Raw genomic sequence first — 72089 nt, forward strand, 5'->3', positions numbered from 1 at the left:
TTAACCATGGATTAGGAGGTTTTGTCAGTAATAATTTGTAGGTACAGTTAATGCAGGCAGATAAGTACCTGAAGTGTGAGTACAATCAAGTGCTTCATTGGAGCATTAAAGGAGACATTAACTGAACCCACAAATAAGCGTAGGCACAAGAGCTCTCACAGTTTGTGGGCACAGTGGGAGAGGCAAGCTTCTAAACTGTTTCCTGATGTCATTAGCTGAAACAGTAAATATATGGGATCATATCCTCACTTTGTTTAGATTGTCTTCGCTCCAGTTACTTCAGTGGAGCTATGCCAGTATATGTCAGCTGAGTGTCTAGCTCAGTGTCTGAAAGGAAGTAGCATAGAAACAGCACCAGACCAAATATGAAAAAACAAATATAACTAACATTATTACTCAGTAAAATATGTTACATTTGTTCTCTTTTTATAAAAAACAAACTATAAATAGATTTTTTTAAAGGTCAGATTAAAATGTAGAGGCCAATTTTCTGCTCTCCTTGGATCAAATCCTGACATCTTCACTCTGTTTTTACACTGTACTTACTCAAGCAAAATTTCATAGCCTTCAATATGAGTTTGTCTTCAAGAAGAACAGAAGACAACTGGAGGACTTCAAGATTTGCACCACAAGCTTTACTGGAATAATTGGTATACCTGAGAGCCAGATTGGCCTCTTCTCTTCATATCCGTACAAAGAGGCACAAGCTGCACACAGATCTCTCTGCCTACATGGAAAAAGGGAATCAACCACTTGTGGCATTGTCTTCCACCTGCTTATGGACCTCACAGCACCCTTTCTGAAGGACAGCTATCCACCTGAGGTGGGAAGAATTGGGTGAGCTGGGAGCAGTGTGGTAGGTCAGAGTGGAAGCAGATGGATACACATCAGTCCTCCTTTAGTCCCACAGAGATTTCCCAGAGAAGACCATGCATCTTGTGGCTTTCCAGCCAAGGACCTCATTCCAATGTCATTGAAATCATTGAGAAGACTCCCATTGACTTCAGTGTACATTGGATCAGGTCCAGATTGTTACACACACACACACTATATATATGTATATATACATGATCTAGCAGGTCTTCCTAAAACCTGAGTGGGGATTACAAAAGGTAGAAGAATCCTTTGAGAAAACCCCACCTTTGAGCTCATCATGTAGATCTAATTTGCCTATATAATTCTTAGATACTATGGTGATGGACACTATAGAAAATCCTAAAATAAAGACTGTACTGTGATGACATTGTCACAGGTTCATGAAAATGCTCCTTATACATTTCAGCAACCAGCAGTGTTTTCACAAGAGAAATCCTTCTAGTTACTTTATTATATTATTTTCACCTGTCTGCCAACTGGTTGCAGATTTTGGAGGCTTGCAGGCTGGTTTTCCATTGGAGGAGAGATCATTGATGCTGTGTTTGGGTATTTTCTTTGTGTAACTAATATTTTGCTCTATATCCACCAGTCTTTGAAGAGAGGTGGTCAAACACTGTGCAGGTAAAACCTTTTTTTCAAGAATCTCAACCAAAACATCAGTCCCTAGCTGTCAGAGACCAACTTTGCCTCAAGAGTTTCTTTTATTTAGAGAGATTAAGGCAGGCGGCAAACTTTCACCCTGCAAAAGAAACTGCCACCCAACCCTAATAATACAGCATTTCTTCCAAGACTCTACAGTGGTTGCAGAGGGGGAGGGTCCCAGAGTCCACGATCCAGTCCAAGCCCAACCATCTAAACAGCAAATTTTAACCCTGTAGCTGGAGCCCCGCATGCCTGAGTCAGCAGACCCAGGCCAGCCGGGAGTATTTAATTGCTGTGTAGATGTACCCTCTAATCTACCTTATTTATTGGAACTTTACATTTAAACAAATTATTTAAGAAAGAAATCAACCTGAATTGTGCCTATTCTGACTCCCTATGCTGAATTGGTGTGAGTGAGAAACCCACTGTTCCCACATAAAACACTCATAGCTTAACAACACTAAGTGATCCAATTTTCCTTTCTTTTTCTTGCATCCATTTCCATTTGCTGTGCTCCTACATACATTGGTGTATTTTCATGCTTGTTCTGCATTCTCTATGTCACATTGTCCTGTTTTATTTTTTTTAATCTCTGAACAGAACTAAGCACAAAGTTTTCTTTTAAAAAGTAATAAAAGAATAATGAATACAAGAGCAATGGATTTCTGCTTAAATGATTCAGACACTGATCTTACTAATTATATTTATTATAGTCACTCCAAAAAGTCATGCTTGGGATGTGGCCCCATTGTGCCAGATGTGGTTCAAAGATACAGAAGGACATCATCACTGCCATGAAAAGCTTAGGATCTAAGATACTAGAGCTGGTGTTGAGAAACAGGGAGGGAAGATAAGGTTAATTAGCAATACATGGTTACATAGACTAGTATGATGTAAAACTTGAGTCACACTCTTTTTGTTGTTTTTAAGTTATAGGATAGAAACAAACAAATGAATAGAACAGACTTCCCTCCAACTCTGGACTATATTTCTAGAGCAATGACCAAGGAATTGGATTTACCGCGTCCAATATTTGTTGAGCCAATATTTAATATCACTGAACTGAGATGTCATATTCCAGATTTTAATATAGGGCTAATTTTCAAATGAAAATGCTGCCTTTTTTCAAATAAATGCTGATAAAACTAAAGCAGCATGAATGTGAGACACTATCATCTAACTCACAATTGATTGCCTAGAGCTGATAATGTTAACAGAATGACCCAAGTAACATTGGTTAGCCAGTGCTGGGATAATAAAATCCCTTATGCATATCTCACAAGAGCACATTGGTTCTTTCTCACTCTGCAGCTAGTCTTTGCATTCTTGAGATTGTTTTGCTTGTCAACTTGATTTTGTTTTTTTGTTTTTATTGGGAGATAACAGTTAACACATGGCATTTGCTAAGGAGTTTTTGGCATGGTGGGGATCTAATATTCCTGGGCATAGCTGATAGTACTGGTTTCTACCATCAGTAGCCAGATTGGAATTCACTTGGTCTCTCTGTGAAGGGATTCCTCCGGTATGGCTGTTCCTTTCCTGTGCAAAAGGGGCAGATCTTCCTTTCCTCTGCAGCTTTGTTCCTCCCCCTTCCTGGGACCTGACAGAGGCTTTCCCTGAGACTGAAGTCACATGCTGGGGGAAGAAGCGGGCAAGAATTGCGTGTGCACTTGTGAAGCCCACTCTCATGCACACAGCACAAACATCAGAGGAAAGTTGATAGTACCAGAAACTGTACTCTTTTGCAAGGAGCCACCTTTGCACTAGAACCCTCTGGGAGTGTGTGATTATGCTGCACCGGTGGAGTGGTGTTGCCAGGCAGTATATATGTGTAGTGGTGGGCCACATCACATCAGTGGAGTCATTTTGACCCAAAGTTTGTTGGAGGTGTGACAAGCAGCTGGCTTCACAGATGAGTGCAATCTTCACCTCCTGAAATCCCCTGCTTTGCACCATGTCCTATATTTACCCCATCAAAGTGTGTGTGCTTCAGGCCATGGAGCCTTTTGAAAATTTTACTTCATGCCCATGTGAGTCTGTGCATGTTTATAGAGCTCTCTGTGTCCTAACCTAACCACATGTTGTACCTGTCTTCTCAACAGGAGGGTCTCTCTCCCCACCTAGCAATATCTTCTTTCCCTCCATTGGGTGGAGGAGTGGGCAGATACTCTCTGCCTCCTCCCACAAGCCCCAGGCCTGTGGTGAAGGGACTCATTCCCTCCTTACCCCTCCCCTCATGCCCCATTTAGAGTAACCAGATGTCCCTATTTCATTTTTTCTTATGTAGGCTCCTACTGCCTCCCATCCCATCCCAATTTTTCACACATGCTGTCTGGTCACCCTTCCCCCATTACTTGTCAGAGCTGCCAGCAGGAAGGAAACTGGGTTTGTCCCTCTGATTCCCACTGCTGGCTGGGTCTGGTGCAGCTGCTGCCTTTTAGCTAGTGAGTGGAGCTATTTTCTTGTGTCATCTTTCCGGCAGCTTCACAGAAGGGGAAAATCTCCTGCTGCTCACTGCATACACAGCAGCACTTTTAAAGCTGCAACTGGCCTTCCCAGGGCCAGCGCTTCCATTTAGGCAGCCTAGGCATTCGCCTAAGGCGCCAGGATTATTGGTGGGCAGCATTTTGCCGGAGGGGGTGGCAGGCGGCTCCAGTGGAGCTGCCACAGTCGTGCCTGCGGAGGGTCTGCTGGTCCGCGGCTCCGGTGGAGCTGCTGCAGTCGTGCCTGTGGACGGTCGGCTGCTCCCGCGGCTCTGGTGGACCTCCCACAGGCACCACTGTGGCAGCTCCACCAGATCTGCGGACCAGCAGACCCTCCGCAGGCATGACTGCGGCAGCTCCACTGGAGCCGCGGGACCAGGGTGCCGAGTGGCAAAATTGCCATGCTCCTAGGGCGCTAAACCCCTAGCTCTGGTCCTGGGCCTTCCCTTTCCTCCTTGGCTCTCCGCTGCCTAGTCTCAGTTGTGAGGAGAAGGAGGAAAATCTTGTCCCCCCGCCTGAAAGTTTTGGGGCTGTCTACTCCCTATTTGCCCATAACCAAACATAGAGGGCCAGGGTCTCAGACACAGTGGCCTACTGGAGTGAGTGCTTGAGCCTTAATTAAGCAGATTGTAAATAGTTGGTAATTTGTCTTCCTCATTAAAGAGGATGCTAGTTTATGGCAGTTGGCTGTAGAAATGGAATTGCAGAAAAAGTGTAACTAATGCTAGTGTAACCAGTGCTCACAATTTTATCAAAAGTCTCGTAATATTTGGTGTTTTTTTTTCTTAAAGTACCAGCTTCTGAATTCCTGTGATTATGTGAGAATCTCAGATTTATTTATTGTATTTTTAAAATGTTTCTATTCCTCATGTTTGCAGAAAAAGAATTGTAAAAGTGAACCCTAAGGGTTCAGAAGGCAAACAAAGATTGAAAATATATTTATTTTAAAAACAAAACCCTCATGATTTTTAAGTCAATCTTTTTGTTTCAGAGTTCCTGAGATGATTTTTGAATGTTTGTAGTTGAGAATATTGTAAATGAGATATTATAATTTGCAATTTATCCAGCTATTATGTGCTCAGGCACTTTATGACATGCCATATTAAATCCTTAGAGAGTGACTGAACACACAAATACCAATTTTCTTGTATGAATACTTTTAGAAAAGCTTCCAGATTTTTTGCATCACACCTGAACTAAACCCAGTTTCTGAATTGTTTGATTTTTACCACAAAAGTATTGGCTGACATAAAATAATCTAAACCTGTTGTGCAATTCTGTTTGTCCTTGGTGTCAACAAAACATGTCAATTTAAAAGTTGAACAAAATCATCCTCTCAGTGTCGTGCTTCAGAGTTCTACAGTGTGAATTCAAGTGGAAAATATTGCCTTTACCAGTAATATATTCCTTTTACTGAAAAAAGACGAAGTCAGTGTGTAGAAAGTAATGAGGGCCCTTCCCATTTAATCCCTTACAACCTACTCCGTGGTACATATATCCACTGAAGGAGAATTCACATGACCTTAAGCATACTGAACAGGATACACTTTACATCCTAGTATGAATTCTGTGGGTCATTAAAAATGGTTGGCATGATTTTAAAAGTTCTAAGTGTGAGCAGTTAGGGATTGGAGGGAAAGGACACCAATGGCCTGACACTTTTGTTTAATTTTGGTGAGGCTATGATGTGATGTTAAATTGCCTTGAGATTTGGGTTCTGTGAAACCCTTTCCGTTAGCAGAAAGATCAATGGCACTTCTATGTTTTGAGATCTCATTACAACATACTGACTTCTCCCTACACATTAGAAAGATGTGCACTGACAAACTGAGTGATTAAATATTTTCAGGAGTGAGCCTTCCGAAACAAGACAGTTCTCTGAAATTCCCTACCCAGATAAGCAATATTCAACATGATTCCCTTTTCCCTTTTGATGTAGACCCATGCTTGAGTGGTTTTTAAATCCCATCTTTTTCCTTTATGCTCTGGAATTCAGCTTATCCAGGATAATCTTTTGGTTCCTCAAAGAAAGCTTTACTCTAAAATGAAAAGAAGATAAAAGGAATCATCAACAGAACACTATATAATTAGCTTAATTGGTTCTTCTGAGTGTTGTCCTGTTAAAAGTACCTTCACAATACATGATAGCATTTAGTAGCAGACACATATGGTCTCTATTTTCAGTGCTTATATGGATTTTCTGGAATTTGAGCCTTTTTTAAAGGATGGAGCATGGAAAGGCACTAGTCTAATTGGTTTCACTAAAACTTTCCATATGGAAGCAATAATCCAACTTATCCAAAGTTGATTTTTGTCAAAATAGTAGCAAAATCCTTAGTTTTTTTCTTTAATTCTCTTAAAAATACATTTAGTTGATTTGAAAATGAATATCTATTTGGACTAAATATGAAATATAAAGATAAGATTTTAATAATGGGAAATCAATAATGCAGGAAGAGCTGAACAAAAGCATTAGTATTTAGCTTGGTTTATTGTCACTTGTGAAAGCACACTCTTTGAGAATGTGAAAATTAGTACAAAGGAGAAAAAATCATGCTTTCTGCCATTTCCACCAACTTCTAATGACAAAAAAAAAGTGTTCTAGACCAATTTTTTTAGCCAAATAAGATCTCACCCATTTCATGACAAAACTGGTAACATTTCCTCTCTGCTGTCTTCTCCTACCTTGGCCCTGTCCTGATCCAAAGGCAATAAGTCAATGAAAGAACTCCCATTGACTTCAACAGGCTTTTAATTGTGCCCGAGTGAAGATATAGGATTTTTTTCCCTCTTCAAAACTGCATTTAGTTTTTGACAAGGAAAACAATGGGTGGCTTTGTTTCTGCAACTCTGAATGCACAGTAGTAACTTTGAACATACTGAATAGTCTAATTGAAATCAATGAAGCTAGGCACACGCAGAAGTGTTTGTAGGTTTGAACCTAAGTAAGGGTTTTTTTGTAGTTCTGTTAAAATGTTTAATCTGATCACCTACAATGGTATTTTGTTTTGCTTTGTGTAGCTTTAAATATGGATTTCAAAAACTGAATGTCCCTTTTTCTTGTCTGCATTTATTCCTTGGTTTTGTTATTGTAATACTATATTTTTAATATTTATGATACTGTATAACGTCTATTGTTGTATTATATTAGTAAAATTATTTGTAATGACAACACAATAAACAGGGGCAGGAATTGCCTTTGCTAAACCCTCCAAATCCCTCTTCCAGCTCACTTGCATCACTTCTATCTTCTGTTGAATAAACTTCAGACAGCTCAGGTTCATTCATCCAAGTCCTAGTCTTGGCTAGGGACTGAAAAATTGTTAATAGTGCAGTATCTGGGTTTGCTGAATTCTGAGACATAAAGCTAAGGGGCATCCCCACATATTACTAGCACCACATTCCTATCATCTGAGTATGTCCCTCAGTGGCCTTATAAATATGTTGAATAAGAGAAATGACAAGGCAGCTTTGAATAACCTCACACAAAAGTCCTCCAGAACCACCCTTTGAAACCTCTCGGACACAGAAGAGTGGGGCTTGTGAGGGGAACCAGTGTAGAGCTACAATAAGCAGTTCTACACAGCACCTACCCCAAGATTGCTCCTCAACTCCTTGCAGTGCATTAACAGGCCTTATAAAGTGCTCAAGCCAGGGGTGGGGGGAGAATAAAATCTGTCCCATGGCATGAAACCAACTACTTGTTTTCCTTTTTAAAACAGGTTCTAAAACTGTGGTTGGCATTCTCCAGAGCCAGTGGGGTAGCACACGGTCCTCTTACTCTGTTCCATTTGATCCTGTGGAATGATGGGGATGTCTTCCATTCACAATTACACAACTTAATGGCTCATGCTTCTCAACTCGTTTTACTTCTCCTTCTGTGTAAAAATGTTTGTTCATAAAGAGGGTGCACTTAATGTACACTTTCCTAATGCCATACTTCCCCTGGTTAAATGCTGTGCTGGCTTTTCAGTTATGTGACTACTTTAATTTCTACTACTTTAATTTCTACTTTAACTAGGAGGGAGCAAGTTAGAGCCAGCTAATGCACTTGTTCATCCTTTAAAATGGGAAGGAGAGACTGAAATCATTTCTCATTGACTACTGTATAAATATGGCTGCTAATGTTCAGTGAAGTGACAGAGAGCGTAATTCATCCCTTCTGTCAGAGCATAGATTGCAATGCAAATTTCTGTGTGCAAATCACACTATAAATGAGAAAAATCCTGGGTGATAAAAAAGAACATAGAGATCAAAGGTCACATTCTGAATAGCTGAACATAGGTGTTGAGAAGGTGTTGGGTGTTTCCTAGCTGTGCTTTCTGATTACAGTGTCAACACACAGTGAACAGAATAAGTATGTTAATTTGTGCCACTGCTGCCTTTTCTTTCCTTTTGCTCAGCCCTTTTTTTTTTTTTTTTTTTTTTTTTTTAATTTTTTAAATTTTTTTCTGGCTTAATAGTAGGTGAAGTAGAGTAAGAAAAAAAATTGCGCAACACTCACTGTCAGTAGATGGCACCTCGGAATAGTTGTGCGTCGTGAACCCTTTGGGAATCTTTCATGGCTGTTTTAATGATATTACAGTGGTAAAGAGTTAACATTAATCTGAAATAGAGGGTTAGCTCTTTATCCTTCTGTTAGTTTGTGTCTAACAAGCACATCTGAACTAGGTAAAATTATCTGTGCAAAGAAACAAAGCATAAACGCAGAAAGGCTATGAGAGAGAAGGTTCACCAGCAGGTCAGAACATGCAGGGTTTGGGACTAGGATCAGCTGCCAGACTCTGAGACTGGAAGATTCTGGACACAGACTAACAATCAAAGGGGAACTAAAGAAAGTCTTCAGAAGCTGGAAATTGGAACAGCATGGTCTGTGTAGTATCTTGATTTGACTCCAGGGAATTTGGAGTTGATTCTTTCCTGAGACTCCGAGACTAGAACTGTCGATATTGTTGATATATCAGTCTGGACATTTATATCATCTGCAGATGACCTGGTGCACTTTAAGAGAAAATAATCAGCTCTGCAACTGATCATAATGGCCATTTTTGGCTTTATGATCTACAAACTGTGTATCTTTAACTGGTTATTTTTCTTTTCAGTTACTCTCCACTTACTATGGTTGACATTCAAAGTGCAACACTCTCTGTGGATATTTGGTGTTGATAAGAAAGAATGTGTGTGTATTTTCTGAAAATCCTAAACCTATGAGGCATAGTTAAAAATTACTGGAAGTAGATTAAAGAAGCAATGGAACAGATTTACAGTATTGTCACCAGAGACTGAAATAAGCATTTGGGAAGATGCAAGAACGATAGCAATTTTCTTATTTCTAGTCTTTCACTGCCGATTCAGTACAAAGAAAAGGGAGAAGGTTTCCCTTTGCAATCTCTTACACAGATTTTTCATTAACTGTTATACAGGAATTTATGAATGGAGATGAATTCATATATCTCTGCACCATGATTGCAAAAGTTAGCAGAAACATTGGCCTTGATTCTTCAGAGCACTTCAGCATGTGCTCACCTTTAGGTGTGTGCCTACGGGCTTTGGTGAATCACTACCATTGTTAGATTTTGATAATACAAAAGGGTTGCTTTATCTCTAACTTATATTATTGCAACTTCTTTATTGCAAGATTCTGGGGAGCTTTTCAATACAGCTATTCCTTTAATGAGAGAGAGAGAGTGAAACAAAGGCTAGCAAGGACAATGAGGTTAGTATAGATTTTTGTGGCCAGATTTTATATAATAAAACTTTTGAACAAAGTAAGCTGGTGTAGATTGGTATAGTTCTTTTGACTTCAGTGGAGCTACACTGATTTCTACCAGCTGAAGATCTGGCTCTAAATTTTTTCCCCTCAGTATTGCTGTTTCTCCCAGCCTGAAGTGGCAAATGAAAGCAATTGTAAGCATATAGTTTCATTGTTGATTTTCTAAAAATGTCCTCCATTGTGCAGGTCTGCCCAAGGAGAAGATTATAGTGTTCCCTTATAACCCACCCCTCCATGGAATACAGTTGCCAGGAAGGGCAGACGTGCTTTGTGGCTGCACCATGGAGTCATGGATTTTCTTCCCTTGCTGGTGGGCTTGAATCCCAGAGGTTGTCTATGGGTTACCTTACCTTTTCACAACCCAGGAGGAGGGTGGGGGTGAGAGGAGATCATATTTTCCTGCCTAGTCAGAAGGCATTCTGCTCTTGCCCATTTCTCTCACTCATTTCTGCCTGTTTGATATATGTTTTTTTTTTCTTTTCATTTCCTCTAATGTGAGGCAACCTGGTTTTGATTTCTATGGAAAAACAGTGCTGGGCTTCCCAATGGTTTGGGGTCAGGAGAGAATTTTCCCTCATTGCAGGCTGACAACTACAGTGTGTTGGGGGTTATTTTTCAGCTTGTTCTAGGCTCTGTAGGGCCATTGGCCAGTGAAGTCGAATGGTTTGGGGATGTTCATATATTTGATGATACACTAGTCAAATGTTGTCTCGTTTTGGACCAGCTTTAATTTGGCTTGAGCCCACTAGGGTGTGGGTGTATTATCATGGCCTTTATTTATTCCAACCTAAAGAACAGGTCTGAGAGGCAGTGAGGCCACATTAGCAGTGGTTGGATCATACGAGGGATGTATTCTTTGGGGACAGCATTTGCTTTAATATTGATCATACATTCATCTTGTAAGGACCCAGTACCTTGTATGCAAAGGGGAAGTATGTACTGAATCCCACAGATGTGGTAGATAACAGAATCTCAGCCAAATGAGACATACGACCACAGCATGAAAGAAAGGTACTGGATTGGACTAGTTCTACTGCCAGGTAGGGAGGGATGGAATGTTTTGGTTATATACAGATCTAGATGTTTAGGTAATACATTAACAAAAGTTGTGGCCATTTATTTAAACAATGTACATATAAGTTATGTGGAGTCTTTATGGCTGTTGACAATCCTTGTATCCTTTGCTGAAATGCTATTTTTGTAGTTTTCTGCACCACTTCTCCGCAGTGAATTATGTCAAATATCCCAAAAGCTCCTATAGAAAAAAATACACTTTGGTGGCTGACATCCTGCCAAGTAAAGATTCTGATCTTAAACTCCCAGATACCAAAACCAAATAAGGAGATTATTTGTCTGAAAGCATGGAAAAGACATGAAATAAGTATGCAATTAACTTCTATCTCCATCTTTTATGAATATTATGGGTCTTTATCATTTTTGCTAGTTACAGTAGTGACAACTACAAAAAGAACATTTTGTTTCTCAGGAAAAGAAATTTGTAGAAGACTGCTGTATAGGAAAGTGGGTTTTGCTTTGTTTTATTTTCTAATTTCTTTGGGGAATAAGAGACAATTTGTGCTTATTTTAGCTGTCACTGAGTATAGAAGATTTTATTTTTGTGGACCTATCCAGGATTATAATTCTGACAATTTGTCTGTTTTGATTACATAAACTACATAATAAAGACGAGGAATTGGGAGTTTGCCTGTATTACAGCATTCTTTAATATAAAAGCCATACAAGTTTTACAAATTGAAAAGATTGACTTGGAGAATTAGGTGGCCTCAGAAGGTTCTTTTAACATGACAATTGGAATGATTATAAAAAGAACTTTGTAGACAATGGAAGTAGAAATGTGCAGCCTTTCTTTGCCACGCCTATTACCCTCTCATACCAACTGGAGAACCCAAATACATGGATTGCTTTCAAACCACTCTTAGAAGAACAAGGAATTTTCAAGAATGATGTCCTAGTTCTGGCCAGTGATTTATTCTCATTTCCAGAAGTATGAATTAGCTGATATTCCAAGTCCCATGAATACCTCCATTTCTTCAGATAGGCAGGCTGCATATCTCTACTTGACTTTTAAAAAAAATAGTTAAAAACTGAAAACAGTGAAGAGAGTCGACTAGTGTACAATACAGAATCAGTGAAGAATGTTGAAGTTTTTAGTTTTTCTATCTATAAGTGGATTAATATAGAAGGCTAAATCATAATTATCTCACTCTCACAAGTAGGCCCAGTGAAGACAATGAGACTGCTGATGTGATTAAGGTGTGCTGGATTCGCCCCAAATAATGGTAGTCATCATGATCTAAAAGTAGTGAAGAACAGGAATATATGACAAATGTCTTGTACTGCAAATTATTTATTTTTTTAGGCCAACAAAACTCTTATTTGCTAACCTTGACTGGAATTGCTCAGGTAGATTTGTAAACACATAGAAAAGGAAATATGTATACAATATGAGTTTGTTTTATTTTTTTTTTTTGTTTAACCAAAATAATGACATTAGCAACAATTTATATTGCCTTTGCTAAATAGATACATTCAGAATTAGGCTTTAAACATGTTATAGCAGATATTTTTAAACCACCAGGGCTTGATTTAAGTTTAAAGGGGCTAACTGTGCCCAAGAATAAAAAATAGTCTCATCTCCTTTTTACTCTACCAATTTCCATGAGTGGCCATAAAAACAAAAAACCAAAAAAACCCAACAACCCTCAATCATTATCATTTGTTTTTAATATCAAAAGATTTGACAAATATTTACCCCGAATCTCATATACAATGGAATGTGAAAACCTGTAGTATTCAGCTAACTGAAAGATACCACAAAAAGCTTTATGACAAAATGATGGCTGAAATAAGTCTAAATAGAGTACAGCTGGCAATTCTTTTGATGGTGTGTTTTGTCTTATACACTTTTAAAGAATCACTTATTTTACATCAATGGGTGATATCCACTCAGTGAAGTTTCCAGTATTTGGCTTTAATTGTTAACAATTTTTAAACAGGCTTATGACAACAGGTATTTGTAGCTGAAATACAACCGAGCCCCATCTCTATGGTTCTATTTGTAATTTCCAAGCTGTATTGCCGAACGTTCATAGACACATCGGAAAGTAGATGGCTGGATTTCCCAGTATTGTACAGGGTTGCTGAAAAGACTCACACCTGAATAGGAAGCCTTTTTGGTGTTGTATCCAGGAGGGCAAAAGTCGCTGGGGCCGACAGAAGCAATTTTATTGTTATGAAGATAGACTACCTGAAATATATACAATTGTATAAGTGAGAAATCAGACTAATCTGCCAAAGTACGGAACTAATCTGGATATCTCAGAACACCAGTAAACATTGCACAGTACATCACAGCATAGTAATCTATCTGCTCCTCTAAATACATTCGCATTTGATACTTTATGCTCATTGCCTTGAGCTACTGAAAATGTAACTGAACTTTGCCATAGCTAATAACCAAGGATCCTAGTTTTCTGTGATTAAAGAAAAAATCTCTGATTAAAAAAAACATAAAAAGACACCTTTTTCCACACTTGAAGTGAAATACTGAACTTTAGTTTCCCTAGGTATAATATATATTGAATACAATGTTTTATTGATAGAGTGGAACCCTGTTATCTGAACTAATTGGGACCAGGAGCTGTGACAGGGTTTTTGGCGCCCTAGGCAGGGGTCCTTCCGCACTCCTGGTCTTTGGGGCACTTCAGCGGCGGGTCCCGGAGCCAGTGAAGAACTCGTGGCAGAATTGCCACCGAAGACCTGGAGGGCGGAAGGACCCCCCACCGCCGAATTGCTGCCCTTCCAAATCCTGGCACCCTAGGCGACCGCCTAGGTCACCTAAATGGAAGCGCCGGACCTGATTGGGACTGCGACCAGATCAGGTCATCAAAAATTTGGATAATCTGGAGAGCTTCAGCCCTGCCACACGGGGCTGACAGCCTGATCCCTGCTGCCCAGGGTTGACAGCCCATCTTCAGTTAATAAAGAGAGCTGCATAATAGAGGCTCGCATAAATGAGGTTCTACTATATATGTTTTTATTTTTTCACAAAATGTAAAAACTAAAGATTCTCTGTAAAAATGCAAAGTCTGCGCTTTTTCCACATTTTTCTGTGGCAAATGGATTTGTAGGATCCCTGCTAATAACTTTTGAAGACTGGTCAAATAAAGCTGTGTCACTTCTAATCGAAGGGCCCAATTAGAAGGGTACTTAAGCACATGCCATACTTCAAGCAAGTATTTGGGACTGCTCATGTGCTTAAAGTTAGGCGTGTGCTTAAGTAGCTAGCAGAATAAGAGACTACAACCCAAAAACTAAAGCAAAACTATATCACTGTGATATAATCATCATTGATTGTAAACATTTTTTAATCATAATAATTCCTTTGGCCAACATATTTGTTACACAAGTGGATAGGCACAGATGGGGAGAGAGAGTGTGTGTGTATCGTTTTTTCAAAGTGAACAGAGACTGTTTTCTATTTGGTCTTTTGCTTCAGTATAGGGAATATCATCAATATTGTGATAATTTTAACTCCTTGCCAAGAGCAACTATAAAGATTTTAAGATTGACTACAGCATAGGCACTATTTTTCCACCAATGATTGCAATGTATAATTCCATTATTTGTGACAGATTAGGATTATCAGATCACTGTGAAAAAAATGGGAAAAAGTCCCAAAAAACAGGACTGTTCCTTTAAAAAAGGGACCTCTGGTCACCCTATGACAGATGTTATATGCTTTAGTCAAGCTTGATGATATTTTTCTCTTGTACAAGATATACAGAGCTGGGGTTCAAAATGATAACTCACTTGGATATGGAGGGACAAAATACCTGAGGGTGTTAGTTTGGTATCTGTATTTTTATTAGCATTATTTTCAGAATTGAGTTATTTATTTATAAAGCAACTATTACATAGGTCATCCCAAATAAGTGTGCAAAGAGCAGCAAAATGTGCATGATAAATTTATCAAATTTATTATCTCCATTGCGCACACATTTATGGATTTATTGACCTTCGCACTAAGGGGACTATGTACCTCGACATCCATATACTCAAAATTAGAATTGAAATGTCAATCCTCTAATATGCTATACTTTCTTTTACATACCAACATATATTCAATGGTATAGTCCAATGGTTCTGAAACTGGGAGTCACCAGGGCTGTCGTAGACTTGCTGGAGTCCAGGGTTTTGGCCCTGGGCGGTGGGTCTCAGGTTACAGGCTTCCTGCCTGGGGCTGAAGCTCTTGGAATTTGGTTTTGGCCTGTGGACCTGGGGCACTGAGGCTTGGGCTTTGGCCCCTGCACCCAAGGCAGTGGGGCTCAGTCGGGTTCAGGCTTCAGTCACCCCTCCTGGGGTTGTGTGGTAACTTTTGTTGTCAGAAGGGGGTCGTGGTGCAATGAAGTTTGAGAACCCCTGGTGTAGTCAATTACTAACAGACAGTGGATATGAGGCTTGCCTCAAGTCACAGTTTGGGGGCACAAATGAAAAAGATAGGATGGCCAGTACTCTGTATTGTTCAAAGATCAATGGTAGTGGACCTGTTTTTTAGTCCCTTTCAGTTATTGCACATCTGAGTCCATAAGATATACTTTACCTGGATGTATTTGTGTTCAGCCAGCCCACCAGGCACTTTGACAAGTTCATTGTTATCCAAATGGAGTTCTTTCAGATGAGGTATATTGGCAAGAGAGCCATTATCAACAGCATTGATACTATTGAAACTGAGACCCAATCTGCAAGAGGAAATGACACTAGGTAAACATTAGCAAAACAACACATTCTCACAGGTGGTTGCCATTTCACTTCTTGACAAAGTATGTGTTTTTTCATATTTATCACACAATGGGGTGGGATGGCCCTGTGGATTGCTAATGGGATACAGAATCACAAAGGTATAATACATTTGGATGAGCAGAAAATTCGATGACTTGAGCTACCAGAATTATCATTGCATAATTCAATTTGTTTCCACTTCACCTTGTATTTCTGAATTACTTGCTTACTATTGCTACAGCATGTATTTGTGCATACACATCTACAGTAGGCACCAGGCTATTAAAACTGACTTCTTAAAATTCACCTTATGATCTTCTTGCAATACAGGTGGAATATAGAGGCTCCAGACTATAAATTTCTCTTTCTATTTATGTGACCCTATTACAGTGTATCTGAGCATCTCACAAACATGCATCAGTTTATCCTGACAGCATCCCTGGGAGATACAGATGTATTTATATCCATTTTACAAATGGGAAACTAAGGTATAGAAAGATTTACTGACCTGCTCAGCAAAACACAGGAATTGTGTGAGAGCTAGGATATGAACCCAGAGCTCCTGAGTTGCAGCCAAGGGCTCTAATCACATAACCATCCTTCCTTTTAATAGTATGCACATTCTGGATTTATTAGCACAATTTGTGTCCAGCCTGGAAAATCTGGTCCTATGTATATTTGCATATTGTTGCCCTTCAGGTCTGAAATCACTAAAATTCATGAGTTTCTTTCTTTAAAGGATCTGGTAATCCAAGTTAAAATAGTCTGTTCTTCACAGGAATGAGATCCTGTAAAATAATCTGTTGTAATATACCTAGTAGGGAGGAGTTGGCTTTAGACTTTAACCTAAAGCATTGCTTTTTAATTTTCAGGAAAATATATTTGTTGTGGGACTTCTTAACTATACAACTCCAAGAAACAGCCCAAGAATTGTATAGATGTAAATCAGAACCTCTAGCAACAGTACAACTTATTATAGATGAAGACTACTAGAGAAAGGCGGTTTCATGACAATCTGCTATGGCAATGCTGTATAGTTTATACCAGGTACAGAAGTCAGATTCTGGAACTAATATGTAACCACACAACACAACTGAACACATCTGATTAGTCTTCACAGCCATAAAGAAGTTCCCAGAACTCATGCCAGTCAAGAGTAGAACCCCTTGTGCAGAATGTCTTTAATAAAAGAAACAAGCAAAGAAAGAGTAATTCTAAAACTAGTACAACTCACTATATTTAAACTACAAATAAAACTATTATAACTGTACAAAACTATTAAAGGTCTGACAAAGGCCTACTGAAGCCTCCCATTCACATCAGTGGGCTTTGGATTAAGCCCTAAATAACTGATATGACAGCAACATTACTCCTATAAGAATCAACCTTAATCTAGTTCAAAATATCTTTTACCTTTACTAGAAACTTGGTATGTGTCAAATCCTAAGGACTTCACTTAAGTTCTTACTTAAATAAAGTTCCCAAAGATTACAGTGCATAAAAACTAAGTAAAGACTTCAGGATTTCATTTCATGTAATTAGTTTGGCCTGAAGAGCAAATAACATATTGGAATTGTTTAGAAAATTTTGGCAATGTGTATCACACAGGATGTTTGGGGACGTGTCAAAAATACGGTCATTTTGGCAAAAAGTTGTACAAAATCTTAATGAACACATCTAAAACATAATTTGGATACAAATACAAGTTTCTAAGCAGACGTGTCTAAGATAAAGAGCATTCCATGGGAACAGCAGAATTGGCTTTTATTTTTGTATACTGAGAGAGATGAAAAAGTGGCATACAATAGTTTTAGAGTGTTAGAACAGAGTATGGTTTTCATCTTCTTTCTTTTTTTCCTATAGTGACAGAAGGGGAGGAAGTTGGGTAATGGTTCTTAATATAATAGCTTTTTATATTTGTAAATGTTTTATAAATGTTTTAGCTATATTAGTCTCATCACTGAATAACTTGTGAAGACTAAGAAAGAAACAATATATAAAAATAGAAATGAACATTTATATTGTAATTCAAAAGGATGTGTTCAGCTTCTTTAGTCTCTAACCCAGGGGCAGCCAACCAGAGCCTGAGAAGGAGCCAGAATTTACCAATGTACATTGCCAAAAAGCCACAATAATACATTAGCAGCCAGCCATCAGCTATACCTCTCCCTGCTCCCAGCCCCTGCCGCCCACCAGCAGCCCCACTGATCAGCGCCTCCCCACACCTCCTGATCAGCTGTTTTGTGGCATGCAGGAGGCTCTGAGAGGAAGTGAGGGAGAGCGAGGACACAGCAGGCTCAGGGGACGGGGATGGAAAAGGTTGGAGTGGGGGCAGGGCCTGTTGAGCAGTGAGCTCCCCCCGGCACATTGGGAAGTTGGCACCTGTAGCTCCAGCCCTGGAGTCGGTGCCTATACAAGGAGCTGCATATTAAGTTCTGAAGAGCTGCAGGTGGCTCTGGAGCCACAGGTTGGCCCTCCCTGCTCTAACCCCTCTGCTGGCTCTTTCCCATGTCGCTGTCATATGGTCTACACAAACACCACAAATCTGAACATTAGCATTTAGGCCCAAATACAACTTCCACTGTATGCAATGGGAGACTTCTCATTGACTTTTAATGGGAGATGCATTAGGTACGTGACTGTACTAAAGGCTATGCACTCTCCTGTGGAACTCCATACTATATACAATCTACAGTATCATTTGTCAAGTTGGGTGGGGGTTGCTGTAGCTTTGTGTGAACTGTGTTTTAGGAGGCTTAAAAGTAAACTTTAAAAAAATATTGCTGTTCTGCTAGTAGTCAAAGATTCACCGCAGCGTAAACAGTAGAACTAAGCAGAGTCATCATGCTGAACAGTTGCCATACCAAAATGTCCTAACACAGATGTACACTAAACTGGCCTGTGTCTGAAATGTTAATTGCAACTTAAGGAAGCTATTAAACTGTTTAACCATGACATGTTCCAGCAGTGAAGTCAAATTCTAGCCTAACTGGGTGGCTACAGTAAAATACCTACAGTTTTATTTAGGCACTTAAATAAAAGTAGCTCAATTTTTTTTCTGGTTGTTTTTTTGGCTCTTGTATTTTATTCAACACACCCATGGGGATGCTCTCCCAATGGCCCTAGCTTTCCCTCCTCTTTCTTCAGCCTTCCTCTCTCTGCCCAATCCCCACTAATCTAATCCATGATTAATCTAAATTTAAAACCAGATTGATTGAGCTTCATGGTTTGATAATCCTGCAGCATGCTGTAGTATGAATTTGGCACCACCCTCTTCCCAAGCCAGTAGCTTTAATCTAGAGCCCCAGAAAAAAACTGATTGTCTTTCTGAAGTCCTCTACCCTCTACAAGAGCTCCGGCTGTCTGATTAAAGAAGTGGTGATGCCCTCTTCTCCACTTCTTTCATTGGCCAAAGCCATAATCATACTCATCAGAAGTGAATGGGTGAAAAGGAGGTAAAATGGTAGTTCTTCAGAATGAGGAATTTGGAACGCATAGTTCCTCTTCTGGACTAGATTTGGTTGGAAATATATGGACAGTTCAAGGGTGGTGGGGAAGAAAGCAGAATGCCAGGACCCACACTTCAAAGTAAAATATTAGGATTTTTGTTTTGGTGGTTTTGGAAGGGTTTTTTTTCCTTAATTTCTATGAAGGTTGTTACACAAACCACTAACTTTAGACTAAATGATTGCAGTTAAAAGTATTGCTTTCTGGTCCTTAATTCATAAGTAGGTGTATTTTTCTCATACGCTTACAAAAAATTCAGGAGTCTTCCAATAAGTGTATGGATCTCTGGGTGAAGGTGTATCTGTGATAACACGTGGTGATGAAATGAGACATACAGCGGAGGACTGAACATTTTCATTACTGAAAAGTTCTGTTTGGATTTTACAAGCTCCCAAAAGCTTTTCCAAGAGACTGATTCCAAGAAAGAATAAAGAGACTATCCACATTTAAAATATCCAAGAACCTTCATTTCAACCAATTATATTTACTTCAGTGCATTTAATTCCAAGCCAAATTAATGTAAATAGAGGGACAAAATCAGCTCCTCTTAGCTTCTAGTACGTCTTCCAACTATCTCTCCTCTCTGCCTTCATTCAGTCAATCAGATGAATGATAGACATATAAATGATCTTGATGACAAAAAAGGCCATGATAAATTAAATATTTGTCTTCGTAAAGCAATATAAAGTATCATAATCTTATAACTTCTAAAGCCCCTGCTTGATAAGTAACACATTACTGGGTCCATATTACTCTCTGATGGGATGGTTACTGAGAGGTAACCCACGAATAATTCTGCTGGTTTATTAGCATCCTCAGCTGAAGTACTAGATATCACCCTACATTTTCCTGTATCTAAAGGAACCCCAAAATACCATTATTCAGAAGAAGAAAAAACACCTTGCTGCACAGAGTATGATTCTTTTGCATTGTGCTGTTGACCCAGAGTAGTGCAACATTTACCTCACAAACCCCCTAGTCTGCATCAGTATGAGATTCACAGGGCCTGATGCTCATGGCTTTGTATAGTCATTTACACCAGTGTAAAGTGAGTGAAGAGTTGATGTAAAGTGTTACTAAACCATAAGTGCAGTATTTTACACATACTTTGCATGCAGTCTGTACTGATGTATATGAGTACACAATGCAGTGAGAATCATATGCACAATGCTTATTCAAAATATTGCACATGATATTTTCAAACAGTTCACTGAGTCATTGTCCTGACATACATTTTGCCACATCTACCTACTGTCAGATTCTTCTTACACCTCCCTCTGAAGCATCTGCTGCTGACCACTGTTAGAGACAGGATACTGGCCTAGATAGACAATGGGTTTGATCCAGAATGATAATTCCTATGTGTTCCTATCTATTTCTCTCATCCTACATTGACGTACAGGTGTAAGGGCTTTGCTGAATCGTAGCAATAGTCCCTACTGGACAGCTTTACACAGCATATCATAAACATTGGTGTTCCGAAATTTCTAAAGTTTCTTTTTTTTTAATCCTCAAAATTTGAGAGCATTTTTCAAAATAGGTTTTTGCTAGGTCTGTTCAACATTCATTCCAGGGTAACAATTTTTTTGCCTGGTAAATTCCTTAGATTTCAAAAAAGTTGTTTGAGTTGCTCGGTGGCAAAGTCCCTGTGTTCTCACTAAGTCTTGTCTACATGGTGGGTAATATACATCATGGCTGTGTGATTTCTAAAGTTCACTAATGTGTTCCATATTAATTCGCCCATGTAGACCTTGCTGGTGCATACTAATGGTTCCCGATTGCGCTCTGACTTGATACTCTTTCAAACAGCACTAAGTTAAAGTGTACTAGGGAACTTTGAGTGCGCACCAACAGGGTCCATATGAGCCAATTAACACACAACACATTATTGTGCTCAGGGCCAGTGCAAGGATGTTTCATGCCCTAGGCAAAACTTCCACCTGGTGCCTCTTCCCCCCCCGCAGCAGCTCTCCCCCTCTACCCTGAGGTGCCTCCCCTGCGGCAACTCCCCACGCCCCACCCTCCACCCTAAGACACCCCCCGCCCCAGCTCACCCCTGCTCCGCCTCCCCCCCAAGCACGCTGTCACTTTTTCACTTCTCCCGCCTCCCAGGCTTGCGGCGCTTCAGCTGATCGGTGCCACAAGCCTGGGAAGTGGGAGAAGTGAAGCAGCTCATCCCTGCTCTGCCTCCTCCCCAAGCACACCGTGGCTGCTTCACTTCTCCCGCCTCCCAGGCTTGCGGTGCCAATCAGCTTAGGCACCACAAGCCTGAGAGGCGGGAGAAGTGAAGCAGCCACGGCGTGCTCGGGGAGGAGGTGGGGCAGGGGTGAGCTGAGGCAGGAAATTCCTCTGCGTGCCACTCCTCCTTACTTGCTGCAGGCGGCCCTCCCCGCGCTTCCGTGCCCCAGCTCCCTCCACCTAAATGCCGGCGGCGACCGGGGCGGCTGAAGATCTGGCCGCCGCAGTTGCTGCCAAAGAAAATGCCACCCCCTAAATCTTAGCACCGTAGGCAACCACCTAGGTCACCTAAATGGTTGCACTGGCCCTGAGTGTGCTTTAGAAATCTCACTCCCTTAATGGGCATTGCCCCACCATGAACACAAGCTCTAACTTTTCCTGCTAAATGGTTTGGCACATCTCAAGCTAAAAGATTATCACCCTTCTTAACTACAGAGTGATTTCTTCCTATTGTGTGTATTGCAGCTATTGTTTTTACATAATACTTGTAAGTTATGTGAAAATGTTATTACTTAGCCAAGTTGGTGAGTCCAGATAGACTTTCAGAATCAATTTTGGTGATCTTGTTGCCGTCAAGATGAAGCTCCGTAAGTGATAGAGGAAGGCCTGAAATAGAAGGTGTCCCAAAAAATTTTCAGTATAACTCGAACATAAAAAATAGGCCTGATTCTCAATTCTATTACGTGTCTTTTATATTGCTAGAGTGGTGTGAAAGGGCCTTAGCATAACTGAGATCAGGCCCATTGATTTTGGAGCATGGACACATCAGAGAAGAATCAGGAATCTTGCAACTTGCACTTTGAAAAGTATTTGTTTTAAACATTAAAGAAGAACTTTTACAATGAGGAGAACTTGAAAACAGAGGATTTTCAAATTCACTTCACTCAAAGTGAACTGCTAACCCTGTCCTGGGGGCCTGCATTCACCGACTAAATACTACATCAATCTTCAAAATGGCTTAAAGGGGACTCTGCACAGAGGCGAATTTCAGCCTGCACACGTTTACACATACAGGTGTTAAATCTGGACCTAGATGTCTTTGATAGTTAACAACAGTGGCAAAAGAATTAATTTGAAAATGAAAAATACTGTTTTTTCTTTTTACTTTTGTATAGAGCATATTTAAATATGAATCTTAGTCTGCAAATCCCATTTATTACAGAAAAACACCCAGGACACAATACTTTGACTATTTTATGCAGTCTGTACACAAGAACAGCCATCACAGAAAGTGAGGGGGAGAATAATACTAAATAAAAAACTTCTGGTATTAACTTTCTGAAATTGTGTGCATTTTTGCAACAGTTTACTGGACAAAACATTAATATAGCTACCATCATTTCCTGCAGTTTGGAGCCGTTTGGTATATTTTTAATCCTTTTTGCATAGGTTACATTAGAGATCTTTTATTATAATATACAATGAATTATTCAAAAGATTGCAAATGTTTCCATTTTGCCGATGAATGTTTCTTTGACCCTGAAGATTACACTCACTCACACTCACGGGGCCTGATCCTCATTTCATTGATATTGGTTTTACACCAATCTAATGCCACTGAGTTCAACGGGGTTACTTCTGATTTACACAAGTGCCATTTCAATCAGAATCAGGCCCACAGTTTTCCCACTTTCTCTCTGAGCTGGAAGAAAGCCAAAATAAACTGGTTTACCTTTGTAACTGAATCTCATGCAGAGCTCCATTAATGGAATATCAAATTGCACAACCCTTGTACTAGCCCAGTCAAGATTTGGAAGTGCCCAGATTTAACTCAAAAGGCTCTGATTGTTTTCCAGTGGAATTTGACCATGGCCTTGAAGTCTTACTGATCAGTGTATTTCACATGCCTGAATCTTTTAAAATCTCATAGCTGTTCTTACCTCTAGGGATACTAGTAATGTTGGTATCTGAAATACGGATATAGGAGAGCTTCTTCATCCCTTGAAAGGCTCCATTTTCAACTCCTGAGCTCTTGAGTGGGTTGGTACCCAGTTCTGCAAACAAAACATGTTTGTGAACTGTCCGGTAGTTTACATTTATAAGTATTAAACAAAAGAGCAGTTTTTCCTTCAGTGAATCATGGACAATTTGGCCAATTGCTGTAGACCATCAAGACACTTCTTGGCTTACCCATGTAAAAATTATTTCAAGTACAGTGGGTTAAGAGTAATAGCTAGAAAATATATACTGCATCAAGTTACTTTAGCAAAAATCTCTTATGATGCATACCTACGACAATCATACTATTCAGTCCATTAAAGACAGCTTTCCTCAGCTTGGTGATCTCATTCTCATGGGCACGGAGCTCCTGAAGGCTTTTAGGCATGTTTTCTGGAAGTTCCTTCAGGTTATTCTTGGAAAGGTAAAGTCTCTCCAGTTTCTTCAGTGGAGCAAAGGCTGCAGGGCTGATCTTACTTATCTTGTTGTTCACAAGGATCAATGCCTGTAAAATAATAAAGCAGGAGATTTTGTTACATCCACTGTGGGCATAAATTTAGGGTGAAGTTGCATTAAGACTGAAGAATTAAAAAAAAAAACCCACTGATTCGCTGTGTTAGCTGTGTTGAAATGCAATGAGGAATTTCAAAAAATCAGAATAACGCATATTAGCAAAAGATAAATAACTACAAAAATACCTATACAACTACTTATGGCCAAATCTTGGTGAATGTGCAGCTCCCGCTGGTGTCCATAATAATCATGTCTACCTCCAAGGACAAAATATAATCCTTTCATTTGACACCAGTGGAGAAGAGGCAACTCACATAAATATAACTGTATCACCACTTCAGTCTCTCTAGTAATAACAACAGTAGGCCAAATTGTGTCACTTAGAGCTCCCTGGGTGTGATGGGGATGGGAGTAGGAGTGGGGAGTAATTTGCAATACCTATTTTGGGTTGCAGTATTTTGCCCCTGCCACCATGCAGCCAGCCAATTCTCCTCACAGTCTACCTGGTCTCTCCAAGGAATAAAATCTGTGATGACTGCATAAGGAAAGGGCACAATCTAGCCTACTAATACGTATGACTTTATAACTATCCTTTGGGTCTTCCAGTCTGTACTTGTTAGTTTTTTGTCTGACTCAAATCACAAATCACATAGGGTGGCCCTTGAAGTCAATGGGATTACTCACATGAGTAAGGACAGCTTACTTTAGTAACAATTGCAAGATCAGCATTTTGGTTTGTAAATCCAGTAGTTCAGGGATCATGTTCTAATTTGTAACCCTTACAGCACTCATCACACTGTTATTGTTTAACAAACAATAATGTAATAAATAGACAAGAAGATCCTATGCCAATCATTAATATGAGGACTGTAATAAATTTAAGATAAGAAGTGTTATATGTTACAGTGAATCCACATGAGGTTCCTTCCATCTTTCCACCCATTAATTTATGCACCTCACAGAGTGTTATGAAGCTAAGTGAATTCATGATTGTACAATGCCTTGAGAGTACTGGATAGAAAGTGCTATGTACATTTAAAGTATCATTATTTTTATATTTATGAGCAGAGCACAGTTCTAGGGCATTCTTGTTCACTTACTGCACCACATTATTTTTGTAGGAATGGAAAAAAAGGCCAGATGCCTTCACTCCACATGTTTTGATAGCCCACATATTTTGGTCCCATTCCACTATATTTCTCACCAATTCTTAATCCTCCCATAATTAAGCTTCTGTCAGTTACCAGTATATCTAATGGGGAAAAGCTGAATGTTTGAGTCTTTCATCAATCAGTTAGGCAATAAATAAGTGCCCGAAAGGATATAAGTGTCTGTGGCAGTGACTTCTTTTGAGTAAAAATTGAAAGGTGAGAGGAGAAAAGTGGAATAATAGTTTTGAACAGTGTGTATATGTATGTGTACTGTATATTTTTCCCTAATGTATTCCCCTTTCAATTCACCCTAAATAAATTGAGTAGTATATTTTACAGATGGCTCCACAACATATACACATAGCTGTATATATCTGCTTTTAATTTTGTGTACTAGCCAGCAGCAACCAGATTGTTGGGAGGAGGTCACTCATAGTTCAACCGACTAGTTCACTGACAATAATCCTTTCCCAAAATAATTTTAATGGACATATCGAAGATATGGTCATAATTCTTACTTACTCTCTTGACACTGATAAATCATAAGAACTGCAAGTAGAACAGGCCAACGTTCTGTCTAATGCAAAGAATTTCCTCTGAAAATAACCAATGTCACAATTTTTGGAGGAAGCTGTAAATCCCATCCCCAGCATAATACAGCTAATCACACAATATTAGCACAAAGGGGAACAACACTTCTTGACATCAGCTAGCGGTGAATGTTATGCCCTGAATCATGATGATTTAATGCCCTTTATCATTTTTAATATAACCAGAAACAAAGAGTCCTGTGGCACCTTATAGACTAACAGACATATTGGAGCATAAGCTTTTGTGGGTGAATATCCACTTCGTCAGATGCATGCCATCATGCCATGTAACCAGAGTAACTACAAGGGTTATTGCGAATAATGTATATTTTTGTTGATTTCTACCAATGGTGATATTTGTATAAGTACTTAAGTGATGTAGGCATCTAAGTCCCATTGATATTCACTGGAAATTAGGCTCCGAAGGCACATTAAGACTGCGTTTATACTACACACCCACTGGTACGTGTGGCTACATACTGCAGTGAAGAGCAGGCTGAGTACATGCTGTGGTGTGTAGTACATGCCAGTGAAAGACTCCAGCAGCAGGGAGGCAGCGAGGAATGGCTTCAGCAACTCCCCACTGATGAATCTTTTCCCAGCTGACATCCTACTGCCAGAGCATTTCCCTGTGGCGGGGAAAGGCGCCAGCTGTGGGGAGCTGTTGGAATCCTTTCCAGTTGCATCCCCTCTGGCAGAGCCTTTCCCTATTGGGGGAATCTTTTCCTGAGGAGGTGAAAGGCTCCAGCACTAAGGAGGCAGCAGGAGACTACACTGCTAAAAATAGTGTAGACAAGGAGGTAGAGCTTGGGCAAGTAGAGAGCCACGTAGGGTTTGTACTTGAGTATATACCCTATCCCGTCAGGCATGTCTTTACTGTACTTATTGAAGCTGTATCTCACAGTCAACATTGCTGTTTAAACCCATGCAAGGGGGGCTATGCGGTGATGTACACCAGTGGTCTCCAAAGTGGGGTGCGCGCTCCCCAGGGTGTGTGCAAGAGGATCCTTCGGGGTGTGCAGCAGGAGGAGCGCAGCTGGAGCAGCGCCACTTCGGCAGTTCAGGGGCCTTTTTTTTTTTTTTTTGCTTCAGCAGTTCAGGCAGGAGTCCGAGTGGCTTTTTTTAAATTATTTTTGCTTGGGGCGGCAAAAATGGTAGAGCTGACCCTGCGTGCGTGCTCAAAAAATTTTTACTGAGAGGGGTGCGCGATCAAAAAAGTTTGGAGACCACTGATGTACACTACCTGTCACTGCAATAAGGGTACAGTATAGATGTACTCCTAGGCGCTTTTTGAAAAGTTTATCCAGAGTTCTACCTTACATTAGTGAGTAACATACATTAACTAAAAAAATCAAATATGTCTTTTAATTTGTTTTAAGTTTGCTGCCCTTTACTTAAATTATATTCTTATTAGCTTCTTTAAAATTCCCTGTTAGTGTGTTGGAGGTAGTTTTGGCCAGAATTAGACAGGCACAGGTTTTACTATAATATTGAGTAACTCTATCCCAGATCTTATCTATCTAGTTGATATTAGCAGAATCTGTAGAGCCCCTAAGAGCAGAACTGTTAGTAATGGCTCTAGTCAAAATTGCTTCAGCCGAACTGTGTGTTCTGCTTACGAAAATTATGTGCCAAGTATGGCAATGTTCTGTTTGGGAAATTTCTGCAAACTTCCACAAAATCTTCTCTGTTTTCTAATCAGGCTAGTTATAAAAAGGCCCTTTTTACAAAGATTTATGTTGTGGGAAAGAAGATGGGTGTTGTAGAAGGTATATTCCATGTGCCAGTAGTTCTTAACCTTTTCTCTACCATGACTCTGCCCCTCATCTCATAAGACCAGAAGAGACCATCAAGATCAGATAGACTGGTCTCCTTCACATTACAGGCCACAGAACCTCACCCACCTACTCCTGCAATAGACTCATAACCCCTGGTTGAGTTACTGGAGTCCTCAAATCATGATTTAAAGACTAGCTAGTACCCCCTATTTAACAATAAGGGAAGGGAAAAGTTGGGCGGTCACCACCCCCTGACAGCTGGGTCAGCACCCCAATTGAAGACCCTGCCTTTGGCATTTAACATACGTTATTTTTTAATATGTAGTGCAGCACAGAATCTGCAACAGAAGATTTGGCATGCCTCAGAGCAACAACAATGTCTGAGATTAAGATACCTGTACAGCACCTGGCAATACTATAACCACATGTTCTTCTCCATGTCACAATAACTCTCTTATATATGGTCCTCAGAGAAAAAGAAATAATTAGCCTTGGAGTGGTAATGTTGACTTTTCTCTGAATGTGCCTCATATGGTTTACTTGTAACAAAAGTTCAAAAAAAGCCCCGATAACCTAGTGAGAGTTTAGGGGTCAGTGAAAACATGAACTGAAGGAGAAAAGCTGAGGGAAAACATCTGCAGGCAGTGCTAATGGGGAGGGAGATGATATCCAAACACACACCATATGGGCCAACTAGACTGAAAAAGAATCAACCTCACAATCCCCCAGCACTCTGCTGTTTTGTGGAGAATCAAAAATGCTAGAAGGGAGATGGGTACACTTCAGGTTTCATGACAAGGTGCTGAAAATGTCTGACCCTGGTCTACTCGAGCCCAGCATGGAGACACTTGGAAGGAAAAAGAAAGGTAACAGATTAGTGCAATGCTCGAACAAGGTTGAGGTATTGATGGTTATGTGAGATCTCTGTGAGACTCACTTTCTATTACTGGTCTGAAAGTAAGATAAATATTAAACATACACACACAAGTTAGAGAAAAAGTTGGCGCATACCATTACTTTCCCATAATGCCCAGTTTGAACAGTGGCTTGGCATGGACATTGGAATACCTAAGAACAGACCATCAATAGTGCAGAAAGGAGTCAGGAGGAGAAGAGAAAATAAAGAGGAACAACTAAACCTTGGTATCATAGATACTTCCAAGATAGAATTATCTTTCCTCAAAGGCCATTTAACTGTGTCTGACAATTTATAACCGTTCTCTATATAAGTCATAGAAAGTGTGCTTCCATCACCATCTTCCTTGTAGAAGTCCCTTTTCCCTTTTAGTGTGCCATGGTATGTGCTGCAGATAGTTGTCTTTCACTGCAGGCAGAGATTACTAACTAGGAAAGGAGGTAACATTACTTCAGGAGTGGATAACAAACAGGCACCTTTTTGAGTGCATTATTTCCTTAGGGCCAAATTCTTATCCTACCTTCACTTTATGTATGGGGATTTTCAATTGTAAATAGGATAATAAGGTCAACAATTACTGAGTCTGTGTTATTTGCAAATTTTACATGAAAACAAAATGGAGGCTGGATGGTGACAATCCAGCTTTACTTATAATGTGTAAAGTTCCTTATTGTTTCTTCTTTCTAGTGCTCAGCTAGAAACAGATTGATTTCTTGTCCAACAGCAGACTTCAATAGGAAGCAATGCTATTATCAATGGTGATATGGATGTTGTGAGTTGCAATGTCCGATACTGGATCAAAAAAAGCACAATATTTTCAACATCTGTATAATGTTTCTCTAAATGTAGTGGCAGCTAAATGAATCATTCATAATGAGCCTTTCCAGTGAAACAAGAAAAAGAAAGCAAACCTAAAATGAGTGAAAACGGAGTATGTGCTTTCAATTGAACTGACATGTAAACCTCTAGCAATTCCCATGACTTCATTAGAGTTTTGCTGGATTCTCACCTCAACCATTGAGAGAACAAGCAATCCCATAAAGTTTTTGTATTTTAAACTTCCATTTTCTTTGTTTTATGGGTGATAGTGTAAATTACATTTCTGCTCACTTTAGGGTCCCTGGACACTGCCACAGTGGGGTAACAACAACGAGGAGTCCAGTGGGACCTGAAAGATTAAGATTTATTTGGGCATAAGCTTCAGATGCATCTGCAGAAGTGTTTTTTTTTACCCATGAAACCGTATGCCCAAATAAATCTGTTAGTCTTTAAGGTGCCACTGGACTCCTTGTTGTTTTTGTGGATACAGACTAACATGGTTACCACTCCGGTACATGGCACCATGCAAAGTGATGTAAAGGAGCTTAAGTGTAAATGAGAATCAGTCCCACCAACTTTTATAGCAAAGTTAATTTGTTCTGACAAAGCACAGAAGTAGAACAAAGAGAATGACTCAGCTATCCTATATATTAGCAATGTTATGGAAAGATGAATTTATTATTATTATTATTATTTTATTATTATTTATTGGCATTACTATTGTGCTAGGTGTGGTACAAAAACAGAACAAAAGGAGCATTATTCTCCTTTTTAAATATATCTTAGATCAGCGCATCGAGGAAAAATCACCATCTGAATGAGATAGATGCAGGATGAAATGTTGGCCCCATAGAAGTCAATAGGAGTTTTGCCATTGATGTCAACAGAGGAAGGATTTTTATTTTAAGAGTTTGCAGCTCCAGAGCAGTGGTTAAGGTTTCAAAATATGGACCAGCAAACTGCACACACATGATGCAACAACAATGTAGAAACTACCACCTCAGAGACTTTCATTGTTATTCACTAAAATTAGGAGTGGATTGTAAAAAGTTCTTCAAATTATAATCAGCCATAATAAATGATGATATATTATTATTCAGGGCTGTTTTTGCCAGCCAATGATGGTATCCTTATCTGATGTTAAATCTCTAACACATTCTTAGGGGACTTAAAAGTAAAAGTAGTTTTTTTAAATTGATGAAATTTCTTTAATTTCATAAGCAATTTATTAGATTATTGGATTATGGTAGTGCCTAGCTGCAATGTTGCCAACTCCAAGCATACAAAACTCATGATTTAGGCACCAAAAAAATCATGAGATATGGCTTCAACATCATGAGGTTTTTAAAAAATTAATAATATTGGAGTTGTATTTATCTAACTTCTGTGTTTTAAGTCTTTAGGGCACACTCGGGTCATATTTTCAAACTTTTCTTCACAACCTTTTTTTGAATGAATGCTGAGATTCTCACCTAATCCCATCTCTCCAGGAGCTGAGGCTTTAAGAAAAAGAACAAATATTCCTAGACTTGTGATAAAATTGCAAGAGTTTGCAACTTTGGAGCAGCCAATTGAGAACAGTGTCCCATTGTTTTAGGCACTGTACAATCAGAAAAGGAGACAGCCCTGCCGCAAACAACTTGCAGTCTGAATAGAGGTGGTTGCCTCATGCAGTAGTCTGCATGGGACTGTGGCTTTGCTTAGGCCTTGGAACAATGCAGCTTGTGACTGTAGTGTATATGGGTCCTTACTATATAGTAAATGAAGTGTACCAACACCATTTGAATACCACACTATAAAGTGTGAGACAAGAGCCAGTCAAATATTAGTATTTCCCAGGCATCACAGTTAGAAAAATATCTGTGCTATATAATTTATTGATGATCCACAAGCTGCACAGCGGTATATCATCACCATAATCTCTGAGATACACTTCACCAGGTAGATATGTGTTTTTTAATAAGACCTTCAGAAATATTTAATTGCAGCAGGTGAAAATCTATAACTAGAAAATCTAAATGGCCCAGCAAAGGTGAGGAACAATGCCTACTGGGTGTGGATGCTGACTACTCAAGAGGGCACAGTATATAACTAGTATGGTTTTTTTTCAGGAAGGATAACAAAGTTCTCCCCCTTTTATATTAATAGGTAATTTTTAGTATTAGTTTTATGCATTTTTTTTCTTTTGGTGCCCAAATGTGTTTTGAGGGCTCTCAGAATTAAAGGGAAGACATAACTTTTCCTTGAAGAGTTTACAAATTAAATTAGACATACAGGAACAAGGGGGAAACAAGAATATAAAGGTGGTTTTATAAAAAAAACATGGGACATCAATAAGATGACAGAAACAACGAGGAGTCCCTGTGTCACCTTAGAGACTAATACATTTATTTGGGCATAAGCGTTCATGGGCTAGTACCCACTTTATCAGATGCATGGAGTGAAAAATTCAGTAGGCAGGTATAAATAGACAGCACATGAAAAGATGAGAGTTGCCTTACTAAGTGGGGGGTCAGTGCTAACGAGGCCAATTCAATCAGGGTGGATGTGGCCCATTCCCAACAGTTGACAAGAAGGTGTGAGTAGCAACCGAGGGAAAATTACTTTTTGTAGTGACCCAGAACTGCAGAGCTGGAATTAATTTGCAAACTTGACACCATCAAATTAGGCCTGAATAAAGACTGAGGATGGCTGGGTCACTACAAAAAGTAATTTTCCCTTGGTTGATATTCCTCATTGTTTTTGCTGATACAGATTAACACTGCTACCCCTCTGAAATAAGATGACAGAGTTATTCACTGGGGATTAATGCACAGCATAATATTTAACAAAGATGGTCGGTGAAATCCTGACCCTATTGATGTCAATGGGGCCAAGATTTTATCGAGTGATTTTTTTCTCTTTATTAAATGGATATCTTCATTAGTTTATTTATGTAGGCATCAGGGCAGAAGTGTAATAAAGAAGTAGTAAGAAAGAACTTTAATGATAAGATAGAGGGGGTCTTGTAGAGCATTTCACTAAGGCCCTGATCCAGCAAAGCACATAAGCACATGTTCTGTGAGGAATATAAGCAGTCCCATAGATGATGATGTGGACAAATGGAGATGGCATAGACGGGGAAGTGAACAAATAGGGCATCATGGATGGCATTCTTAGCAAAGCAGAAGGGATGAAGAACAACAGATGGAGAAAGAGTTACAAAAGTTCTTGAAGCTGATGACAAGAAACTCAAGCTTCATAGAATATCAGGGTTGGAAGGGACCTCAGGAGGTCATCTAGTCCAATGCCCTGCTCAAAGCAGGGCCAATCGCCAGATGGATTTTTGCCCCAGATTATCCCCTCAAGCATTGAATTTACAATCTTGGATTTAACAAGCCAATGCTCAAACCACTGAGCTATCTCTCCTGTGGGGGAGAAGGAGGAGTCAGTCCAGTTATTCAAAGATGGGCAATGACATGCTCAGGCACAGAATATGATCTCAGCAGCAGCATTTCCTAACTTATTGAATGGGAAGCAAAGTGGGTATTGCTGCTTGATTGCACAGTAAAAGTGTGAAGTAGATAAGATACAGCATTAACGTTTCTCAAGTTTCTTTCTCTAAACTACAGCTCTAAAATATATCATCTCCTCCTTCCATTTTCACCAACCGTCAATTCATTATTCACTTACATGGAGATCCTTTAAGTTCTTGAAATCCCCATCTTTTATTTCAGTGATTTTGTTGTTCTGTAAATCGAGCAGAGTTGTGTCTGAGGGAAGATCCCTTGGCACTTTATCCAGGCCTGTGGAGGGAGAAGAGGAGAAGCAATCAGTTCTAAAAGCATTAACCAGCTTTGAAGAAGGGCCAAGATTTTTCTTGGCAACATTTAATTTTTTAGTAAACCAACCCTCTCTAGGATTCATTTTCCTAGGCGGCTTTAAGCAGATTTTTTCCTAGAGTTTTTCTGTCCCCATCCATTCAAAAGGGGCCATGCTTTTAAATTTTCTCATGTAATGTCAAAATACATTTATTCGCATTCCCACTCCACCATTTTAAAAGAATTTTTCAAAGCTATAATTCTATACAGTGTAAGGGACTCAAATTTCACAAACCCTTTCTAATCCACTGAATTGCCCTGGCTTTAGTAAATTGCTTGAAGAGTCAGGTTAGCTGGATCAGGCCCTAGATTTCTGTCTGTTATTTTCACGGTATACATGGCTTCTGTGAACGGAAACCATTCCTAACACCCAAGATCCACAAACCGGGAAATCCTGGATGCCCCATCATCTCGGGCATTGGCACTCTCACTGAAGGACTGTCTGGATATGTGGACTCTCTACTCAGACCCTATGCCACCAGCACTCCCAGCTATCTCCGTGACACCACTGATTTCCTGAGGAAACTACAACGCATTGGTCACCTCCCAGAAAACACCATCCTAGCCACCATGGATGTAGAGGCTCTCTACACAAACATCCCACACACAGATGGAATACAAGCTGTTAGGAACAGTATCCCTGATGATGCCACAGCACAACTGGCTGCTGAGCTCTGTGCCTTTATACTCACACACAACTATTTCAAGTTTGATGACAATATATATCTCCAGATCAGTGGCACTGCTATGGGCACCCGCATGGCCCCACAATACGCCAATATTTTTATGGCTGACCTGGAACAACGCTTCCTCAGCTCTCGTCCACTCACACCCCTTCTCTACCTACGCTACATTGATGACATCTTCATCATCTGGACCCATGGGAAGGAGACTCTAGAAAAATTCCACCACGATTTCAACAACTTCCACCCCACCATCAACCTCAGCCTGGACCAATCTACACGGGAGGTCCACTTTCTAGACACCACGGTGCAAATAAGTGATGGTCACATTAACACCACCCTATATCGAAAACCTACCGACCGCTATGCCTACCTTCATGCCTCCAGCTTCCATCCCGGGCACATCACACGATCCATTGTCTACAGCCAAGCACTGAGGTACAACCGCATCTGCTCTAACCCCTCAGACAGAGACCAACACCTACAAAATCTCCACCAAGCATTCTCAAAACTACAATACCCGCACGAGGAAATTAGGAAACAGATCCACAGAGCCAGACGTGTACCCAGAAGCCTCCTACTGCAAGACAAACCCAAGAAAGAAACCAACAGGACTCCACTGGCCATCACATACAGCCCCCAGCTAAAACCCCTCCAACGCATCATCAGGGATCTACAACCCATCCTGGACAATGATCCCACACTTTCACGGGTCTTGGGTGGCAGGCCAATCCTTGCCCACAGACAACCTGCCAACCTGAAACGTATTCTCACCAGCAACTGCACACCGTACCATAGTAACTCTAGCTCAGGAACCAATCCATGCAACAAACCTCGATGCCAACTCTGCCCACATATCTACACCAGCGACACCATCACAGGACCTAACCAGATCAGCCATACCATCACTGGTTCATTCACCTGCACGTCCACCAATGTAATATACGCCATCATATGCCAGCAATGCCCCTCTGCTATGTACATCGGCCAAACTGGACAGTCACTACGGAAAAGGATAAATGGACACAAATCAGATATCAGGAATGGCAATATACAAAAACCTGTAGGAGAGCACTTCAACCTCCCTGGCCACACTATAGCAGACCTTAAGGTGGCCATCCTGCAGCAAAAAAACTTCAGGACCAGACTTCAAAGAGAAACTGCTGAGCTTCAGTTCATCTGCAAATTTGACACCATCAGCTCAGGATTAAACAAAGACTGTGAATGGCTTGCCAACTACAAAACCAGTTTCTCCTCCCTTGGTTTTCACACCTCAACTGCTAGAACAGGGCCTCATCCTCCCTGATTGAACTAACCTCATTATCTCTAGCTTGCCTGCATATATATACCTGCCCCTGGAAATTTCCACTACATGCATCTGACGAAGTGGGTATTCACCCACGAAAGCTCATGCTCCAAAACGTCTGTTAGTCTTTAAGGTGCCACAGGATTCTTTGCTGCTTCTTCCTAACACTGAGATTATGCTAGATTTTTAGAGGTAAAACTATGCTTAATTACAGTTACTTCAAGTAAATGAAATCTCCAATAAATGTTAGATGGTCCCAATCCTGCCCCCTTTCAAGTAAAAGGCAAACACTACCCTATATTTTAATGGGTGAAAAAATAAGAACTTAATTTCAGAAGCTGCTAGTAGTTTGCATTTTCACCTCTATCACTCCTATATACAAACAAAATATCGAGGCTATTTAGCTGAGAATGACTAAACAAACTTGCAGTTAAGTTGACAATATCTCAACTCTGCCTTAACAAAACAAAACAAAAAAAGAAATTTTTCTTTAAATTGAAGCTACATCCAAATTTTATGGAGAACAGATCTCTTGGTTTCAGTATGCCAAAATGTCAGAATCCAGGACTGCCAAAAGAACATCAGACAATTTAAATTAAAGACTCTCTTTGGGACCATTTTCTGAATAGCTGATATGTAGCTCCGATGAAGTAATGGAAATAAAATTACTTAGTGTTAAATATTACAAGATTTACCCAATTTTCCTTTTATACTATGACTTAGTCTGATGAAAACCTCACAACATATATAAAAGTTACCTATTTTCTTTCCTAACTATTGTCTGGTTTTAACAAAATGCATAATATTGTACAAGAGAGGGCAGAGATAATTTATAAATACTAATAACGTCTATGTATGCACAACTAACAAGTAGAACTGTGGACTTGTTTAGAACAAACATTCTATTAGTAATACTGTAAACTAATATAAAATATACGTGAAATCTCCTCAAAAAGGATTTGAACTTCTTAAATGGCTGTTTTTAGTTTGACCCAGTCCTGAACTGTCTCTGAAAGGTCACTCTGTTGGTATGTCTCTGATATGGTGATAAATTCTGGTTATTATGTTGTTTGCAAGCTGATTTTCATGTTTTTTCTTTTAACATAAAAAAAAATACTGTGCAACATTAAGCCCTGATGCTGTAAACACGTAAGCACACGCTTAAAGTTAGTCATATGCATAAATGTTTGCAGGTTTGGAGTCTGTGTTTCTATTCTGAAATCCAGTTTCACGTGAAAAGTCTTGTTTTTTTATGTATGGAGGAATGCCTCTTTTGAGAGAGAGAGACAGAGATTACTTTGATGTGGTAAACTATCAGAAGAGGCATCCTTTTGGTAATATATTTAATTGAGCTTTATAACAATCACTGTTATTATAAAATGTTGCTGTTTGCTAACTGCATCCATTTCTAGCACCACCTGCCAAACTTTGGATAATGAGTGGCCATGCCTGAAACCAAGGAGAGAGAGATAATTTATGTAACCACTGTGGAGACTTTATTCCGATATAGGGTAAATCTACATTGGTGTTGATGTGTAGAGTACACACACTGTACGCCCAGCTAGCATGGGCATAAATAGCAGTATAGATAGTGGTGCAGGGCATATGTGGGTAGAGTAGAGTAGAGTGCCTGGCACACCTGAATCCTACAACATACAAGCTCATAGAATTGTAGCACTGGAAGGGACTTGCACTCATATCTAGACCAGCTCTGCCAGGGGTTTGTTTAACCTGCTTTTAAAAATCTCAACTGATGGAGATTCCTCAATGTCCCTGGGCAATTTATTCCAGTGCTTAATAACTTTGACAGTTACAAAGTTTTTCCTAATGTCCAACCTCAACCATCCTTGCTGTAACTTAAGTACATTTCTTCTTTCCCAGAGGTTAAGGCAAATATTTTTTCTCCCTCTTTTCTTATGTACTTGAAAACTGTTATCATGTCCCCTCTCAGTCTTCTCTTCTCCAGACTAAACAAGCCCATTTTTTTCAATCTTCCCTCCAGGTCATGTTTTAAACCAGGGGTGAGCAAACTTTTTGGCCTGAGGGCCACATTGAGGTTGCGAAACTATATGGCGGGTTGGGTAAGGAAGGCTATGCCTCCCCAGACAGCCTCGCCCCCTGCCCCCTATCTGCCCCCTCCCACTTTCTGCCCCCTTAAGAACCCCCAAACCATCCAAGCCCGCTTCTCCTTGCCCCCTGACCACCCCCCCGGAACCCCCACCCCACCTCCCAGGACTGCACCCCCTAACCAACCCCCCTGCTCCCTGTCCCTGATTGCCCTGACCTCTACCCAACCCCCGCCCCGACGGGCCCCTCGGGGCTCCCATGCCCTATCCACCCTCCATTCCCCATCACTGACCCCCCCAGAACCCAAACCATCCAACCCCTGCTGCTCCTTGCCCTGACCACCCCCTCCTGGAACTCCCGCCCCAACCCCCCCCGGCCCCCACCCTCCATCCAACCACCCCTGCTCTCTGCCCGACTGCCCCACTCTAACCACACCCCCACCCTTTACTACCCCCGAGACTCCACCCCCTATCCAACTCCTATCCACCCCTGCTACCTGACTACCCCCGGGACCACTTCCCCTTATCCAACCTCCCGCCTTACCACACTGCTCAGAGCATCAGGAACCCACTGCCTGGCCAGAGCAGGCCATGCCACCCATGCTGCCTGGCACGAGTGGCGGGCCATGCTGAGGCTGCAGGGGAGGGGCCAGGCACAGCCTCCCTATCTGGGAGCACAGGGGCTGGGTAGGATGATCCAACAGGCCAGATGTGGCCTGGGGGCCGTAGTTTGCCCACCTCTGTTTTAGACCTTTAATCATGTATGTTGCTTTTCTCTGGACTTTCCCCAATTTGTCCACATCTTTCCTGAAATGTGGCACCCAGAACTGGACACAATACTCCAGCTGAGGACTTATCAGCGTGGAGTAAAGTGGAAGAATTACTTCTTATGTCTTGTTTACAACACTCCTGTTTGTTTGCTGTTCTTGCAACAGTGTCAAACTGTTGACTCGTACTTTGCTTGTGATCCACTATGACCCCCAGATCCCTTTCTGCAGTACTCCTTCCTGGGAAGTCATTTCCCATTTTTTATGCATGCAACTGATTGTTTCTTCCTAAGTGGAGTACTTTGAATTTGTCCTATTGAATTTCATCCTGTTTTCTTCAGATCTTTTCTCCAGTTTATCCAGATCATTTTGCATTTTAATCCTATCCTCCAACGCACTTGCGACCCCTCCAAGCTTGCTATTGTCTGCAATCATTATAAGTGTACTCTCTATGCCATTATCTAAATCATTGATGAAGATAGTGAATAGAACCAGAACAAGAACTGATCCCCGTGGGACCTCATTCAATATGCCCTTCCAGCTTGATTGTGAACCACTGATAACTACTTTCTGGGAACTAATTATGCACCCACCGTATAGTAGCTCCATCTAAGTTGTATTTCCCTAGTTTGTTTATGAGAAGGTTATTAGGGTGACCAGACAGCAAGTGTGAAAAATAGGGGTGAGGTGGGGGATAATATCTAATGTATATGTAGAATGTGTTCTTGTTACTCTTTGTGTCTCTAGCTAGTTTGATCTCATTTTGTGCCTTGGCCTTTCTAATTTTGTCCCTTCATACTTGTATTCTTTGTTTATAGACATCCTCTGTAATTTGACCTAGTTTCCACTTTTTGTAGGACTCTTTTTTGAGTTTCAGATAATTGAAGATCTCATGTGTTCTATGTTCCTCTTTTAACTCTTGAATTAAGGCTGTGCAGAATTTCCACATCAGCACTGGTGTGGGTTTGATGTATTCACAAATCTTAGTCCCAATGTACATGGACCATGAGCTATGGATATTCAAATAGAGTGGCCACCATTGTAAAGACAATATGTACCACAAATGGTGGTATCTGATGTAGCACAGTTATTTTATTCAACTTAAAACAACAAATTTTCCCTATTTTTAGCCTAGGAAAATAAACTATGGTTATGCCATTCTTATATAATTGTGGATAAATATGCCCTGTTAATGGTGACCATTGTAGCCAACAAGAAGTGGGAATCCCTGATCCTGTGGATGTTCCATTTAAAGGTAACTTTTTGTCTAACTTTTGCTTCTTAACAAACAGGGTATGGGTGTTTCACTTTCAGCCCCTATGAGCCAAAATGTCACTTACTCTCACAAATCCAGCATGCCCCTGATCATGGAGGGGGGCGGGTCACAAAGCTGTATATCATCCTTGTACTACCATGAATGTTCCACACAGGACTAATTACAAACTTTAGGAAAGATTTTCAAAAATAGATGTCTGATGTTGGGCTCCCAAACCCGTATTTAGGGACATGAGTGGCCTGATTCTCAAAACTGTTGAGTACCTAGTAAGTCCCACTAACCTCCATGGAAGCTATTGGGTGCTCAGCAACTTTAGAAATCAGGCTAGTTATTTAGATATCTAAATATGGATTTAGGGGCCTAATTTTGGGCACCTATTTTTGTTAAGCCTGGGCTTCTTTTAAGCATACTATTTATAGAGATCCTGCTTTATATATCAAGACATTTTTTGATCATTGCCAACCTGAAACATAAAACATCTGATCCAAAGTTTTCAGATTTGGGCTTTTTAACTTTAGGCCCTTGAATCCATATGAAAGTTGCCTAATATTAGGCAACCAAGTTTAAATATTTTGACTCTGATTTTTATCAAAACTAAGCATAACATACATGTAATCAATGGATTTTTAATTACATTAATATCCAAAAGCCTTTGTACAACAGAACTATCCTGCTTGAGATGAGTTATGAGTGCTAAGTCCTGAGAACAAGACGACTGGCTTTGATAGGGTGTAACTGGCTCTTTGAGGGCCCCTACCACACATCACCCCAGGAAAAGAGCAGTGAAGTTGAGCCCTCCAGGCTTGCCTAGCGAGACTACATAGAAGCAGCCAATCATAGCCCAATAGAGTCAGATAAAAGGAGTTGTAGGGGCTGTGCATGTCAGTCCCTGGCTGGGAACAGAGAAGTAAGAAAGGGTGCCTGGCCAGGCCCTGAAGTGTGTGATGGGCTGATTTACTGGCCCTGGGAATGAGAGAACCTAAGATCTGTAACCTTAAATTAGTGGGTGAAAGGGACGGGGCTATGTGGGAAAAGGCCCAGGAAATAGCAGCAGTGGTATGTGGCTGTTGTAGTGGAGGCAGTAGTATGTGGCTGCTGTATATAGGGTCTGTGGGTTGGGACTTGGAGTAGTGGATGGGCCTGGGTTCCCCCACTGGAAGTAGTGAAGTAGCCTAAGTGGCTCCTTTAGAAGTCTGATCAGAGAGCTGGATTTAAAGGCGCTGAGGAGGGGTTGAAGAGAGAAGGCACCTTCAGGAAGGAGGGCTGCGTCTAGCTTGAGCTAGGGTTTGAAAGACTTTTGTTTTGGACTTCAGTAACCTACAAGGGGTTCATCCGTTTGACGGTGTGATGTAGCCAGAGGGCCGAGCCACTGAAGATGTGCCTAGCAAGGTCAGCAACCTACAGAGGTTGCCAGCAGCAAGTGAAAAAAGATTGCAGCATCACACCCCAGCAACAAGAGGCACTGAGGAGGTGAGCACTCCCTGTCACACTGGCAAGAATCAAATTGGCTTTGTATACTCTTCCATCTGTGTTCAGGGCATGGAACTGCCCAATACAGCATAAGCTTTTCCACGTTTCCCTGCTGAAAACATTACCCCTAACACAGAGCTGGATCCCACTCCCATTAAAGTCAATGGCAAAAGTCCTATTGATTTTGAGGGTGCAGGATGAGGGTTTCAGTGCATTAACCATGTTATCTGGTTCAGATACAAATTTGCCTTCAGACAGAGGCATGGTAGTGACAATTCTGATGACTATGAACATGCGCTAAAATAGCACTTTTCAGTTGAAACAATTTTGTCATAAGAGGGGTTTACTGTAAAACAAAGAGCTTATCAGGTTTTTACACAAATATGAATATGGTTAAATATTTTGTATTCCTAGTAATATCAGTGCTTTATAGTTGCCAATAAAGAAGTTCTATATATTTTTAAATAAAATTGTGTGTGTGATTTGAGCAGTTAATGTAGGGAGGTATGGCACACTAGAAACCATACAATTGTAATATTATGCAATGCCAGGGAACGTGCTCAGTAGGTATGCTTGTATTACCACTGAAGGGGTTACTTGCTAGAGATTAGACCTCAAAGTGTATTTACAGACTGAATACTTCAAGTTTCAAATATCGGTGATCTACATCTTCAAGCTTCATGTATGAATGAGAAATGGGAAATCTTTTTGGATTAATTAAAATGAATCATAAGTGACACGTGTGATGCAAACCTTGGTACAATCATCAAACATCTGTTTGTAATTTTGTCACTAGCAATACAAAAATGAATTTGTAAATGTTTCCTATGCTTTTCTTTTAAACAGAGAAATTTACAGTAACATCAAAAGTCTGTTTCAAATATGTTATGGCATGGGGGAGATATCTCAGTGGTTTGAGCACTGGCCTGCTAAACCCAGTATTGCAAGTTCAATCCTTGAGGGGGCCACTTAGGGATCTGGGCAAAAATCAGTACTTGGTCCTACTAGCAAAGGCAGGGGGTTGGATTCAGTCCTTTCCAGTTCTATGAGATAGGTATCTCTCCACATATTATTGTCTTGGCATCATCAGGAATTAGATTGTCATGTGATGAAATCTCCAAGAATACATCCAACCAAAATTGGCAACCCTAAGCAGTAAAAATCATAAAGTTCTATTACAACTGTAACTGAGCAATATGGTACATGACGTATTTTATATTATATATATGCACTATAGCAAACAGAGATGAGCCTGAACCAAATCCCTGAATAAACTCTCTACCGCCGCAAACTCTAGCAGAGGCCAAAATCCAAATACAGAGATGAATGTTGTGGCTCAGGTGTCAGTGTCACAATACTGTCACAACAGTCATCATTTAAAGTTCTTTTAAATGTTGCTCTAGATTGTAGACAGCTGAGGTATTTGGGCTAAGCCACTTGTGATTCCCAGCTGTGGTCATCAGAGGCTGCTTGACTGAGTAGGTCTCTGCAGCAGCTGCTTGTATTTCCTGTGCAGGCAACTCTGTGCTTTGAGAACATGCAGAGCCAGGAAGTGTCCTGGCAACAACAGGGAGAGAATATGGAAGACTGCACCACTGAGCTAACCAGCACCTCACCTCCCCCTAATGATGCAGTAAGTAGAGTCTGGAGGACCTCAGTTTTTGAGATGGAGAATGGAGCAAGGAGAAGGGGAATGGAATGCCTAACTTGGGGGAAATAGTTGGACTTGGGGATTGCTTTTTGGGGGGTGGAAGTCTGCTTCATGATTTTTGAATTCTCAAATTATGGATTTCAAAGTGTACTGCAAATATGTTCTGTACTGTATGGCAATTTATTATTTGCTCCCTGTGATACATGAAATTATTGCATCCAACGAACTGAGTATTCACCCACGAAAGCTGATGCTCCAATACGTCTGTTAGTCTATAAGGTGCCACAGGACTCTTTGCTGCTTTTACAGATCCAGACTAACACAGCTACCCCTCTGATACATAAAATGAGAAATTATTCTGAGGAATATTCAGAACTTCCCTCCCATACCGTCTCATACTTTTCCTCTGTAAAAATGTCACTTTCTGCTACTAAGTCACTTGTGCTATTGGATAACATCTGCAGAGGTGCTGAAGTGACTTCAGAGTCTAATTGTGTGTGGAGGGGTAATTTATTTTATTATATTTTAAAGATTATCCATTGGCTTTTTTTTGTTGTACATGCAAAAAGCTGAAGTGGCCTTGAGAATATTAGAGTATTATCTGCAACTTCTTTGTAAAGGTGACTTGCAAACCTTTTTCAAGTATGTTCATTTTTCAGCTTGTGAGACTTTTGGTCCATGAAGATCCACTTTGGCTTTATTTTTGCCCAAACCATTGTTTTCTGATTTGTTTTTTAAGATAAGAATAGAGGCTCTGAGCCTCCCCATGGAAAAAACACGTGCAGCAGACTAAATGTCACCTTCTGCTAAAGCAGCTGTAAATAGCATTCTCTTCTTTTTTGTCATACTGAATTTACTTATACATTGCTACTTCCCAACACAGAGAATGACAAAGGTGAAACTGCATATGTCACAGTCAAATATAAAGTTCTCAGATACTGCAGTGATAAAAATTGATATAGGTGCTTGCGCAGGCTCTGAATGAAGGGGTCTTTCCCTGAGTGCTCTTTCTCACCTTCATGCACCTGTATGAGGGCATAACACAGTCTGACCTTTTTCTCTGATAGTTAACTAACCAACATGGTATGCATTTCAGAATGTATATTTAATTGTAATTACAGTAGTCACACTTCCAGTATTGCCAGCTGCAGGATTCGAAAGACATGAGTCAGGATCATGAAATTTGCTTAAAATTAAAAATCATAAGACTGCCAAAAAAAAAGTTTGAGGTATTTTTCTTGTCTTTTGATCCTGTACGGTCTCACTTGGGTCATGTTTTTCAAGTTTTCTCCAGAGCCAAGAAAGCTAGAAATTTACTTTACATGAGAATCTTAGATTTCATTAAATCATGTGTTTCCAGGAGCTAGGGATTTAAGTGAAAAGTCAAATATCGTAAGACATATTAAATGTGCAAAAGTTAACCATACTTAAGATATCTCCAGTTTTTTATATATCTCCTAGAACTGGAAGGGACCTTGAAAGATCATCAAGTCCAGCCCCCTGCCTTCACTAGCAGGACCAAGTACTGATTTTGCCCCAGATCCCTAAGTGGCCCCCCTCAAGGATTAAATTCACAACTCTGGGTTTAGCAGGCCAGATGTTCAAACCACTGAGCTATTCCTTCCCCTCCCCCCTTCATTGTGGTTGGTGGTAGCTAGTGATCTAAATCATCCACTCAGGAAAAAATATTCCAGGATTCCTGTTACTAAGTAGAATAGTGTGCCTTTGAGTTTGACAACTGTTTATACAGTTGATGTCATTTCTGAGAATATTTGTTTGTCAAAGGTAAAAATATCCTTTTCACAAGTATTTACATTTAGTAAAGCATGAGCACTCCAGTGTTTGGGATGTGAGCACTGCCAAACTGAAATTAAAATTTGAATGAATAGCTGGGACAATATTTCCCAATCTTTTCTTAGCTCTTGTTTTAAGCATCTGGAAACAGATTACTGTAAACTGTTTTGCAACAGGCTCTGCCAGAGTTAGCATTATTATTTTGGGGCAGGCATGAATAAACATTTTTAAGTTCTTCTCTGCTTTCTATCAAACTGACTTTTGTCTGCTATGATCATGCTCCTCTGCACAGGACCAGTTTTATGATGGGGTGGGGGGGTGTTGTGGTATGTCATTGGTAAGGTTTATAGGGGCTCCCAAATTTAACTTGACCATTGTTCATAAAATAGGAAGGATCTCTTGGGTATCACCAGCCCATTCTAATGCAAGAAAAATGGAAGCAAACTGCTGTGCTGGAATATTGGCATATTTACCAACACTTTCCTAAATGTCAAAAGACAGTTTTCCAAATAAAGTGAGGGTGTAAGTGGCCACTAGGAACCTCTCATTTTCTCCTGGAGGGTTTTGTGCATGTTGTTGGGCTTTTTTTTTTTAAAGCTATTTAATGATAGATCTCCAGATTAGCTTTTGTTGTTTTCTCTGATATATAATATATATCAGAGAAAATGTTCAAAATAGCCATTAATGAGTCATTTCCCTAAGATGTGGTGTTCTCTGCTGCTGGAGGATCATCCTTACATTGGCATGATCCTCTTGGGGCTCTGTAGCTACAGAGGTTCTGGGAAGTGTAACTCAGTAACCAGAAAGTTGTTTCTTGGTTATTCCTATTTTCCATTTCCTTATCCTCTCTCCCTTCTTATGTCTGTCCTGTTTCGTACATCTCCAGATCTTTCTTTCTTTCCTTTTGTTGGGTTTCTTTTTTTATTCTCCTCTCTCCTCATCTTCCTTCGAAAAGGAGCATCTCCTCTCCTTGTCACACCATTTTATATTACCCACCCCTTTCTCTCTTTAATGTGCTGTGATCAGTTTCTCTTTGCTGCCTTTCTGTTGGCTTTGTGCCTTTTGCTGGCAACATTCTCATCTTTCTTTCTTTTATTGTCCCTCTGTGGTGCTACATCCTACAAACATTAACTGATTGTGAATAATCATTACAACTCTCCTAGGAGATGAGTAGATCTGATTATCCCCACTTTAGGGTGGGAGGGAACTAAGGCAGAAAAAGCTAGATGACTTGATTGAGCTAATAAAGTTGGCATCATAGCTAACAAAGCTCAGTCCTCTGCTTAGTCCACTATCATGCTGCCTGTCATGCCCCTCCTTTTAGCCAGAGCTAATCCTTAAAGGACCTAGTTTATCTACAGGCAGCTGGGAGGAACTTGATGTGGCACAAATCCATGTAACACTCCTCCATGGCACCTCTGTGAACCCTCCAGAAGTTGTTGCAGAAATTGAAGGACTGAAAGTTATTAATTTCCAAGGCCTTAAAGTTCAGTCCCAGAATAGTGAGGACCATGAATAAAATTTAACTCTTAGGAAAAAAATACTTTGCTAAGCTTTCTGCTCCAGTGTTTAATGTCTATATTCTCGGCTATCATTACAGTGACAACAGTCAAACACATTTAATGTGAAAAGTGAAGTTATTCTTGACTCCCACAACTCAGGGAGTTGCAAAAGTTGGCTCTCAGATTGTCTGGTGGTAAGTAGTATAATATATACCAGTGCTGGCTCCAAGGTTTTTGCTGCCCCAAGCAGCACACACGCACACAAAAAAAAGCCGCAATCCTGATCAGCTCTACCGCCACGTTTCAGTCTTCAGCAGCAATTTGGCGGTTGGTCCTTCGCTCTAAGAGGGAGTGAGGGACCTGCTGTCGAATTGCCACCGAAGAGCTGGACGTGCTGCCCCTCTCCGTTGTCCGCCCCAAGCACCTGCTTGCTGGGCTCGTGCCTGAAGCTGGCCCTGATACACACACACACATATTTAGAGATTATATGGAAGCAGCCTGTAGCTATATAGCATGTAAATGCCAATGGTTCTCTTTCTGTTAAGAGCTTTCAGTTTTCACACTCCGTGTCTTTTGGTTAATTTCCCATTTTACTTATAGGCCATGAGGCTCTGCTTCTTATTGGAATGAAACTGACAGCATCCACTCATTTGAGTTCATTAGCAAATCAAAGAAACCCAAACTGATCCAATCTAACAGTAAACAGTCAGCTACACAGTTTTCTCCCAGGTGCCTTCTCCATTCAGTGCATTCATGTAGGATTCTGCCTCAGTCTCTAAAAGACTCAGGATTGGGCCTTTGTGATGTAGCCTCCACGATTTGTCTTGAAATGAGACAATGATTTCCTTGTACTCCAGATTCTGTGTTTTAATTTCTCTCCTCACTGTCTAGCCAATTAAGGCAGAACAACTCCATCTAATCTGATCTCATGTTTTGTTGCATACAGTGCGCTGAAGGGACAAACCTTTAAATATGATGCACTTGGAGAGAGCTGCGATTTTATCATTTCTTAACACTGTTTGCAAGGCCAAGCTCATCTAGCACAGAAAATGCTAAATTAAAAAAAATGGAGTGTACAGTAAAGTATTTATTGGTAAAACTGCCTAATCAGACATTGTACTATTGGAGAACTTTGTAACAGAAAAAGGCAAAACCAGATGTAATGAAACACAGACAGGTATTCTCTTCTACCTGCTTACCCTCTTTTGAGCCACTTCCCTGTGAACACTTGGTGGGCATGAGCATATCAGACCTCTGAATAAAGTAACTGACATATAGAGCAACAGTGGGTCTAGAGAACTTTATTGCAGCCCAACCCACTTCTGACAACAAATATTACTACCTGACTCCAGGAGGGGGGACTGAAACCTGAGTTTGCTCAAGCCTGGTCACCCCAAGTGCCGGGAACCACAGCCAAAGCTTGAGCCCCACCACCCTGGGGGTGGGATGAGGGGTGAAAGCCAAAGCCCAAGGGCTTCAGCCCCAGGCAGGAGGCCTGTAACATGAGCCCTGCTGCCAGCTCAGGCTTTGGCTTTGGACCCAGGCAATGTGGCATGGACTTCAGTCCCAGATCCCAGCAAGTGTAACACCAGCTCTGGTGGCCTCATTAAAATGGGGTTGCAACCCACTTTGGGGTTCTGACCCACAGTTTGAGAACCCCTTGTCTAGAGTAGTCTTTTCCTGGTTCTGCTGCTGCTGAATGGCAGTGGAAGTAGCAGGTGCCTCGAAGATCTTTTCTGGGAAACATCTAAATGGATACACTGAGCCAGCAAATTGTCCTCTAAATATCTGGCTTGGAACATCTTTGTTCAATCAGGTTTTGAAGATACTGAGAGTGGGGAGTTTCCCTTCAAAGGCAGTACTCATCTGGTGCTCAACCTTATACAATTTAAGTACCTTGATGACCTAGACTCTGTGTGAGCACCCAGTATTCCTTAAAGACTTCATCTTGCATCATTGAAATCAATGAGTGTGTTCCCATTGACTTCAGTGGGTCCAGAATAAGACTCTAAACTTTAAAAATCCCATCCTGGCTTGCATGGGGTTCAGTGTAAAAACTGAGATAGATCCTCTGAATGTAGCTTCTCTTTGACTATTTCAAAGTATTGGTTTGGAGTCTTTGGAGGCCATTACGCAGTACAGTCTAGACAGTCATGCTTCATGTTGAGTACATATAGTTTATAAAGGGTTAATAAATGATTACTAGATGCAGTAAGATATTACACATATGAGCAGTGTGCATTATAGCTGGTTATGAGACTATTAGTAGAGTATTTTATTGATGGCTAAATCATGGCTATAAGAAACTTGTCCTGTTGATTAACCTTTCATTAAAATATCTATTAAACATTTCATAACCTGATATACATTTTTATAAACATATCCTTAATATAGCATGATCCAGAAAACTGCCAGCTAAATTTGGAAATGTCAAATCCTGACTCCCATTGAAGTCAATAGGATTTTTTGTCATTGACTTTAATAGAGTGAGGATTTTGCTCTTTTCCACTCATTAAACTTTTTTCAAATATGCTTTTCCAACTTGAAACACAAACTCAGGAATCACACATATGACACAGGAAATGCAAATAAATGGCAACTCTCATTTCTGAACAGGAAAATTAACACAAAATTAACTTTTAAAGAGAGATTAATTCTTACGCAGAAGCTTATCAACAGGAGAATCGGAACATTAGCAAATCAAGCATGTATGATATACGAGACCTACTTTGTAACTACATTGACATTGCTGATAATAATGTTTACTGCAACGTGGACGTAATTTACTTTTGCCCAGGACTAGCAATTTTTCTTGACAATTTTCAAGGAAGTTCTAGAATTTCGTGGATTTTAGACTTCAGAGACTTTTTGAACGTTCTGAGTTCTGTGTTCTGTTTATTCAACACCAAGACATGCATAAAAACTGTTAGATCATAGAGATCTACAATAAGTACCACCACAAATAATATAATCCATGGTATGTTTACTGCAAGGTATGTGCTGATAAGTTGGTGGTGCCACAGTCATGCTGCACAAATATCATGAAATGATCACATTTTTCCAGTGAATTCTCATTATCCACTGAATCTCTCTGCAATTGTTCAACAGATCTCTGCAAGACCATATTCATAGATCCATAGGGTTTAAAGTTGAGGGTGGAGAGGAAGGAAATTGGACCATTAGCTCATCTAGTCTGAACTCCAATATGTTACAGGCCATTAAATTTCATCCATTTATCCCTGTATTGAGCCCCAATAACTTTTGTTTGACAAAAACATATCTTCCAAAAGGGCATCTAGTCTTGATAGGAAGACCTCAGGAGATGAGGAATCCACCACTACCATTGGTGGTCTGTTCCAAAGACCTATTTAAATAGCAATTAAATCACTACTTGGGAGTGCTGCCAGATCTTATTGTGAGACTCTCCATATTTGTTATTTTTCTTAAAACCCTGGCTTCTGGAATCAGGGGATTGCACGAGAATTTCAGCTTTTATTTTAAAATAGGAGTAAGTTTCTAGCTCTTATTGTTGCCAGAAGAAATCTTGAAAACAGGAGGGAACCATATCCTAAATATTCAAAAGCTAGAAGACAAATAAAATAGCTATAATTTTTTTTAAATCTGATTATCTGAATATGTATGCATATACGTTTTTTGTGCATGCCATTTAAAAGCCCAGTGAAAAATTCAGGTTATGTATTTGTCTTGAAATAGTCCTTTACTGAAATGAAGCTCAAAATTCAAGCACAGAGGTAGATATTTTCAATCTAAATATACATGGCAGAAAATGACCTATTTATTTTCTCCTAAACTAGTCAAACTAAATCTGGACTTTGGAAACAACTTTTTCAAGTTAGAAATATTCTGTAAATGTGGCAATTGTTTGATTTGAGGCACCTAAAGAGTATTTGAATATTTCTCCCATTACAGCAGATTCCGGCTCAACACCAAGGAAAGTGATATCATTCGTCATGACAGACTGTATAGTGAAAACAGAAGTCTGAGTCAAGATCCATGCCAGTGCAGCTGGAAGCCTTTGTAGCAGAATAAATATTCCCACATTGAGACATGAGTATAGAATGGACTTTTAGGTGTTGCTGGAAGACTTGAAACAAGCAGGCAAATTAATTTGTGTCAGGGCTCCACGGTACAGAATGGAAGGTCAAAGAGTTAATACATTTCTATGAGAGAGACTGTATCAAGTTGTGGGGGGGGGGGTTAAATACAACACTAATTATACTTCTGTGAGCTTTTCATCCAGTGATCTCAGACAGTCTTTGACACACTGAGGAATTAAGACTTACAACATGAACCTTTTTGAGGCAGGTATTATCTCCACTTTACAAATGGGGAAACTGAGGCCCAGGAAGGTTAAGTGATGCATACAAGGAAACACTACAATCTGAGCTGGAAGTAGAACGCAGATCTGATTTGCAGGCTTTCCTGTGCTTTAACCACTGACTATGCATTCATTCCTTGTACATCTTATTCATTTCAGGGCCAGATTTTCTCCATTGGTGTACCTGAGAGAGGGCTCAAGGTGCAACTTTGTGCCCTATGCGGCAGCTGGGAACAAGTGTATTTTCTGTACTTCTCAGGATGCAAGAACTGCTCCATCCATGTATCACCTGGGCACAAGACATGGGCAGAGATGATGCAGGGCCATGGCCCTGTCCTCCTGTGAAAGGGCTAGTGGACCATACTGTACCTCCTGAGAGGGCAATATAAGCATGTGCACCACTTTGCCTACTAGAGAGCACTAGGAGGAACTCCTCTGGCAGCAGCTTCTGGGGAGTGAGACTCTAAATGACCCCCTTGCCAGATCTTGTATTAGTCAGTGGCCAGATGGAAAGAAGGATAGATGAAGGCATATCTTCCCTATACCGATAGAGACATACACACACACATGCACACTGATACCTAAAGAGCAGGCCCTGGTCAAGAGCAGGCCCTATTGTAATCCTCTCTCACTAATTAAATGCTAATTGCAAAGGTGACTCCATTCTCTGGGGAAAGTTGACTAGGTTTTATAGAATGCAACACATTGAGACAAAGATGATTATAACATGCAACGCTATGGTTGCTTGTTGACAAGAGAAGGCAGGTTCTGGAGGTATAGAGCCTGTATAATGAGTTACCAAAATGGTCTTGTCTGCTCAAAGCCCTGGGCCATGTTGCATTTGGGTAACTGATAATTGGGCCGCACTCTTGTTGTGCCATTTGTCACAAATGAATGTCCATTTCTGATCTCCATTTTTGAGTTTGGAAAGTTAGCTACTTCCTTACAGCTTACAGTTCATCTTTTGTCTCTGAGGCAGAACAAATCAATTCCTGGGGATCTCTTTAGGAGGGCGTGACTGGGTTGTTTTTTTTAAAAAAAAATACAACAATACAGCTGACATGACTGTTATTGGAACACCATGCCTCTCTTTTTGCCTGTTTTTGTTGTATTTATTTATTTATTTTATTTATATGTTTTTCTTTTAAATGAGCCCAGCTGTAGACACAAAGTGTACTGGGAAAAAGGACAGAGTTGGTCTCTGGATGTCATATGGTATAAATCAAGCTCAGATAGTTCCCCTATAAATGCTCCTTAGGTGTAAAACAATATTCTAATCCAGATGGTGAGATTGTTTAACCCCTGTTGTGGCAGAGGTTTGCAAGTTATAAGGCTTGTCCCAGCAGGTGGAGATTCATCCTCTGGCAAGAGTATTTACTTTCCTAATCCTCAGAAGTTCTGTCAGTGAGGAGGGAGAGGGAAGAGCTAAATTCTGCCCAAGGTTCCACAGGAGCCTTCCAATGGAGGCTGGCCAGCAAATCAGTTCGACCAGTTCATCCCGAAGCACCTACAGCTGCTCTCCCCACAGCAAATTTTGGACCTCCTGGTGGAGCAAGGATTGTGAGTGCTTTGTCCCTCTGTGACTCCCATACTGGGCAGACGTTCCTCAGCAGGGCTGCTTGTGCACTGGTCTGCACCAACTCTGGATGAATCAAGTCTGGCGCTCTCTAATGGCTCTCCTTTCATGACAAATATTTAATTGTATATGTGATCCAGACATTCTCTTTTCCTGTGGGCAAGGGTGGAACTGGTTAATTCTTAATATATTCTTCCAAAGATCCTATTGCTGTGTGTGGCCATTCTGTAGAAACTCCCTTTGGAGAAGATGATTAAACGTGATGATAATGTAATTTATTTGACTAGGTAAAAAGCCTAGAGTTATATAAGTACTATCACTCTTTGACAGTGATTAGGGTGGAGGTGGATTTTTCATTGTTGGGTTTTATTGTTTCAGTGTGGATTTTTCAATGTGTTATTTCTCTGACCTCAATTCCATTCAATGTTTGCATGAGCCCAATTCATCTGGCAGCTGCTGATTGGCTTGGTTGACTGAGAAAAGATTAGAGGCCAGATAAATAAGCAACTGAGGGCAGATTCCCAGTATGGGTGACTCCAGTTGTATGCTAACTCAGGATCCCCAGATACTGTTGCACCTTACTCTTTCCCGCAGCACAGGGAGCTGGAGAGGATATGGCCAGTGCACATGAAGCTCACTGACTCCCCTGCTCTAAAGGGCTGTTATAAGATGAGGCTGAGAGACTGCTGTAAAATACACTTGGGACAGAGATGGAGGAAATCTAATAATAGGATTGGAGAGCTGCATACAGCTCCTTTGCAGCTACCCATCAGCTGTGCCAGCACTTACTGGACACTGGTATGTTTGCAGCCCTGGATGTGGATGTGCTTCCGTTATTTGAGATCTATACTGTGGGCTGCAAGCTGGGATGGGATGCACATCTTCTGCCATCAGTCCTGCTGAGATTATCTGGGAAAATAAATGTGTCCAGAGACTATATTGCCTTTTGCACTGAGACCCCTTAATAGCATGGAATCTGCTAGGGTTGGGTGGGAGAAAAACAGGATGCAGGAGCAGCTGGGTTTCAGGGAAGTCCTGGTGCCACAGCTCTGTTGAAGCTGCATCACCAGGGAGTAAGCTGAGGGGACAGTAGGAAATCAGAACAAGTGCAGACATGGTCCTATGAGTGAATGACTCCAATCTCCTGCAGATCGCTGGCCTCCTTGTAAGATGGAGCAGGAAGAGGTGGAGGGAGATCACAGCTCCCAAAATTCCCTAAATTTAAGCTTCATATTAACCAGTTTTACAACAGTAGAGAACCTTAGGTCTTCATGGCACGTGAAACATCCAAATTAGCAAGTGCTTCTTATACTATTGTCTTGGTGCTAGGACTTTTCTGCTGGGATCAGTACTCTGAGAGGTGCACATACTGATGGTGTTAGACTGTGCTCACATCTGCAACTTAGGCTGGAGAATTTTTCTCTTTACTGTTTTTTTGCCAAATTGTCACTGTTTAATAACTATGTGACATGCTCAATAATTCACAAAGCTCTCCAGGGAAGGGACTGTCTTTTCTTTGACCTTTGTGCAATGCCCAACACAATGAGGCCCCAATCTGAGTGGTGACTTTGTGCACCGCCATACTGCAAATGATTGATAATTATAAAGAAGAAAGCTGCAGTATAGAAAAGCAATAAAAACATATCAATACATTGAAATAGCTGAGTTGGTTGTTTTCAAAGTGTTTCTTATTAATTTATTGAGTTTGATCAAATCATTATCAATAGACTAATCAATTGTCTTGGAGAAAACAACTTTTCATTTCCTTTGAGGGCCAAATTGTGATATCATTACTCACATTGAATAATAAGCTATGTGTAGTCCCATTGAAGTTACTCCATAAATAGTGCCATTAAAGGTGCCACTTATTGTAAGTAAGGTATCACAATCTGGACCTGAATAATTTTGTAGCTGAATGTTTTATAAATGGCTCTAAAAGTTTTTTGATGTTTTGAAACGTTTGAACTTTTTTGTCCAAATAACTACTTCCAGTCTAATTAAGGGTCCGGTTTCGGACATATTGAGTAAAACCTTTACTACACAAACGTTCCCATTGAAATCATTGAATCATCATAGAATCAGTAAGTACAAGGCCAGAACATACAACCAGATCATCTAGTCTGACCTCCTGTATGTCACAAGCCACCACCACCACCCAGCCATCCACACAATAAAGCCAGCAGACAAAAGTATTCTAATATACCTACACCTATTGCATATAAATAGGATGGTTTCTCTGTGTGAGTACGGATAGCAAAATCTGGTCTATAAAATTTAGAGCCTTTTAATATATTCCCATCTCTACCATCTAACCCCATTGGATTATGTGAGATACATAAATTATAGAGCCTTGAAAAGTGATTTTACTTGCAGAGGTTGTGGTTTTGCAAGAAAATATATATACAGCACAAACCTTTCACTGGTAATCACCACAAATCCCCAGCTTACCTAGACTTTATAGATCTCTTCATACAGTTCATTCTAGTTAACAACAACCTTAGCAAGGCTTTTTTTGTATAAAGCAAATCTTCAACAACAACCAAATTATAGTGTGGGAGGACTCACTAGTTATATCATCCATCTAAAGTAACTGCAAACAGTTAGCTATAAAACAAGCATAGACAGATTCTCTGTGAAGCTACTTCACAGCTTACCTAAATCTGAACACTGAACAACCCGAAGATGGCACTGACAGCGGAATGGACATACTGCTCCGGGTAGGTATATGTCAGGACTGACTGTCGGAAGATCAGCAGATCCTTCGTCTTCTAGCATAAACTCAAATAAACCTTTTTGGTGGAATGGTTTGGCCCAGCATACTGGCAGAAGCAGGAGGAAGAAGACAGCCACCTTCATGGTTTACTTCATCTACTCAGAACAGAACCAGTGAACCTAGGAGTCAAATCAAAGGTTTAAAGAACGGTAGCATTCTGTCATTTCTGCAAAGCTCCTTCAGCATGTCTACCAATTACATAAATGTGTGACTGTTCATTACAGATAGGCCTCTTATATTATATGGGTCGGAGAATGTTAAATACTTGTCAAAAACACTTTTTACAGCGGAGGTTTAGGGTAATTGTAACTACATCTGTTTGTATTTATTAGGAACAGGAAGCATTGTCAACATTATTAAACAAAACAGTCAACACAATAAGCCACGTTTTCCATTTGTCAGTACTTAGCCACCATAGCAGTTCGCTTGTGTGTGCTTTCACTACCAGTTGTTAGCTATGAGTTTGTTCCTTTGGGGATGAACCTGAGATTCTCAAATCCACCATAATGCATATTTCATGTCTCGTAATTTTTTTTTAAGAGCCAGCCTGTTGTATGTGTTTTAAATTATAGCCCACCGAGGCTGAGTGGGAAATGAAGCAAGATCTAGAGACTGGGCAAAAAACTTTTAGCTGCTTAAGTTGTACTTATTTCCCAGTTTAAAGAATATTATGAAGCTTCATTTCATGTTGGTTTCTTCTTGGCCTCCTTTCCAATTATTTGGCTTAGGGTACGTTATTTTATAACTATATAGTGTAAAAAAAATCTTTTGCTTTTCACTGTGTAAGCATTTGAACTCATGCTTATTTTTTGTCAGCACATTTTCTAATGAGACTTAGAGACCTGATCCTGCAAACTTTTTTTTCTACAGGAGCAACTTTGCTCATGTAAGTAGTCCCATTGGAGTCAATGAGGAAAGTTACATAAGTATGCGTTTTAGGACTGGGCCCTAAGTTAATTTCTGCAAGTTCTAGAATATATGGCAAGCATTGTTCAGTGTTGAGGGAAATATATTAAGAGTAATTTTCATATTTTATGGTAAGTGATTACAAATTAGTTAACCCCAGAATAGTTTCTCTTTTGATCATATGCAATATACAGAGAAAGTTATCTTGAAAAATCTGTCATGGGACCTAGGGACATAAGAACTCAACTGTTACTAATGATAGCCTTCTAATGAGGAAGAAGGGAATTTTTGTTGACATATTAGGAGCCTTTTCTTACATTAGTAAATGTAGTCCCAGGTACAGTTATAACTATATACAAAAATAAGTGTTCATTTAATTGTTTAAATCAGTAACTCAGCAATACAAAAATTCATTTCTGAAATCAATTAACTAGAAACCAGGCCCTGTATATTGAGGCCTCTCTTCAGAATATTAGAACTTCAAATTACGGTACCATTAAAGAGCTAATGATAATCTAAGGCCAGGTGGATTTGAATGTATCTAGCTCTATGCCTCTGTTACATAATTTGCATAGAGTAACTCCCAGAATGCAACATTACAAAACATTTTACCCTTTTTCTTAAGCAGATGACAAGTCTGCCATACAAAATATGCTAATATGTTAAAAATATAATTAAGGCCTCTCTAATTTAGCCATTCTATGACCAGATTGTGATAATATCAAATATGAGTGAGGATATTTTACTCTGTAAATAATCCCTTTGTCTTCAGTGGGACTTAGGGTTCACCTGGAGAAAGGTATGATTCAGTGTGATTATGTATATTGCAATACGGCTTTTAATTAGAAGCATTTTCCTTTCCTGTAGATTCTGTAGCATGCCATCACTAGTAATCCAATTTATCGCCATAGCGGGTATTCCAGTAATAAGGAGTACTATGTGTGGTGAGCCTGCACAATTATAAGTATGAGAGAAGTAAGAAAAATATAACAAAATGGCATTAATCCATGACCATTTTCTTAGTACTACTTCATCTAATTCAGCACATTTATAATTTTGGAGTGGAGGGTAGTAAAATGACAATACAGTTTCCAAAAATATTCTGTACCTTGCCATAAGGAATTAAAGTCCTAATTTATTGCCATTTATCGTAGCGTGTTGTATTGTAAAAAACAGAAATATTAGCAGAGCAAAAACAAATTTTCTGAATTTCCATTAACTTTGATATGCCATGCGAATCAGATACACAAGAGAAATGCCATGATACTGGCATTCTATGGCTGTTTTCAAGAGGTTCTCCTGGGTATCAAGTAAACTGTTTTTGACTCATTAATATTTTGATCCTGTTCCCATTGATCCCAGAGGTAAAACATCCATTAGTTTCAAAGAAAGCAGAGTCAGGATCCTCTACTGGAAATAAATTGTCAGACAAACAACACAGAAGCATGTTTCATATTTTACTCGTGCACACTAATATGTATTGATGACCTATATATCAGCTAAATACTGTCATAGGACTGTATCCTGTAATCACTACACAGCCAAGACTCCTAATGAGTTCAATGGGAGTCTTGCGTGAGTGAGAACTGCAGGGTTAGGTCATAATGGATGTTATGGGGCTTAGATAATATGTATTGCATTAAGGATTCAGTGGTGGAAAATTGTATTAATGAAAAATAATCAGAAGATAGGAATATATATATATAAAAACAAAACAACCACCATTTAAAAATCATATAAAATAAAATTGTCCTATTAATAAATGTTCACACTTCATTAGAAAGGAAGATTGAAAGATAGATTGAATTGAATTCATAATGGTTTGTGATGTGGTATTTGGGTTTAGAGCACAAAACTGTTTACATTTGCATTAATTATATGTAAACAATGAGGAAGACTTTTCCACAAAAGCTACATCATTTCATGTCACTAGAAACCACTGTATTAGTAGCTGTCTTGTTACCCTGCATTAAAACTAATGGGAAAATGACCACTTTCTGTCAGAAGAGTTCCTTATAATATCACAAAATTTTACCTGAATGAAATGTACAATCAAAAAAAAAAAATCCCTGGACCACGTCTTACTTATTCTGTATACTAAACAATAGGTGTGAAAACACAGTAGTTGGGATTTTAAAGAGAGCCTGAATGTCCACTAACAGGAGTTCCAGCTCTGTAGGAATTTTGTTTTTGAACTCATTCTTTCAGAGCAACCTTCTCTAAAAGGTGTAGTCCGTTGTTTATATATGTTAACATATCACTTTCTATTTTTATAAGGACATTCATCAAGTCTGTATAACTGTACATCACATTGTTTTGAAGCTGAAAATATTCTGACTGAAATTTAAAATGCATGGAAAGAGACTGCAAAATTTCACTCTGTCTTTTTAACCAGAAATGTAACTACTCATACACTTGCCCCCCCCCACACACACTATATCATATACTCTAAATATATGACTACACACACAGAATATACTGCTGCCAAAGTTCACAGTAAGAAAAAAGGAATATAGCATTACTTCTACACATCAAAACAAAAGACAGCAACAATCAAATGAACAGTAAGAAATGTACTCCCTCCTTGAGAACATATTCTGCTTCTCATGTTCTAAACAACACAAGTTCAGGGTACAACATTAACATTGCTAAACATTTAGGAGGATTTTTCTTGCTTCTCCCAGTAAAATGCAACCATTTTTGCTCTAGACTTGACTGAAGTTTTATTAGTCTGAAGCATAGTTCAGGACAATGATTGAAAACCATACCTTTTTAATCCAGGGATTTGCAAGAGGAGCTCTCAAAGCTGAGATGTAATTAAACTAAATATTCAGCCCCGGCAAAGGACTTGCAGGTGTGGAAAGGAGGAGGGGGTAGGTTACTGCTCAATGACTGTCACTTGGTGAAAAAACCCTCCTGCTTCTATTCCACAGCACAGTTAAAAAATAAGGTTTCCCTCAATGAACACAATCCAGGCTGACACCCACATTAGATCATATGGTAATGATATGTCTCCTGTATTGTAGCCAAAATCTTTATCAGCCCCCTTTTTTTTCTCATTTGCTTTATTTCTTTTTCATCTGTTTAGGATCCCAAACTGCTTGTACAGTATAACACAGAAGCTCGATTGTAATTCATCTTACTTATTTTCTTAACTTCCCTAAAACATATATTTACCAGAGTTTTGGTTTTTTTTCTTCTGTTTTAAGCGTGCTTATCTGAATCATTGACTTTACTGGAAAAAATAGTTTGGCTATTTTTCTTGTTTATAATCTGTATAACTCAAGGAAAAATTAATCTTGGAGTTAGTCAAAATGTAGATTAGCAACAGAGAAAAAGTTTGAATAGCCTTAAGTTAAACTAGTTATACGAATGGTAACCTGCCTCTGCAAATGTTAAAGCCATTGCATGAACCAAGTAGTTTAGCTAAAGAATATAATTCCATACATTTTTAAAAAATTGCAGTGTATTCCTGACTGTATATGAAAAGCCTGTTGCTTATGGTTTTAATTAGTGGAATGATTTTAACATTTGTGGTCAGAAATGTTTTATATAAACTAATTTAAAAGTACATTTTCACCAGAAAGGAAATTAGCTTAAACTCATTTTTGGTACTACAGTGGAGCTTTAATAGAACACAAATGTGACTAGTGATGTATCTAGCTCTCTATTTAGATTTATAAATTGATTTAGTTATCTGCAACTTTATTTGATGTAAATAACATCAGTTGCTGAAATCCAGTTCTGCGCTGTTTTTAAAACTCCATATACTAAAGGGAACCCAAATATAATAACTGATATTTATTTAATAACCTAAAAGCAACATAAGCATGTGTAAATTTACTATACTGTTGGCTGTCCTGTCTAAATACTGCAGGTTTATGTCTGTGTTTTGACTTGTACGCTGTCTGTTTGCCCTTAGGCTGTGACCAGGTGCAAATCTGAAATCAAAGTCTGTGAAATGTGAAAAGATGTTGAAAAGAAGTTTGAATTTGTCGAATCACAATAAACACTTGAAGATCGGTCTCTTGGCCTGATTGAAAAAGAAGATGTTAAAAAAATCTTCTCATTGCATTCTCTTGGTAGAAAAAAACACAGGGGAACAATTCACCTTTATAGATTTTTTTTGCTGCAGTCAGTAGCAGTAATCAGATATTTTGATGTTAAAATATTCTACTTTTACATATTTCAGTCGCAAAGCATGGATCATTTATCCCCTTTCTGAATCTGAGTCAGTGAAGGAATTTTAGGGAGTCAAATTCATTCCTTGTATTAACCACAGGGCACAATAACTGGTAATGATTTAGTTGTAACATTTTGATAAGCATGATTAGTTTTGCTCTCAACTTTTTATGTTTATAAAGCAGCCCTATCCTGTTCAGAGGTGTCACTGTTAGATTCACCAAAATCTTGGCAGCATTTTAGTAATTTCAACTAGTCAAATCTCTGTCCACCTGCATCAGCTGGTTACAACATTTCAAAGCAGAATTTTGACGGACAGCAAGTCAACAGTGGGGTAACAGAACTTGTCATCTTGAAATTTTGCCTCAGAGTGAACTTAAATCCTCCCCCACTAAAACCATTGTGCTGATAACTATAAGAAGGGTGAACGGTACTAAATTAGTTATAGCTTTTTCTCCTTGTTATTGGAAAGTGGGGAATGTGAAGGAGCAGTGTCCCATCCTTTATTTTCCTCTCCAGGCTTTGGGGGAACTGAGATCCCTGCAACATGCTGCCTCCTCCTGCGTGGCTGGAGAAATGGAGATTAGAGTTGGCGTAGCAGGACCAGTTGTTATCTGGCTGGAGAGTTTGTAGGGTTCCAAGCCTCCTTAGGTGGAGTAATACTGGCACAGTTAGAGAAACAATTATGCAAGGTGGGAGTACCCTATCAGCCTCCTTTCTTCTGCAGAAAGATCTGACCCAGCTAGTTCCCTCCAGGAAGCACAAAGAGGAAAAGATGGGAAAGCTTACCACTTCCAGTTTTTCCATCCATCCAGGAATAAATGGAAATCCTGATGCTGGCATCCTCTTTCCTAGTCAGCCATTCAATTTTCTCTGGACTCTATGCCAGTTTCCTCTCCCCTCCTAGAACTCCATAGTGGGGACGATAGTTGCGAACGCAACAGTCACTCCATTATACAGCTCCACACTAAGAGTACATCTACTCGGCACGCTCCTTATGGCTTCGTATAGATTACATACACCTCCCACAGCAGGGATATAAACTGCAGTGTAGATGGTGAGACATGGCATATGCAAGTAGAGAAAGACACATGTGAACCATTAGGGTAGGAACCTACATGGCTCTCTATCCCCAAGCAGAGTGATATTTTTAGCTGGATAGTGTCCCAGTTCCTCCCTGCTGCCAGAGCCTTTCAACATGATAGGGAAAGACTGCAATAGTAAGGAAAGGCTCTGGCTGGGGGGAGGCAGTAGGAAAAGTGTCCAGGAGCTCCCTACTTCTGGAGCCTTTACCTGCTGCCTTCCTCCAACTGGAACCTTTCACTCGTGTGTGGACACAGCCTGATTTTCACAGCAATATGTAGATACACATGCCCTGCACACACCTCACTAATGTGCTGTGTAGACGTACCCTGATGTGCAACCACACACTTTTCCTTGGCTTGCTGTGGGCCTACTTGGGGACATGGACTCCTTTCTGATATCTGTTTTTCCATATCACTGTTCTCTTCCTCGTGTCATGTCCTATCACACAAGTTGATACAATGTCAAGTCACTGGCTTACATCAATACACTTGGTGACCTACAGCCACCAGAATTTGTGAGCTCCCCCAATCTGTTAATCACTGTTTAGCATTTTTGTCATGATTGGAATAAGAGTCAGTGCTCCAAACAAAGACCTAGATGGCTAAGTTTGTTCTGCTGTGAGGCTAGACTTTCAGATATTAAGTACCGACTTCCAAAAAGTTCTAGCCAAATATTCTTTAGTGTTATTTTTCTTATAGCAAAATTATTTCACATCATCTAAAAAGACAAAGAAATGGTTATGAGTAATAGAGAAGGGTTCAGAATGAATAGGCAATGGAAAGGAAATATTTTTTTATATACCTGTTGCAGGAACAACAGGGCATTATGTCTTTTGGTGCTTATTTCATATTCTCTCCCATTATCAGTTAGTTCCAGCAGGATGCGCCATGGTTTTCAAGGTATGTGGTCAAACCTCTGAATAGATCTCCCCTTCCACTCTGCCTTCCGGTTTAGCTATGTTCCCATTCCTCTTGTCTATTCTGCAACTTTTTATAAACATTTCTTACAAACAGTGTAAAAAGCACTTAACTCTTAACTACGGTCAATTAAGTATCTATGGAATAAATGTGGTTCTGTATTTGTCCAGGCGTGGCATGATAAGGTAGTTGAAGACACAGAATTGCAATTGTTAGATATTCTGGATGTAAAGGGTTCCTTCATCTGTTCTGTCATCTCAGAGTTGTATTTCTGAAGTCTGTATTTCTACAAGTCACATATGGCTGAGGTCTCCCATTTTGTCATTAGCCAACTCTAGGATTATGTATTGTCTGCAGCCATGGAGAGCACTTTGAATAAAGTTGAATGAAATTAATGCCTCGTTCCTCCCAAACTATGACCGAGATTTCCTCCTCCTCTGAGGAACAGGGACTCCGCCTTCTCTGGGGTATTTCCCTGTAACTCCAGGCATGTCCCCATACCCTGCAACACGTGCTCCCGTATGCTGACGATGTGCTTCTCGTGGTCCAGGATCCGGGTGACTTGGTGCGAGTGGAGGCTTGCCAGGCCATCTACTCGGCGGCCTCCTCCGCCCGGGTCAATTGGGTCAAGAGCTCTGGCCTGGTCGTCGGGGACAGGTGGCAGGCGAGCTCCCTCCCACCTGCACTTCAGGCCATCCGGTGGAGCGCGGGTCCACTGCTCTATCTGGGCATTTACCTTTCTGCCACGCATCCATCTCCACTGGAGAACTGGCACGGTTTAGAGGGCAGGGTGACAGAGTGGCTCCGGAAATGGATGGGACTACTCCAGTGCCTCTCCCTTCGAGGGAGGGCACTGGTGCTCAATCAAATAGTCCTGTCCATGCTCTGGTACTGGCTCAACACCCTGGTCCTGGCCGCGGGTTTCCTGGCCAACCTCCAGATGGTGATTCTGGAGTTCTTTTGGCCAGGCATGCACTCGGTCTCTGCAGGGGTCCTTCACCTGCCCCTGGAGGAGGGGGGACAAGGCCTGAGGTGCCTACACACTCAGGTCTGTGTCTTCCGCCTCCAGTCCCTGCAGAGGCTCCTGTATGGTGCATGTAGTCCAGCGTGGAGAGTATTGGCAAACGCCTTCCTCCACCGCTTCCGAGGGCTCCAATACGACCGGCAGCTCTTTTACCTCCATTCAACAGGTCTTCTGCGAGACGTCTCCAGGCTGCCGGTCTTCTACCAAGACCTCCTCCAGACCTGGAAGCTCTTTTCAATGACCAGGTCCATGGCGGCCACCATGGGGGCAGATCTCCTCGCGGAGCCCCTGCTACACAATCCCCAGCTTCGTGTGCAGGTGGCGGAGTCTCCCACAGTGCGCCAGAGGCTGGTCTTGGTGGGAGTCACCAGGGTCGGAGACCTCCTGGACTACGACCGGGGAGACTGGCTGGATCCCCTGACGCTCACTCAGCGCATGGGGCTCTCCAGACCTTGTACTCCCTGATGTGTACTTCAGGAGATGAAGGCCGCTTTACTGCCTGCTGCTGGGCCTACCTCGACCGGTCCTGCGAGAGGGTATACCCCACCCACCCTCCACCCCAGGCCCCGTGGACCTCTTTATCAGGCCCCTGCCCCATGGACCCAATCGGTCCCCCTGCACTTTCACTGCGAGCCGGCTGCATGATCTGCAGCCGGTTCAGTTTCAGACCGCGCTGAGGAAACATCTGTACACGTTCGTGCTCCACATTCTTCAGTACCTCACCCTCCCATCCCGCCTCAATACAAAGTGGCGGGACCTCCTGCCACCTTTTGAGGGTGAGAAGCCCCGGTGGGCCAGCTTATACTCTGCCTGGTCCCGAGGCCCACCGGGGATGTCAGTTGGCGGCTCCTTCACGGGGCCGGGAGCATGGGCGTGTACTTGGCGCGGTTTACCCCTGTCCCTAACACCTGCCCCTTTTGTGGCGTGAAGGAGACCCTGGCTCACATTTATTTAGAGTGCGCCAGGTTGCAGCCCCTGTTCTGGCTCCTCTTGGATATCTTCTTGCATTTTTGGTTGCACTTTTCCCCTCCTTGTTCATCTATGCACTCGCCATCTGTGGCCCCACAAAGTTGAGTGATCTCCTTGTCAACCTCCTCTTGGCCCTGGCCAAACTAGCCATCTACAAAACCAAGGAGAAGAGGTTGGTCGACGGGATTTCCTGCGACTGTGGGGCCTATTTCTGCTCCTCCGTCCATTCATGCATCTGGGTAGAGTTCCTCTGAGTGGCGTCCGTTGGCTCTGTTGACACCTTCGAGGAGCAATGGGTGCTGTCCGGGGTTCTCTGCTCTCAGTATCCCCATCAGGTTCCCTTCGTTTAGCCCTATGACCTCCCCCCCAATCAAAAAAATAAACAAACAAAAAAAAATGTGCTCCCTAAGTCTGGGGTCTGTGTGGATGAAGCATGTGGAGACTGGATGGGCCAGAGGGGCAGAAAAATCATCTCTGGCCTTCTCAGGGAGGAGCCTCTTTTGGAATTGCTCCTGACAGAAGATGGAGTTCTTTCCCATGAGAGGGCATGATCTGGTCCTAGAGTATTTGGCACCTACATCCCTCTCCAATGTGGCCTGAGCCAGATTGTTTTCCAGCCATCACTGATTGAGGAGAAGCTGTTACAGTTCACCACTCATTGTGATTGCTAATTCCCTGATTTTAGTATTGGGCCCATAGGAGAGAACCTAAGTATGCACTCCTTATACTTCTACCAGAATATAACTTAACTCCCAACTGCACATTTTAAGAGCACTCTTACCTATCCAGATTCTCCAAAAACATGGGTGGATAAGTATAACTACCCTTAACTAACAAGCAATCCACAAATAGAAAGGTTTCTTTTTATTACTAGATATGGTGGCAGGAGACAGAGGGTGAAGAAGTATGTTTGAGACAAGCAAAAGAACACTTTACTCTCCAGTTAGCTAGGAATCCATATGTGAAAGCAAACAGCTGCTTGTATATGGGATCAGGTAGTACCGTTTCCCATGAGCTGGGCTACTGACAAAGGGAATGTGGTTGCTCTGAGTTGACTCACATGTGAATGTCAACGCCTCAGAAAACCCCTATTAGCAGAGGTCAGGGATAGTAGATTCTGTCCCAAAAAGACACTGTAGGGTGGGGAGAAGCAGGCAGACTGTGACTAGAAGCCTGAGAAACATCTTATCAGGAAACAGCAGTGGTGAATGGGAACCAGGAAGAAAAGGATGGGAGGGAGGTCTGGGAAGCCTGAACTGGAGAGAGAATGAAAGGTCAGAGTCAGGCAAAAGGAGCAGAATCTCAGGAGAATCTCTGTTTTCATGAGATTTTGGCCATTTATTTCAGGGTCTGGTTTTGGAGGCAAACAGGTCTTGCTGAGTGAGGGAGGGAAGGAAGTTCAGATTAAAAGTAAAGCTTTTATTTTTAATGTTGATGACATTAAGATCCTGAACCAAACATCCCTGATCATCCAAACTCTGCTTTGTAGATACCTTCTGTCAGACTGTTACACCATTTCATACTATTGTTGAAGCAATGTGCCTTGCATGTCCTCTATTAGTCAGGGTTTATGAACCAGTGTCCAAAAATGAGCCACATATCCTGTGCAGCTATGCATTGCTTAAGAACCTTGTACCAGACGATGAAAACTGTGAACTGCTGTACCAATAGGTCAAATCCTTGACCTCAGTTTTAGTCATAGGAATCTTCTTGGTTCATCAGAAGTTAATTATGCTTGAGTTAAGTCCCTGTCCTTTTGAACCAAAGAGCCCTACAATAGGGTTCTTGTGTGGGTAGATATTAGGATGATAACGTGTGCAGTGGGGAAATTAATGATTTCCAGGAGTCCACCTATACTGAGTCCTTTGAACTGCAGGTTCTTTGGGAGTGTAAGCAATACCATCACTGAACCTACTGCTTTCATTCTGGTTATTTGACTTCTTTATGGTACCAGAGTTGATTTTAAAAAAAAATTCTGAATCATACACTGATGACACAAATGCAATTTTTGTTGGAACAAAATTGTGCATTGAGGCTCAAATGAAAATCAGGGGCTTCTGAGCCTAGGATTTTGTAACTTGCATCTCTCAAATGTGAGGAGTAATTGCATCTGAAGTGAGGATCACCACCATGGAAAGTTAAGTTCTGGCTGGGAGCTCCACAGGAACCCTGCCAATTGCATCATAGGCTGTGTATCAGTAAACTCATGCCGACCTCCAAAAGTTGGGTGACTGAAAGCCTCAGGGCTTTGGGAATGGAATAGACGTACAACATTTCGCTTCTAATTTGTGCAATGAGATGCATCACGGGTGGTGGAGAATGGAGATCAAAAGTTTCTGATATCGGATAGCTGTTGTGTGTCCTACATGAAAATGAGTTGAGTAGTCTCAGCCCAGTTTCCAGTGGCCATATGTCTGCATTGTAAAAAAAAAATCCCTTCTGAATAGGGAAAAACTGACACTCTGATCAGCAAGGCCAAGAATTAAATAAGCACAGGAACTAATCTGACATGTTACCTTGAGATGTTAGTCCTGCAGGTCTAGACAGAGGCACACTAATGGGTCAGCAACTTGCTGTGTTGCTGCTCATGTTGTATCAGCTTTCTGAGTAAATAGAAAGCTTCAGTCTTCAGGGCTCTCAGTTCTGTACCTTCCAAAAGCTTAATGTTCACAAAATGTAATCTAAAAAAGAAAAAATCTAAGTAACTTGAAATGTCATGTTAAACTAAGTTCCATTTTATAGTAAGCTGGTTCCTTCATTACAATTGCCAGCTGGCAGCACTCAAAGTTTACAACCACAGGGATCTTTAGGTTTCCACAACATTTCCGGTTGTCTCGACTAGCACCCACTACGCTGCTTGTCTCTCCTCACATACAAAACCCTAGTCCTGATTTTTAAAATATAAGATGGCAGATCTCTGTATGTACAACAATATTTAACCAGGCAGGGTCATTTCTTTTTGAGAAAAGAGAATAGAATTCACATTGTTTTTCCAAAGTAGGCCAAACAATTCCAAGACAACTATTCAATTTAGCCTCAAACTGCAGTAAATATTGTACAAACTATTTTTAACAAAGCAGTAATATGATCCTATTTTTCCTTTGAAAGATATTTGCAATTTTTTTAAAAAAAAAGATTTAGACCTGAAATCCAAGAATGTGAATTTTCATTTTTAACAGCCCCTGGCCATTAATTACAAACCTAAGTTAATATTGTAGTTCCATTTTTTTTTATTAAATATGCTCAGATATACTTTCACAAAACAATCCATACAAATCATCCCAGACTAACTGAACCTTCCTCTAAGTTTTAAATTATATATATAAAACATATCATTGTCTCCAACAAACTTGATGGAAACATTTCATACATTTTGATAGCCCTACCAAGTTGTGTTCGCCACTTAAAATGAATCATATACATTGAGAGTTTCTATTTAAAAAAGAAACAATATAAAGAAGCTACTTGCTCTGGGTAAGGAGTTGAGAACTAGTCAAAGAGAGCTCTCTAATCATCTCTCCCCATGACAATGGTCAGTTCATGAATATGAAGCCTGATTCAAAGCCCATTGAGATCAATGGGATCCTATCCATTGACTCGAGGGCTTTGGATCAGGCCCAGAAAGTATACAACATATAGGTCCTGATCTCAGGATGGTCTGTAACATGAATTTAAGTATATGTATATAAGCAACCCTGATGACTTTGATGTGATTACACACTTATTTAAAGCTAAGCATGGCCACAACTGTTTTTCTGGATTAAGGCCTCCTAGGATAGGTCTACACTGCAATAAAACACCTGCGGCTGGCAGGTGTCTGCTGACTTAGGTTCATGAGGCTCGGGGCTATAAAATTATAGTGTAGATGTCTAGGCTCACGCTGGAGCCCAAGGTCTGGCTCCCTGTGAGGCAGGAGGACTCCAGAGCCCAGGCTCTAACTTGAGCCTGGATGTCAACACTGCCATTTTATAGCCTCACAGCATGAGCCCTGTGAACCCGACTCAGCTGACACAGGCCAGCTACTTGTGTTTTATTTCATACCCATAGAAGAGAGTTGGATTTTTTTCCTTATACACTTAAACCTTTACAGTGATCTGGCAGATAAATGTAATTTACACCCTCTTTACGGCACATTTACATTACCAGAGTGTGAAAAGGATCCTTCATATAACTGAGAGTCAGGCCCTATGGTACCTGCTGTAGTGCAGTGTTTAGTAGGACACAGGTTTCCATTTCTTGGTAAAAGGACAATTTAACATCTCTAGGATCCAGAGTAAATGTAATGTCTGCACAGTGGACTATCTACAAACAAAACAGCATCTATCCTGTAGGTACAGTCAAGGCAGACATTACAGGGAAACTCCAAACTAAATAGCATCTAACTTCCAGGCTACAATATAAACAAAAATACAAGCCAAAACCTAGAAAACTTATTCTGCGATTGTGAACATATCTACAGAACTCCAAAGTTCAACATATTTTAAACCCTTCTCCCTCCCTCCCTCCCTCCAATTTTTTTAAAGCAGCTATTCACATCTGTGACCCTGATCAATCTCTTCTCCCCCTGATTTTTTTCTCATTTTAAATTGTTTTAATAATTGCTGAAACCACTATGCAAGCCGTGAACAGACACCAGGCACTGTGCAAATTGCCCTACTGAAAGCAGAACTTGGGAGAAGCATCTCCCACTGGAGCTGATTCAAACAGGATGGAGGAGAGACAGACAGCAGAAACAGGGTGAAGAACATTTAACACGATGACAAATGGCCATGGCCATGTGTCCAAGTCTCAAGATCCAATTGTCAGTGGTTTTCTTTGTTTTTCACTTAAAAAAAAAAAGAAAAGAAAAGTCACAGACTAGTGTTTTTGCTTCCAAACACGTGAAAGGTGTCCATCTCACAGACAAAGCTAGAAATGTTGTTACACTAGCTCTGAGGCAGTCTGCACTCATCATTCCGGACAAATGGAAAGACAGACAGGATGCAAGGGATGTGGTTTAATTAGGTCACAACTTTTATTAACTTAACTCAGCTGAAAATCGTCCAGTAGTAACTCATACAGTGCAAATCATCAGTCCATCCTTAATCATTTCCACCTGGTGCAGGGCTACCATCACCCCATCCCCCAGCCATCCAGATAATTGCTGGGAACCCAGTGCCCTCCCCTGGTATTGGGAGTTAAGGGACTTGTGGCAGGTTGGTCACAGAGACCCCCTTGGGACTGTCACCTGATGTGCTGAAATTATCTCTGAGCCTGTTTTCCCTGCCAGTTTGGGACTCCAGAACCCTGCCTTGTTGAGCCAGACATACTAGTGTGGCAACACAGACCCAGGTCTGGGCCACGCCCCCAAAGCTCCAGACTTTAATTAAAAACAGCTCAGGAGGTTACCTGTCTCCAGTACCCAGACACCCAGCTCCCAATGAGATCCAAACCCCAAATATATCTGTTTTACTCTGTATAAAGCTTATATAGGGTAAATTCGTGAATTGTTCGCCCGCTATAACACTAATAGAGAGAGATGCACAGCTGTTTGCTCCCCAGGTATTAATCACTTACTCTGGGTTCGTTAATAAACAAAAGTGATTTTATTAAGTATAAAAGTAGGATTTAAGTTGTTTCAAGTCATAACAGCCAGAACAAACAAAACACACAAGTCTAAGCCTAATACATTAAGAAACTGATTACAGGTAATATCCCACCCTGAAAGACATTCCCAATAAGCTTCTTTCAAAGACTAGATTCCTTCTTAGTCTGGGCTCAGTCCTTTCCCCGGGTGCAGTCTTGGAAGTTCTCCACTTTATGTAGCATCATTCTCTGAATTAAAAGTTATACTGACTCCTATAGAAATTTAAGCTGCTTCAAGAATGCAAGAGTAAAAACACAAGGAATTGAAGGTGGCAAACCAGGAAAGAATAGCAAGACATAACAATATTCTTGAAATTTAGCTTTGCTTTCAGGATAGAATCGGAGAATTAAAAACTCAGTCTGTCTGCCTTAGGGTTCCATTGTTGTGGGATCTTAGTTACTATGAGAGAAAATTAGATCACTGGTATAATTACAAAATAATTCATAATTAGTCACTGGACCATAAAAATCTTCCCTGGAGTTAGATTCTTGGAATTACTATAATCAAACCTACCATTGGTCCTCCAGTCTGGTTACCTATCTTGAAAAATGGTCAGTGCCAGATACTCCATGGCAAATTGAACCCCTTCCATAATGCAACTCATTATTCTACCATTGGGAGAACTTTACTTCCTCACTATAGGCAACAATAACTTTATGTCCTGAAGCACAAGAAGTGATACCTTTATATGTTTTTTTGTTCTAGCTAGTGTAATGGCTGCTGTTATTCAGTCAAATTAAAAAAACTGACCTTTGAACCTCACTAATCTTTCATGATAGTTCCTACCGTTAGTTAGATTTTGAACAAAACAATACTTTATTTGTAGTGTCTTTTGTTATCACTGGACACTGTCTTGGTTGGGTTACTCATTGACTTTCTCTGTATAATTCATTGTTTTATCTTCTCAAGATTTTTAGAGTAATTTCTATGAAACCAAGAAGTTTGGATTCTTATTAAATTCTATAGAACTTTTCCATAAGAATGCAGTATGTGGGAGAACCTCAGTCCTATTAGTCACATCTGGGCTATTAACTAGTCACCTATTTACAAAAGATATGTTGTTTTTCCAGTGAGCACTGGCTGACAGACATTCAATATAATAATCTCTTTATGCACTCAGGATAAACACAACACACTAGCTCGTGCTAACATAGTCTGATGCACATGTGTGTTTTATAGGTGGGTGATCTCAGAGAAGATGTGGTTCAAGATATAGACACAAAGTGTTGCAAGGCCAACCTTGAACCTGACATGATTTTTGATGTGATGAGTTTGGTAACACTTGTGGCATATAAACTGAATGTTATGTCCATTAACTAGAACAATTGTCTCTCATCTTATCACACTGGGATGCCATTGCTAAATCATGACATGGTGCTAGCTAGTGAGCTTAGTGATGAATGGAAGTTACAATAATATCATCAGAGCAAGAAGAGGGATAACAGTGGGGGAATCTGCTCAACATCTTAGACGCCTATACACAAATGCATGGACTATGGGGAATAAACAGCAAGAACTGGAAGTATTAATACATAAACTAAATTAATTGGCATCAAAGAGACTTGGTGGGATAAATCTAATAATTGCAATATTGGAGTATAGCTTGTTTAGGAAGAAAAGCCAAGGGGATAAAAGGGAGAAGGTTTTGCATTTTACACCAAGAATAAATGCTCTTGTTATGAGATCAAAAAAGCGGTGAGAGGCAGACCAGATGAAAATCCTTGGGTATAGACAAAAGGACGAAAAATCAGGAGTGATGTTATGGTGGGGGTCTATTATAGACCACCAAATCAAGAGGACAAGGTGGATGGGGCATTTCTAGAATGAATAAGAGAAATATCCAAAACACAAGACCTGATAGTAATGAGGAACTTTACCCAAACATCTATTGGAAGAGTAATGCAGCAAACCACAAAATGTCCAGTAAGTTCTTGGAATGTGTTGGGGACAACTTTCTTACTCAGAAAGTGGAGGAAGTAACCGGAGGACAGTCATTTTAGACTAAATTGGAGGAATTATTTGCAAATTTGAAGGCTGGGGACATTTGAGTGAAAGTGATCATAAGATGATAGATTTAATGACTCTAAGGAAAGGAAGGCGTAAGAGCAGCAGAATGAAGACATAGGACTTCAAATAAGCACACTTTGACTAACTCAGGCAACATATAGATAAGGTCCAATGTGGAGAAAATGTAAGGGGAAAGCGGGCAGTTTCTCAAGCATTAAAGACAACAATAACAAACTATCCCGACACAAAGGAAAGATAGAAAGAATGGTAATAGACCAATATGGCTTCATCAGGATCTCTTTAACTATCTGAAAACCTAAAAGGAATCTTACAAAAAGTGGAAACATGGACTAATTGTGAATAATGAGTAAAAAAGAATAGCTTAAGCATGTAGGAACAAAGTCAGAAAGGCTAAGGCCCAAAATGAGTTACACCTAGCAAGGGGCATAAAAAGAAATAAGAAGAGATTTTATGAAGACATTAGGAGCAAGAAAAAGAAGAACAAAAGTGTGTGTCCTACACTTAGCAGGGAAGAGAGCTAATAACAGATGACATCAAAAAAGCAAGGGTTTTTAGTATCTATTTTGTTTCCATCTTCACTGAAAAAGTTAATCATGACCAGTTGTTTAATACAATTAATATTAACAAGGGGGAAGAAACACAAGCCAAAATAGAGAAAAAACAGGTTAAAGAACATTTAGCCATGGTCTACACTACAAGTTTAGGTTGAATTTACCAGCATTAGATCAATTTAACCCTGCACCTGTCCACACGACAAAGCCAATTTGGTTACTTAAAGGGCTCTTAAAATCCATTTCTGTACTCTTCCCCGACAAGGAGATTAGAGCTGAAATCAACATTGCCAGGTCAAATTTGGGGTAGTGTGGATGCAATTCAATAGTATTGGCCTCTGAGAGCTATCCCCGAATGCTCCATTGTGACCGCTCTGGACAGCACTCTCAATTCAGATGCACTGGCCAGGTAGACAGGAAAAGCCCCGCAAACTCTGGCATTTCATTTCCTGTTTGACCAGTGTGGCAAGCTGATCAGCACAGGAGACCATGCATTTCTAAAATTGCAAAAGAGGTCCACCATGGACCAAACGGGAGGTGCTAGATCTGATCTCTGTTTGGTGAGATAAATCTATACTATCAGAACTTCGTTTCAAAAGACAAAATAACAAAATATTTGAAAAAATCTCTAAGGGCATGATGGATAGAGGCTACAACAAGGACCTGCAGCAGTGCCGCATGAAAATTAAGGATCTCAGGCAAGACTACCAA

General features: G+C 40.4%; 1 protein-coding gene across 1 annotated transcript; it reads right to left on the reverse strand.

Annotated features, from left to right (window-relative positions):
* Positions 1 to 11474: 11474 nt before the first annotated feature.
* On the reverse strand, positions 11475 to 57953 carry DCN (decorin). The gene is made up of 8 exons (XM_032765064.2): positions 57764 to 57953; positions 53971 to 54208; positions 32699 to 32811; positions 23551 to 23764; positions 23202 to 23315; positions 21834 to 21927; positions 15398 to 15536; positions 11475 to 13042 (listed from the first exon to the last, which is right to left on the reverse strand). Exons 2-8 carry the CDS (start codon positions 54170 to 54172, stop codon positions 12848 to 12850), a joined length of 1071 nt encoding a protein of 356 aa, XP_032620955.1. The 5' UTR covers positions 54173 to 54208; positions 57764 to 57953; the 3' UTR covers positions 11475 to 12847.
* Between the last annotated feature and the right edge of the window lie 14136 nt (positions 57954 to 72089).

The sequence above is a fragment of the Chelonoidis abingdonii genome, chromosome 1 (assembly GCF_003597395.2).
Source record: "Chelonoidis abingdonii isolate Lonesome George chromosome 1, CheloAbing_2.0, whole genome shotgun sequence".
Classification (NCBI taxonomy): Eukaryota; Metazoa; Chordata; order Testudines; family Testudinidae; genus Chelonoidis; species Chelonoidis abingdonii.

Coding starts and splice junctions, on each gene's coding strand:
- DCN (XM_032765064.2), bottom strand. CDS start 54,172: ATGAAGGTGGCTGTCTTCTTCCTCCTGCTTCTGCCAGTATGCTGGGCC. Junction 23,765..32,698: donor AGAACTTAAAGGATCTCCAT/GTAAGTGAATAA, acceptor ATTATTTTACAG/GCATTGATCCTTGTGAACAA. Junction 15,537..21,833: donor GGACTCACCAACTTGGCTAA/GTAATAACATTT, acceptor TTCCTCTTGCAG/ATTGGGTCTCAGTTTCAATA.